This window comes from Tasmannia lanceolata, unplaced genomic scaffold, assembly GCF_043159265.1.
Source record: "Tasmannia lanceolata isolate RefF3 unplaced genomic scaffold, GAP_Taslan_0.1 ptg000037l, whole genome shotgun sequence".
NCBI classification, from domain to species: Eukaryota; Viridiplantae; Streptophyta; class Magnoliopsida; order Canellales; family Winteraceae; genus Tasmannia; species Tasmannia lanceolata.
Window position 1 is genome coordinate 19,365,710 of NW_027518714.1, and position 71,389 is coordinate 19,437,098.

Consider the following 71,389-nt stretch of genomic DNA (forward strand, 5'->3'; position numbering starts at 1 on the left):
GTTTAGTGTTCTTTTATCCACATATTTATTTGCTTTGTAATTTAAGTGGGTTTTCTTTGGCAAAAAACCCAACAAGTGGTATCAAAGCCGTGGTTGTTTGGAAGCATAGTTGTCTGTGTGGATTGAGATGGAGAGTTCTTCAGGAACTATGATAAAGTTGACTGGATCAAATTGGATGATTTGGAAACCAAAGATGGAGGATATTCTATTTTGTAAGGATTTGCATGAACCCATTGAAGGTGATAAGGCCAAGCCAACTGGCATGTCTGATAAGGATTGGCAAAAATTGAATAGAAAGGTTGTTGGACATATTAGGCAATGGTTAGTTGACAGTGTGTTCCATCATGTGTCTAATGAAACATCTGCACGTTCGCTTTGGACAAAGTTGGAGACAGTGTGTTCCATCATGGTTCCGACGTAGAAAATGTGGTTCGGTAATGGTTCCGACGTAGAAAATGTGGTTCCGTAGTGGTTTCGGGTTATAAAATGTGGTTCCTTACTGGTTCCGTTGTGAAAAATGTGGTTCCCTAATGGTTTCGGGGTGAAAAATGTGGTTCCGTAATGGTTCCGCCGTAGAAAATGTGGTTCCGTAGTGGTTTCGGGTTATAAAATGTGGTTCCCTAGTGGTTCCGTGTTGAAAAATGTGGTTCTCTAATGGTTTCGAGGTATAAAATGTGGTTCTGTAATGGTTCCGCCATAGAAAATGTAGTTCCGTAGTGGTTTCGGCTTATACAATGTGGTTCCCTAGTGGTTGCGGGGTGAAAAATGTGGTTCCCTCATGGTTTCGGGGTGAAAAATGTCTGTAATGGTTCCGACGTAGAAAATGTGGTTCCGTAGTGATTTCGGCTTATAAAATGGGCATCCTTCTGGGTTCCGAGGTGAAGAAGGTGGTTCAGTAATGGTTTCAGGGTGAAAAATGTGGTTCCGTAATGGTTCCGACGAAGAAAATGTTGTTCCGTACTGGTTTCGGCTTATAAAATGTGGTTCCCTAGTGGTTCCGGGGTGAAAACTGTGGTTCTCTAATGGTTTCGGGGTGAAAAATGTAGTTCTGTAATGGTTCCGACGTAGAAAATGTGATTTCGTATTGGTTTCGGCTTATAAAATGTGGTTCCCTACTGGTTCCGTTGTGAAAAATGTGGTTCCCTATTGGTTTCAGGGTGAAAAATGTGGTTCCGTAATGGTTCCGCCATAGAAAATGTGGTTCCGTAGTGGTTTCGGGTTATAAAATGTGGTTCCCTACTATTTCCGTTGTGAAAAATGTGGTTCCGTAATGATTTCGAGGTGAAAAATGTGGTTCCGTAATGGTTCCGCCTTAGAAAATGTGGTTCCGTAGTGGTTTCGGGTTATAAAATGTGGTTCCCTACTGGTTCCGTTGTGAAAAATGTGGTTCCGTAATGGTTCCGCCTTAGAAAATGTGGTTCCGTAGTGGTTTCGGCTTATACAATGTGGTTCCGTACTGGTTCCGGTTGAAAAATGTGGTTCCCTAATGGGTTCGAGGTATAAAATGTGGTTCCCTAATGGGGTGAAACTGTGGTTTCCTAATGGTTTCGGGGTGAAAAATGTAGTTCTGTAATGGTTCCGAAGTAGAAAATGTGGTTCCGTACTGGTTTCAACTTATAAAATGTAGTTCCCTAGTGAATCCGGGGTGAAAACTATGGTTCCCTAATGGTTTCGCGGTGAAAAATGTAGTTATGTAATGGTTCCGCCATAAAAAATGTGGTTCCGTAGTGGTTTCGGCTTATAAAATGTGGTTCCCTAGTGATTCCGGGGTGAAAACTGTGGTTCCCTAATGGTGAAAAATGTAGTAATGGTTCCGACATAGAAAAAGTGGTTCCGTATTGGTTTCAGCTTATTAAATGTGGTTCCCTACTGGTTCCATTCTAAAAAATGTGGTTCCCTAATGGTTTCGGGGTGAAAAATGTGGTTCCCTAGTGGTCTCGGGTTGAAAAATGTGGTTCCCTAATGTTTTCGAGGTATAAAATGTGGTTCCGTAATGGTTCCGCCATAGAAAATGTGGTTCCGTAGTGGTTTCGGCTTATAAAATGTGCTTCCCTAGTGGTTGCGGGGTGAAAAATGTGGTTCCCTAATGGTTTCGTTGTGAAAAATGTGTTTCCGTAATGTTTCCGACGTAGAAAATGTGGTTCCGTAGTGGTGTGGGCTTATAAAATGGGCATCCCACTGGTGTAGAGTTGAAAAAAAAATTTCCCTAATGGTTTCGAGGTCTAAAATGTGGTTCCGCCATAGAAAAGGTGGTTCCCTAGTGCTTTCGGCTTATAAAATTTGGTTACCTAGTGGTTCCGTTGTGAAAAATGTGGTTCCCATGGTTTCAGGGTGAAAAATGTGGTTCTGTAATGGTTCCGACGTATAAAAAGTGGTTTCGTAGTGGTTTCGGCTTAGAAAATGTGCTTACCTACTGGTTCCGTTGTGAAAAATGTGGTTCCCTAATGGTTTCGGGGTGTAAAATGTGGTTCCCTAATGGTTTCGTTGTGAAAAATGTGTTTCCGTAATGGTTCCGAAGTAGAAAATGTGTTTCCGTAGTGGTGTGGGCTTATAAAATGGGCATCCCACTGGTGTAGAGTTGAAAAATGTTTTTCCCTAATGGTTTCGAGGTCTAAAATGTGGTTCCGTAATGGTTCCGCCATAGAAAAGGTGGTTCCCTAGTGGTTTCGGCTTATAAAATTTGGTTACCTAGTGGTTCCATTGTGAAAAATGTGGTTCTCATGGTTTCAGGGTGAAAAATGTGGTCTTGTAATGGTTCCGACGTAGAAAAAGTGGTTTCGTAGTGGTTTCGGCTTAGAAAATGTGCTTACCTACTGGTTCCGTTGTGAAAAATGTGGTCCCCTAATGGTTTCGGGGTGTAAAATGTGGTTCCGTAATGGTTTCGGGTGTAAAATGTGGTTCCGTAATGGTTCCGCCTTAGAAAATGTGGTTCCGTAGTGGTTTCGCCTTATAAAATGTGCTTCCCTAGTGGTTGCGGGGTGAAAAATGTGGTTCCCTAATGGTTTCGGGGTGCAAAATGTGTTTCCGTAATAGTTCCGACGTAGAAAATGTGGTTCCCTACTGGTTTCGGCTTATAAAATGTGGTTACCTACTGGTCCCGTTGTGAAAAATGTGATTCCCTAATAGTTTCGGTGTGAAAAATGTGGTGTCGTAATGGTTCTGCCATAGAAAATGTGGTTCCGTAGTGGTTTCGGCTTATACAATGTGGTTCGAAAAGTGTAATAGTTATGTTTTGGTCCAATTAATATGATAAGTGTACTAATAATGGTTCTGATCGAAACAGGGTGTGCAAAAATGGTGGAAAACAGGGCTTCTTTTATGTTACACGTTGATGGGTACTTGAAGGATGAAGTATCATTCGAATATATTGGCGGGACGAAAATGTGTTTAACTGTGAATCGCCATATAAATTTTCTGGAATTTCAGTCTCTAATTCACCAAAGGATTGGGACCACTGGATGTCGCGTGTCATTATCTATAAAATGTCGATATGTCATGGATCCATATCAAATCGTGTTATGCGACATTCGAAATGATCATGACCTAGGTATGGTGATGATGGTTTTTGAGAATAGCCTCTTTAATTCTATCAGCCTGTACATACGTAAAGAGTACAGAGTTGGAGAAATTATATCTGCACCCATGAAGAGGTAAAATATTAAGTCAGCTGGACTTTGGCATTCTTTAAATTCTCATTCCATTAGAATATTATCTCATGTGGAAATTTTCATTGCTCAGAAATGTAGTTCAGATAAATGAACATTATGAAGCTTCTACTCCAATCGAACCTGCTTTGAGTCCCAAAAATAATTCCGTTCGTGCAGTGTCAGCAACACCTATTTCAGCTGAAGCTCCCAGCAAACGAAGACGACATGGCGAAGGACATACCAACAATAGGTACTATCCGTGTATTGAATTGTGATTCCATTGATGAATTTATGATTCCATTATTGTTACTCTAATTGTTGATCGGGTTGGCAGATATTCAGTAGACTTGGATGAAGATTATGAGGATCCAATTTTTAATGAGACAGAGGAAGATACAACTGAACATAAGAGCACTTCCATGTAATAAATTAAAGAAATTATATTTAGTTGGGAGGTTATATTTTTCTCTCATTGAATTTCATTCTAACCTAGTCCTTTCCTTACCATACAGGCACGATGCACGGTTCAGTAGGGATTTTCATAGTGATATGCATGTTAATGATGCCATTTGCGAGGATGGTAATGAGGACTTTGATGAGGACAATGACGACTTTGATGAGGACGATGACAGCCGATTCGGAGAAGAGCAGGATGGTGTAGATGATCAGGATAGTTTAGATAACATTATCGGGGACGAGGATGGTGTAGATAACATTATCAGAGACCAGGATGGTGTACATAACATTATCGGCGACCCGTTCGGTAATACGTATACAAGGGAGCCGATGGAAGTAGATGAAATGGTTGTGGATGAATTAAATGTGGGGAGAATAGGACTTGAGGAGTTCAAGGTGGGGGGAATCTTCCCGAATTTTAAAGTATTTAAGAACAAAGTTAGAGAGTATGCAATTGATAGGCGTTTTGTATTCGTCCCAGTAGACTCAAAACCTACAAAGTATGCTGTTAGATGCAAGAATGGAAGTTGTCCTTTCAGAATTACTGGGACAAATTACCTGGATTCTGTCAGGGTGAACAGGTTTGTGCCAGAGCATACATGCTCAAGTACGATGAGTGGTAATGATCATCCCCTTGCCACAGCATCTTGGGCAGCTGAAACCTGCCTAGGGTTATTTCCCCGTCCAGGAGACGTGACACCTAGTTTGATAAGAGCATACGTCAAGGATAAGTGGAGTATAACCTTAAGCTATACGAAGGCTTTCAATGTGAAGGTCATTATACACGAAATTATGTGTGGAAATGCGGAGGCTTCTTACCGCATCCTTCCTGCATATGCTCAGGAGATGGAGAGATGTAATCCCGGCACCATTATGCGTGTATACCGAACCCGGCAGCTATGGGCTAGTGGAGATAACACATTTGGTCGTTTATTTTGGTCATTCGGCCCCAGCATCCGTGCGTTCAGTCGCACAGTTAGACCCCTGATACTAATTGATGGGACACATTTGCGGGGGAAATATAAAGGAATCTTATTAGCTGCGACAACTGTAGATGGTGATGGTGGATTATTTCCGTTAGCTTTTGCTGTGGTTGAGAACGAGAACTTTGACAGTTGGCTATGGTTTCTTGTTTTACTCCGCCAGAGAGTGATGCCAATAGAAAAAAACAACAATGAATTTACGATTTCCTCCGATCGGATGAAGGGTCTGGTTAGAGCTGTTGCTGAAGCATTACCGGGATCATACCATAGCTACTGTATTCGTCACCTCAATGCCAATCTGTTGAAGACCTTTAAGAGTCAAAAACTTTGTAAACTATTTTCGAGAGCGGCATATGCCTTAAGGGAGAGTGATCATAAGGAGGCGATGGAACTCATAAAAGCAAAGAATGAAAAAGCAGAGAAATGGATATCTGATATTCCTAAAGAAAATTGGGCTAATGTACATTTTAAAGGGGCCAGGTGGAATGTGCTCACCACTAATGCAACAGAGTGCTTCAACAACGTATTGAAGGGCGCAAGGGAGTTGCCGATTGCTGCTCTAGTTGATCACACTAGATGGAAAGTACAAGACTTCTTCCAGTTTCGCCGGAAAGCTGCGGCTACATGGAAAACGCATTTAACTCATAGAGCAGAAAAGTGGTTGGACAGATCATGTTCGTTTGGCAGTAAGTTTCTACCCCGCGCGTGTAGTTGGAATGAATATGAAGTGCTCTCATCCACTCATACGGATAGTGTGGATTTAGAGAAGAAAACATGTACGTGTGGTCTTTTCCAAACGATGGGATTGCCGTGTGGGCATGCCATAGCAGCTATGGGATTAAATAAGCTTGACCGATATAAATACTGCCAGGATTGGTTTTTGGCTTCAACATATCGGAGTACGTATGAGGAGGTGATTCATCCAACTTTAGATCGAACACAATGGCCCGAGCCATCCAATGATTTAGTAGTACTATTGCCACCGCGAGTAAGACGACAGCCCGGACGACCGAAAAAAGTACGAATAGAGAGAGGGCTGCAATTTGGAAAACATCACAACTGCAAATCATGTGGGGAACCTGGACATAACAAAAGAACGTGTAAAAATCCTCCCCTCGTAAATCGTCAGTTAAATATGACTCCCATCGGTCCATCCGCACCTACACAGAACAGGTATGTTTCATTATTACGCACTCGATATGATTTTCATATTAAACCCATAATTGTTATTGATTGTACCAACTTTCTCTTGTAGGTCCGGAGTGTCCTTCGCACCTCCTTTCTTTACTTAGGGATGGAGTTGTTGGTTTTTCTGTACAAAGTGGCAATGATTTTGGGAACCTTGTTACTACACATGATACTTACTCACACGAAAATTGTAAAAAGTGGCAATGATTTTGGGAACCTTGTTACTACACATGATACTTACTCACACGAAAATTGTTCAATTTATACGTTGTTGTATCTACTACTTGCCCGGAACTGTACATTTTTTGGAACCACAATTTTGGAACACCTGGTTGAATAATTTTGTCTGGAACCACAATTTTAATTGCTATTGGATACACCCTGTTCATATTCGAACAACTGCTTCAACACTTTTGTTTCGTTATTGCCATGTTTATGTTGACCTCTCTCTATGTCTCTATCTCTCTATCCTCTCTCTCTTTCTCACTCTGTGTATAGAGTTGGTCTCCAATCTGGGTTTATTTGGGAGTCCGAAACAACCTTCGGAAGTCTTATCCGGAAGTCCGACAATTAATTCGGACTCCCGAATTCATGCAAGTAGAATTGCCATCCAATCTGGGCATCACCGGGGATGTCCAGTACTTTTTTGTTCCAACTGGGCATCATTCGGGAGTCCAAATGCGTCGTCGGAATTCGGAATCGGAAGTCCGATAGTTCCTTCGGACTCCTAAAGGATCTCCAGTAGTTTATGGTATCTACTGGACATAATTCGGGAGTCCGAATACATCGTCGGACTCCCGATTCGGGATTCCGAATGTCCAATCGGACTCCCGAAGGATGTCCAGTACTTTTTGGGTATCACTGGCCATCATTCGGGAGTCTGAATGCATCGTCGGACTTCCTCTTCGGAATTCTGAAGGTCCAATCGGACTCCCGAAGGATGTCCAGTACTTTTTGGGTATCACTGGCCATTATTCGGGAGTCCGAATGCATCGTCGGACATCCGAATCGGTATTCCGACGGTCCAATCGGACTCCCGAATGATCTCATGTTGCTTTTAATTATCAGTGGAGTTATAAATGTTAGTTCATCCTATCTTTAGAACAGTTATAAGATTAGGTCCCTTAGCTCTTAAGTGGTTTTATTTGATATAAATACCTTGTAATCTTCCATTTTTCAAATCGATGATGAAATTTACCCAAGAATTGTGTATTTCAGTAGAAAGGAGGGCTGACTCATCCCTCGACATGGGAGAAGAGGTTGATCTTCGTTCTAAGAAAACCAATCACATTGGGAATGGATTTGGGTTCGTACAACCAACTAGCTTATCACATCCCACATGTAACAGAATGGAGTGCAATAAAAAAAAATTTGTTTCCAGAGGCAATCCATACCTCACTGTCCCAAAATTACTTACACCTGAGTGCCTGCTATAAAGTTACAACATCAGTTCCTCCCAAAAGTTAAATGGATACTTTCCCATACACCCCATTTAACATTTCAGAAAATAGAGAAGTTCGCATAGCTGTAATATCTTTCTGCGTGAAATCCAAACTAGCGTCACGGCTGAGGTATTCCATCTCTTTCAAAACGAATAGCCCACAATCGTAGCTGCAAAACATGAAGAATATGCAACAATAAGAATTAGAATTAATCGTTTACGTAGATTTCCCTAACTCAAGTAATTGGAAGTTACATCACCCGTTATTTTGTATGGGCCGAACAACGACTTCATCAATGGGGAATGCACTGATATCAATGTCTTTCACCCTTTTGAACCATTCAACAAGGTAATCAACCTACAAATCAATAATTCAGTACGTTATGCAGGTAGTCAGCAGAAATTAATATTTGGCTTACGAAATTGGACTTAGGGTAGTACTCACAAGGGGTTGCACCCTTGTAGGATCCGTGCGAGCGACTAGCGAGTCGTAAAGAGCGAAGGTACAATGACCCATATCCAAGAGTAGAAGAACCCAATGAACCAAATCTATGTTGACTGGAATGAGTACTTTTCTTAGCTCTTTAACTGAGATATGCTCTAGACGCTGTACGAATCGGGAACATACTTCGGGATTTTCACATCTATCGGTTATTATAAGTTGCTGCAACCACGAAAAGAAATGTTATAATTGCCGGCAGCTTCAAATATAGAAATCATTACTTTCATGTAAGTCACTTGAATCTCACAGCTATATGGGTAGTCAGGGAAATGCATGCTCCCTTTGTTCTTTTCGCAAACATTCGTCCCACGAGTTCAAGTAGTCTGTATATACATTAACGATCTACAAAACAGACCATTGGTCAACGAGAAGGAACTTAATAAGAAATGTGCGCTCACTCTTTACGTTACTCAATGAACCATATCTAAGAAATAACATAAAATCTTACCGGAGATGACAACCACCCTCTACGATCGCTTAGTAGAAGCAAGTCTTCTTTACACATGTAGTACCCATCACTTTGAATGACTTTGTCACTGCAAATCCAGTAAAAAGTCATCTCCCTCTATGGACCTTAGCTCAGATCATTCTACTGAAACAACCTATCTATGAATTTGATCGGAGAAGATAGAGTTCCAAAAAATGAAACGGGCTTTCCAACACAATCTAAGTTATAAGGAATTTACCAAGGTTGTAGCGTTGCCAATGCATCCACCTTGGTCGCTGCAGGCCCGGTGACTTTGGCAAGAGCATCCTTGAATTTCCGCTGGCCTATGTAATATGGCGATCTCATTGCTCTACTAGGTCTTGTTCGCCTTCGACGTTGCTTTACATTATTTTCAATGCTCCATTATTTACTCTTCATTTCGGGAGTGTCAAGCAAGATAGCAACTATATTATCTGCAGCCTCTCGGTCATCCTCTGTAATTTGACTATTAATATAGATCTCGTCTTTTCGATCAACAACCACATCTTTCCCAACATCATACCCAAACTCTACAATATCCATCGTCTTCGGATCTTCTACTAATCCACCCTCCGAACGTCCCTTATCACTCCCTATCCCAACGTCCCCATCTTTCTTTTCAATATGTCCTGTTTTATCCATTTCTTCATCATCATTTGTTTGCTTCTTCTTTCTTCGACTATATTTCTTTTTATCCTTCACTACCTTCTCCTCCTCACCCGATAACTGTACATCTTTCTTCTTCAATGAATCTGTCCCTTTCAACTGACTGAACTCACTTTTTAGCTCCCCCACTTCACTTTTTAGCTCCCCCACTTCACTTTTTAGCTCCCTCACTTCACGTTCAAGTTTCTCTATCGTCTCCAACGAAGAACTATGAGATGCAGATTCCTCTACTTCTTTCATAAGTCCCTCTCTTACTTTCATCCCTCTCCTTCTTCGTTCTCTCCCCTTACATGCCACAATTGGCCCGATCGCATTCAGAAGTCCCTCTCTTACTTTCATCCGTCTCCTTCTTCGTTCTCTCCCCTTACATGACACAATTGGCCCGATCGCATCCAGAAGTCCCTCTCTTACTTTCATCCGTCTCCTTCTTCGTTCTCTCCCCTTACATGCCACAATTGGCCCGATCGCATTCAGAAGTCCCTCTCTTACTTTCATCCCTCTCCTTCTTCGTTCTCTCCCCTTACATGCCACAATTGGCCCGATCGCATCCCCCACTGTAGGCGCAATTGCCCCAATCGAATCCCCCACTGAAGCTTCTACAGCACTAACAACGTCGGCCTCAACCTGGCCGAGCAGTAGGGCTTCCTCTCTCGCCATAGTTTTAACCATCAGAACCACCTGAAATAAATGTCATATTTTTTTTATTACAAATACGAATGTAATAAAACAACACGCAAGACATACATACATACAACGACCAATTAACATTAATCTCTCACCTCAGTTGGTTTTACCATCCCATCACGAACACGGTCAATCAACTTTCTATGCTCCGTCTTCTTCGTATCCTCACCGATCCACTTAAATAGACGTGGATAAGCATCAGGGTAATCAGGTACCCAGAACGTGGTATGCTCAAATACCCATACCTGAAATGCGGCTACATTATTTACGCACTCCTAATAATTTAGAAACAAGTAACTATAAGGCATGAATGGAAAATTACCTGTAAAATGATAGAGCAACCCAATATATGCCCCTTCCCACCAAGTGCAGCATGTGAATTTAAGGACAGGACCAAGAATTCATGAACGAGATAAGCCCACGCAACATCTCCTATAGTCCCCATATCAATATAAGGGAATAGGCAAGAACATGCCTTGTGATCCCTCTGTGCGAACAACACAGTACTGCAAAATAACAATATCAAATGTTTCACTGTGGACTTTATCGACTCTTCTTCATTTGAATCCATTTCCGCATGAATAACATTTACGACCTCTTCGAAGGTGGCTGTTGGAAGCCGAAACCTCCAACCATCCACCGTTGTGATGCTATCCCAATCTAGTTGCACCCTCTTCCCTCTCATAGTTAAGCCTAATATTTTGGCTACATCACTAACTAGAAAAGGAACTACAATGCTCCCCAATCTAAATGCTTTCCGCTTCGGATCCCACTTTCTCACCAATGTCGACAAAATCCTCTTGCGCAACTCCACATCCTCGAGGTTCTTGTGTAGTACCAAATCTCTGAATGGGGTCTCATTTATCAAATTCTTATGCGCATCATGTAACCGGAACGTTTTGAAGGACTCCTGGAAGCGGGAAGGACAGCATCTAGAGAAGACATATTTGGCCTGCAAAAAAAGCTATTAGGAAACAGTTGAGGTAGAAAGTTAAGGAGATGCAAATGGAAATGGAGAAGTTAATCACCATGACGAACCCGCAACGAAAGAAATGGGAACCTTTGTATCCTTAAGTTAAACACAATCTGTACAAAGCAGCGACAACCACTTGAAACACAGTGTTAGTCCCATGCACAGGTAAACAGAATCAAAATTGTCCATAAAGGCCTCACAAATATCCCCAAGTCACTTTAGAGTTGTACCATTCATTGGATTAGTAGGACCATTGCTATTCATAACAACCATGAAAACATACCAGTCATCCAAGACAGAGAAATTGAACAACCATAATAACATATCATCCATTCATCCATCCATAATAACATATCAAACCCAAATATAACATACCTACCATCCATTAATCCATAATATCAACCATAATAACATACCATCCATATACATGCCAAAAAAAGTAAACCAAAAAGTAAATAACTGCATAGGGATCATGTACAGTTCTCATCGGCAGCAACAACCTAATGATCTGGGGGCAGAAGGCGGCGGACGAACTCGCTGAGTGAAGAAACCTGCTCAGTGAGGGAGCTGAATGACGTCCCATACTCCTGCCGGAGGGTGGAGACCTCGGTGCGTAGGGCGCTCACAGCCTGCTGTGTCGCGACATGGTCCTCACGATGAGATGCAAGGAGCTGAGAAAGCGCAGCAAACTTCTCGTCAAAGTACTGACGATGTGCAACGAGCTCCTCTGCCGATACACGCTGAGCCTGCGGACGAGGTGGTGGAGCGGGCCTCTGGTCATCAAGTCGCATTGCCTTTATAGTTGTACGATTCATTGGATTAGAAGGACGAACGCGTTCTTCGCTACCTTTGATCAGCTTCTCATGCTGGAAGATACGTGTCAGAAGCATCCCAAATGGTAGACTAGCCAAGGCCTTTGTCCTGGTGTCCTCCATGAAGCTAAGTATGATATAGCCAAGGTGAAGGGGCTGGCCCTTTAGAAGTCGATACATAATAAACGCCTCAAAAGGCCGGACCATGTCACTATTACCTCCGCGAGGCGTGATATTGCTGATCAGAATCTTGTGTAGGACTTTGCACCTACGGCTAAGGGAATTGTAGGACACGTTGGTTGACCCGTCATTAGGTGGGGGTCTGCAACCAAGCTCCCCATAAGCAGTGACAGGATCAACCATATAACGATCAAAGTCATCAATGGTACCGGGCCAAAAGAAACTCTCGTCGCCTGTGGTGGGAAGAGAGGCGACTTCACAAAACTTCTCTATGGTCATGCGAAAGGTTTTATTATTGACTGTGGACTGGAAGAACTTATAATCTTCGTCGACTCTATAATTGGCATAGAATTGTTTCACAAGAGTCGGGTATGAATCGCAATGTACTCCGAGAAAATTGACCCATCCAAAGGCCACAAAAAGGGATCGAACATCATATGCGGCAAGATCTTCAAAGACGATTTTCCTACCTCGCAATATGCCCTTCCTTTCTATACGACGGACGGAGGATGCCGCCTTTACGGAGCCGACCTCGACATCCTCCTCTCCTTCGCCCATATATTCGGCTTCCTCGGAGGAAGGTGAGGGAGGGGAGGGCTCACGGACAGCCTTCCCTTTCCGTTTGCGGCTGGAAGAGCGTTGGGGCACAGTGGCAGTCTTCTTCGCGTTCTTTGTGCGCGGCATGATCTCTATATTGGAGTTTTGGCTTACGCTTTTAGGGGGTTGCAAATACGAAAAAGGGAACCACTTCCACTTCTTCTCTGCAGAAACCAGGACAAGATACTTGAACGAAAACAAACTTCAAACACACTATTATTCCATTCACCAAAGTACGATGCAGTATAACACACTTCAAACCACATTTAATTATTATTACACACATGGAACACTATATAGATACTTGAATTTAAAAACATTTACAAACTTCAAACAAAACCACTCTTTACCGCAGAGAAGATCCATGCATACCATTGAAACCACTCAAAACCATTGAAACCCCAAGTGAATGAAACGCATTGAATGAAACCCTTTCACACCGAAAATCAAAAATGCTGAAATACCAAGTCAAATGAAACCCTTTCGAACAACAATTTCGACAGTTGGAACCACATATTAGACTGTTGGAACAGATTACTGATTAGCGCATCCAGGGAACCTTAAATTACACAGTTGGAACCAATATTACTAGATAGAGGATCCATCGAATACTGCTTCCAACTTTCTAATATTTGGTTCCATGGATCCAACTTCCATGGAATACTGGTTCCAATTTCATAAGCCCTAAATAAAACCCTTTCAAACCCCAATGCAACCATTGAAACCCTAATGCTCTGTTTGGTTGCCGGGTTTTTTTTGGCTCGTGGGAGTTATGTGGGAGAGTTAGTTAAATTTTGGTCCCATCCCATGTTTGGTTGCCTTTTACCACTAGGTTTATTTTAATCCCACTCTTGTAATGATTACTTGTGGGGTGAATTTTTTAATCCCACTTTTGTAATGATTGCCTTTTCATCCCATCCCAACATAACCCCAGGAACTAAAATAAACTCAGGAATCAATAATAAGCTTCAGAAGAATTTTTTTCTACCCAACAGTTCAACCAACCAAACAAAGGTTATTTTTTTCCCACCATATCTCCCATGCTATTTTTTTCTCCCACATAACCAAACATGGGATTTTTATTTTACCAGGATACTTCTACGACTTTTTTTTCCGACCTATCTCCCAGGGTATTTTTTTCTCCCACATAACTCCCAGGAACAAAAATAACCCGGCAACCATACAGAGCATAAATGAAACCATAAATACAACCATAAACCATTGAAACCTTTTCAAACCTTAAATGAAACCCTATGAACTAGAGTGAAATCCAACATGAAATATGCCGAAACCATTGAAAACCTAAATGAAACCTTTTCAAACCATTGAAACCCATTGAAATCCTAATTGAAACCCCTTAAACCATTGCAAGCATTGAAACCCTAAATGAAAGAATTCAAACCCCAACTAAAACCCTAACTCAAACCATTCACAACTATTGAAATCCTAAATCAACCCTAAATTTTACCCTAAACCATTGAAATACTTTGAAACCCAAAATGAAAATAATGAAACCCTACATGAAACCCTTTCAATCCCAAGATGCTGTTTCAAACCCTAAATGAAACCCTTTCAAACCATTGAAACCATTGAAACCAAACCCTAAATTAACCCATTCAAACCACTGAAACCATTGAAACCCTAAATTAAAGCATTGAAAAACCCTACAACAAACCCTAAACCGTTCAAACCCATTGAAACCCTAAATGAGATCATTGAAACCATTTAAAGCCCTAAATCAAACCCTTTCAAACCAAAAATCAATGCCCAACGTTTCAAAACCTACAAACCCTATATCAAGATATTTTCTTCCTAACAATTAATAGTTCCAGCCCATTGAAACCCTCAAAATTCCGAAACCCTCCAAATGAAACCCCTTCGAAACCATTTCAAAGCCTTAAAAATTACATACTAATGCATATCCGTTTCACACACTTGTCAAGAGGCACTTAAAAGAGCTTCAGAGAGCAATGTAGAGCAACATACATTGTTGAAAGTGTGTGAGATCCAACCCCTAAAAAAAAACCCAAAATAAACTAAACCCTAGAAGAAATATTTGAAAATTACCTTCGTGTAGGGGAGGAAACTGAATTCCGGCGAGAGGGGGTGGTTTCCGCCGACTATGTCGTGCTTCCGGCGAGTAGAACGGGCTTCGGGAGAGACGTACGAGGTCGACGGCGAGTTTCTCCGGCGAGATAAACCGTCCTTTCGGAAGAGAGAATGGGAAAAGTGAGAAACGGTGAAAGTTTATGGGACTCCTGCTTCCGGCGAGTACAACGGCCGTCGAGAGCGACGTCGGAGACGAGTTTCTCTGGCGAGTTTCTCCGGCGAGTCGTTTGGGAAGAGAGAAACAGAGAGAAGGTTAAAGGGTTAAAGTAAAAACTCATGGGTTAAAAGTAAAACTAAAGAGGGGTATTTTCGTCTTTTAAAAACCTGACAACCCCTCTTTTACAAATTCTGCAACTCTACCCTTACTTCACAATATCATGAAATCTTTGCATTTTCCTAACAAATTTTCCTAAAAACTAATTAGAAAGTCAACAATGATATGACTTCCTGTATAAAATAAGGTTTGAGTCCCATGGGAGATTTCTAATTAAACAATTAGGTCATTTGCACATGAGAGTGTGTATAGAGAAAATCTTGCAAAATTGGAGTTAGAATGTTCCGTTGAAATTTGGATTTTTTTTCTTCTTGGAAATGATATTTCCACGCCTTCTCTAGCATTTATACCTATAAACTGCAGTTATGAGAGAAACTCTAAGCCGGCAAATAGGGGTGTAAATACCATTTTCCAGAAAACCCCAAAAGTTGAAAGACAAAAGCCGCTCATATTTCCTAACATATTGGGTTTTTTCAATGCAAATTATATTTCCACCCATTCTATACCATTTATGATTCTTATTTGTAATTTTTTTCTACAATTAGTAGTATGTTGACATTGGTTTCTTTATCATTTGTAGAAATAAAAGGTGAAAATATTAACTCCCTTTTGATAAGGGAAGTGATATATCCGCCCCATTTGGATTACTTGGGACTAATTTTACATAGGTTTAAGTCCCACAATTTTAGTCGAGCATTTTTCCTGATTGATTCCTATTTTTAGTATTTTGTCATTCATCTCTCTAACTCCGAGTCATTCTCTCCTCTCCTCTAACCATTGACTCTATGTCCCAAACCCACTGGGCCACTGGGCCACTGGCACTTGCCCTTATCCTAGGACCTACTAGGACACTTATGGATGGTGAGAAAACAAATGGATCGTGACCAAGAAATTAGTATTAGGATCTGTTATGCCCAAAATCGGTTAACTGATATGGCAGTGACGTAAGAGCCGAGCTGGGGGGAAGTAGAGTCCGGACGAGCTGTGTGCTGCACAGGAGCAAACGAGGTCAGAATGACCGACCCGGAGTGTACTCCGGACAGGCCCTTCGACACTCAAGTCAGTATGAGCCGGAGTGAAGAGGGTGTTTGTAAGAGTGGTGGGTGAGAATTTCAATACCCTGATTTATGAGCTTTGAAGGCCCTTTTATAGGGAGAAATTGGGGTAGTTGGGGAGTTAATGCTCCCAGACAGGTGTCGACCAGCTATAGGTTCAAGCTCGCCTACTCTGTGTAATTACCAAACTACCCCTGCTGGCGAGGGTCCTGCGGTGGGCCCTCCTCTAACCACGTGTTGGAAGCTAACAGGCTGCTGCGCTGTCGCACCCCATCAGTTGCCCCCCAGTTCTCCAAGTTATTATGGTGACTTGGGGAAATATGGTGGGGTACGCTTCCGATCGAGAGTGGTCGAGGCTTGTCCTGTGGCAGTCCTGAATCTGGAGCAGTCCGGATTTTGGAGCAGTCCGGAAGTTGGGGCAGTCCGGGTTCCAGAGCAGTCCGGAAATTGGGGCAGTCCGGAAATCGGAGGCAGTCCGGAATCTGGGGCAGTCCGGAAATCGGAGGCAGTCAGGAATCTGGAGGCAGTCCGGAAATTGGGGCAGTCCGGGTTCCGGAGCAGTCCGGAAATCTGAGGCAGTCCGGATTTTGGAGGCAGTCCGGAAAATGGAGGCAGTCCGGAGTTTGGGGCAGTCCGGAAATCGAAGGCAGTCCGGAATCTGGAGGCAGTCCGGACTAATCTTTGTCGTTTAGCGACCCAGTCTGGCTTGGGCCGGACTGATTTTTGTCGTTTTGCGAAACGCGTCATATCCAGTCCGGCTTGGGCCGGACTGCCTTTTGTCGTTTAGCGACCCAGTCCGGCTTGGGCCGGACTGATTTTTGTCGTTTTGCGAAACGCGTCATATCCAGTCCGGCTTGGGCCGGACTGCCTTTTGTCGTTTAGCGAAACGCGTCATATCCAGTCCGGCTTGGGCCGGACTGCCTTTTGTCGTTTAGCGAAACGTGTCATATCCAGTCTGGCTTGGGCTGGACTGCCTTTTGTAGTTTAGCGACCCAGTCCGGCTTGGGCCGGACTGATTTTTGTCGTTTTGCGAAGCGCGTCATATCCAGTCCGGCTTGGACCGGACTGCCTTTTGTCGTTTAGCGAAACGCGTCATATCCAGTCCGGCTTGGGCCGGGCTGCTTTTGTCGTTTAGCGAAACGCGTCATATCCAGTCCGGCTTGGGCCGGGCTGCTTTTGTCGTTTAGCGAAACGCGTCATATCCAGTCCGGCTTGGGCCGGGCTGCTTTTGTCGTTTAGCGAAACGCGTCATATCCAGTCCGGCTTGGGCCGGACTGCTTGGAACTTATCTCGAAGTTTGTGCCCGCCGTTAATACGAGACACGTGGCACCCCTCGGGCGTCCTCGAGACGTGCGCCCTTCATTTAATGCATACCGCCTCAGAGAAATCTATATAAGAGTGGGTTTTGCCTTCTCACTTTCACTTTTTACTTTTCCTCCTTCTCCCTTCTTTTTCCTCTGTCAGTTCGGCGAAGTCCAGTTCGGCGAAGGTCAGTTCGGGCCGTGTAGTTTTTGTGAACGGCGGTGGATTCGGGAGCATTCAGTGTGATCCGGTAATTTTTCTTGAGCGCGTCTCATTCATTTCTTTTCCTGCTTTCATGTCTAGTAGCTCTAGTTCTGAGTCCGGTTCGGGGGAATCGTCTTCTAGTAGTTCAGGGTCTAGATCGTTGATTAGGATCGAGGATAGGCCTACTTGGTCACCGGCCCCGAAAATGGCGAGTGTGACTGTTATAGGTAGTGATGAGGAGGGGGAGGACGAGGCGATATTAGACCTGAACACCGCTCCGCTTCTAACGGATAGTTACGTCCCACAGGGGGAGTGTTGGTAGTGACGCCGGCGAGGCGTCCACAACGTTTCAACCAGGCCGGGCCGTTGAGGTCGTAGCACGGGCCCGTATGGATGCCAACCCTACCTACAACATACAGGCTCTCAATGAGGAGAACTACCTGGATGAGTCCGCCATGGCAGTGATTAGGGATAAGTACTGCATCCCATCCAGGTTTGGACTGAGGGAGGCGATGGAGGGAGATAGAGCCTGTAACGAGAGCTCCGACATTTGCATATATGACGAGTCACTGAGGGCCGGACTCCGATTTCCTCTACACCCCTTCTTCGCTTCGGTGCTTCAGCATTACGGGCTAGCTCCGGCCCAAGTGACGCCGAACTCATGGAGGCTGCTCACGGGGTTTGTATACCTCATTCGGGGCCGGCTTCGGAGGGACTTGTCAGTACCGTTGTTCCGCGCGTGTGCGCAATTGAAGAAGCACAAGGGTGGGGGTTGGATTTACATTAGCCAGCGTCCGGAGATAAAAATGATCACTGGCATTCCCACCTCCATACACCTGTGGAGGAACAGGTTCTTTTATGTCGAGGACACGGAGTCCAGCGAGCCTTGGCCGGTCCCTTTGAAATGGGGAACCCCGGATACAGTTGCGATGAGTCGCAAACCGTTTCTCGAGGGTGAAGATGCGAGAACCCTCGCTCTACTTCGGGGGGTGCTGGACCATGAGGGGCCTGTTGATTGTTCAGACTTCCAAGGGGAAGAGGTTTTGGTTGGGTTGGGCCTTAGTACTGCGACCCGGGCATGTACGTAGATAGCCTCCTTTAAAATTCGTCTCTCCACCCCTTTGTTTTTTTTTTGTTTTTTTTTTTGTCCCTGACTGGTTTCGTTTTTGCCTATCTTTCAGAGATGCAGCAGCAGTCGTTAGTGGATAAGATGAGGAAGGGGGCCTTCGGGACGGTCCGTCAGGGCCAGAAAAGGAAGGCCCCAGAGACGGCGAGTCCGGCTCCGACTCAGGACGCACCGCCCCAGCCCAAGCCCAAGAGTTCGGTGAAACTGGTGAGTTCATCCGGCCGGGGCGCAGGGTCCTCGAAGACCGTGGCGACGTCTGCTGGCACCCTTCCGCCCCCGTCGAGGCACGGCGATAACGTTTTTCGGCCGAACTGGGCCGTCTAAAAGACTGATTCCGGCCTTGGAGAGAGCCGGGTGGCTGTAGAGATTCAAACTAACTGTATTCTTGACAAAGACAAGCAACAGGTTCTCCACGAGCCGCCGGCTACGGCCGAAGAGGCCGTATTCTCTTCTCTTTATCAGGTAAGATGGCTGACGAGTACGCTTACTCTTTGCTCGCCTTCTGCTTTGTTTGCTTGTGTTAACACTTGCTCCTCTGTATTTTTGCAGATCGGAGTGTACTTCAATGATCTGCGAGGGAAGAGTAAGAAATTCTCTGATGCTATAACTAAGTCTGAGGAGGAGAATGGGAAGTTGAAGAAGGAGGCGAAGGAGCTGAAGAAGTCCGTAGAAAAATCTGCCGAAGAGATCAAGCAGTTGGGAGAAGAGTTTGCCGCTCAGCTGGCCGCGCAGAAGGAGGAGGCGACGGAAGCCCTCAACGCTCAGAGGGAGAGAGCCCTATCGAGGCAGGCGACTGCCGTTCAGGAGAAGGAGGACGAACTTCTTCTTCTATCTAGTGAGGCCTACAAGATAGGGTTCTTTGACTGCCTTGGGCAGGTCAAGGATTCCAATCCGGGCGTTGACCTGTCGAGGATGGTTATACCTGATCCGCCGACGCTCACTGGCGAGGAGCCGGCCGCAGCTGACGCACTCTTGCCCCCGGGGGCAGATCCAGCGCGGGATGGGGGCGATGAGGCGCCCTGAGTTCTTTTCCGCCCCTTTTTTGGCGATTACGTGATTCCTTTTTGTAATGGCCCCTTGGAGGCCCAACTCCTTTTTGTAATGGTCCTCTGAGGCCCCAACATATGAATGGAAAGAACTTTTGTTTGTCTAACTCTTCAATGCTTGTCCGTCTCTAGTTTATACTGCTTTTTTTGTATGATGCGTAACTATCGCTCCAGGTTGGAGTCATGGACTTAGGAGTGGACTCCCGATTCTTTGCGGAGACGAACCATGGCGAACCCAACGTCGAGTACCCTAGTTTTAGTGAACTGGGTTTCGAAGGAGCTTTGGTTTTTTTGTATCCGGGCTGGTTCCGGACCAGGAGTGGGCTCCCGGTCTTTGCGGAGACGAGCCGTGGCGAACCAAACGTTGAGTACCCTAGTTTTAGTGAACTGGGTTTCGAAGGAGCTTTGGTTTTTGCATCCGGGCTGGTTCCGGACCAGGAGTGGGCTCCCGGTCTTTGCGGAGACGAGCCGTGGCGAACCAAACGTTGAGTACCCTAGTTTTAGTGAACTGGGTTTCGAAGGAGCTTTGGTTTTTGCATCCGGGCTGGTTCCGGACCAGGAGTGGGCTCCCGGTCTTTGCGGAGACGAGCCGTGGCGAACCAAACGTTGAGTACCCTAGTTTTAGTGAACTGGGTTTCGAAGGAGCTTTGGTTTTTGCATCCGGGCTGGTTTCGGACCAGGAGTGGGCTCCCGGTCTTTGCGGAGACGAGCCGTGGCGAACCAAACGTTGAGTACCCTAGTTTTAGTGAACTGGGTTTCGAAATCTGACGGACACGAAGGCATTTGCAAAAAGAAAAGGTTCTTTCATTCACATTCAGGAGATATTTACAAAGTTTTTTTTTTGTGTGTGTCGGCTACTGTAGACACCCCATTTTGACAAGGCCCTAAACCCGCATATTCGAATAAAATCCCGAGGTCAGACGGAAAATGAATGAAATTAATCCGAGCAAAAGAGAATGTGGGGCCCGCTTGTGTGGGACCCGTTTGTGTGGGACCCGCCTGTGTGGGACCCGCTTTTGTGGGGCCCGCTTTTGTGGGGCCCGTTTGTGTGGGACCTGCTGATGTGGGGCCCGCTGATGTGGGACCCGCTTGCGTGGGGCCCGCTTGTGTGGGGCCCGCTGTGGTGGGACCCGCTTATGTGGTCAAAGAGAGAATAAGGACGGTCATCATTTTCTTCGTTTTTAAAGTGGGCGTAATGAGTAGTTTTGGTTTTCGTATGGCATCCGATGCCATTTGAAAATTGTTTTCTATTTTTTTATTTATTTTTTTGCAAAATTTAAGGGAATTAGGGGGGACAAGAGGGGGACAAAAGACTCTCATTTTCTCCCCTCATGATGACTCGTCATCATGGGTCTTCTGATCTCTCTCTCTCGCAGAGAAAGAAGGAAAACAAAAAAGAAAAAAAAACGACAGTAGAAAAAAAACCAGAGGGGAGAGAGAGAGAGAGATCTGCAGAGGGGAGGGGGAGAGAGAGAGAGATCACCAGAGGGGGAGAGAGAGAGAGATCACCAGAGGGGAGAGAGAGAGAGAGAGAGAGGAGAGATCTGTAGAGAGAGAGAGAGAGAGTCTTCTCCTCCGGCAACCCAGCCGGAATCCGGCGAGGCCAAACCCATTTCCGACCGACCATCCACCGATCACCACCACCATCATCCGACCCTCCATCCACCACAGACCACCACCTCTTCTCCTCCGGCAACCCAACCGGATTCCGGCCACCTTCTCCGGCATCCTCCCAACCAACCACCGGAGCTCCACCGGCATCCACATCTCCTCCACCCCACCTCCAGCGGGCCCCACCTCCAGCGGGTCCCACATCAGCGGGTCCTACATCAGCGGGTCCCACATCAGCGGGCCCCACACAAGCACGACTCTGTCAACACCTTCCTGGATCTCTTGTTCCTCCCATAGCTGGCGTAAGTTCATTTTTTTTATTTTATTTTATAATTATTCATTCTTCGCACTACACGGGTCCCACAGCGGGTCCCACATCAGTAGGTCCTACAGCGGGTCCCACAGCGGGTCCCACATTAGCGGGTCCCACAGCGGGTCCCACATCAGTGGGTCCCATAACGGGTCTCACAGCGGGTCCCACAACAGCGGGTCCCAGCGGGTCCCACAGTGGGTCCCACAGTGGGTCCCACAACAGCGGGTCCCAGTGGGTCCCACAGCGGGTCCCACATCAGTAGGTCCCTCAGCGGGTCCCACAGCGGGTCCCACATCAGTAGGTCCCATAACGGGTCCCACATCGGGTCCCACATCGGCGGGTCCCACAGCAGGTCCCACAGCGGGTCCCACAACAGCGGGTCCCAGCGGGTCCCACATCAGCGGGTCCCACAGCGGCGGGTCTCAGCGGGTCCCACAGCGGGTCCCACACAAGCATACCGACTCTGTATTGGCAGCCACCTCATTTTTCTGTTTATATATATATGTCAGCCCCCTCATCTTGATATTGTCAGCCCTCTTCACTTTAATAATGGCAACCCATTTCATTTTGGTTTGTACAGCCCTCTTCACTTTAATAATGGCAACCCATTTCATTTTGGTATGTGCAACCCTCTTGCAAATGGTGTTAACACCCTTATTTGTCCTCCATCTCTTTAAGAGACATGCCTTGTCTCATTAGCATATATTTTTTAGAATTTCCAGTTTGAGAGTCAGTCCTTCAGTCAGTCCAGGAATTTTTCCTATCATCATAGGGGTTAGGATTCTGTCCATCCTCTCATCAAGTCGTGATCTTTACCCGCTCCGGCAAGGTATAGGATGCTGTCCAACCCTTGCCGAGTTATTTTCCTGTTCGTTCCCCCGCAAAGTATAGGATGATGTCCAACCTTTGCGGGATTCCAGAAGTCTCCCTACCCTTATGATGATAGGATTTTATTCTCTGGTGTCAAAAAAAACAACAAAAACATTTCAAAAATACTTGAAAACAACAAAAACATTTCAAAAATACTTGAAAACAACAAAAACATTTCAAAAACACTTAAAAATTCAAAAACATCTGAAAAATCAAAAATCTCAAAAAATCTTGAGTCATGTGCAGAGTAGTTAGGAATTCTGTCCGAACTACGTTGGCTTGATCCCTTTCAACAGGGTACGTAGTGCAGCTTGGGGTCCACATCCCAAGTCCAGCCAAACCTTTAAAAATAAACATTTCAAATATTCCAAAAAAATACAAAAAAACTTCAAAACCTTTTCAAAAAAGATCTTCCCCTAGAGTTAGGAGTCTGTCCTAGATATTTAGGGTGTTTTAGAGTTAGGAGTCGGTCCTGATTTGTATTGATATGGTGTGTCCTGTCGTGTGAGTGTCCCTAGAGTTAGGAGGCCTCAAGTCGATCGGTTAGACATTTAGTCGAACCGATGGCTAGACTAGGAAGCATATAGTCAACCCATGGTTTTCCTTAGAATGCACAGCCTAGATACACATAGGATATAGGGCTCACCTGCATTAGCTTAAGGCTAATCAACTTGCATTAGTTAGGGCATATAGAGTCCTAAAAATTACAATCCACTTGAATTTAAGCAATCGCACAAAAAGCTTTAAACATCAGTCGAGTCTAGTGGATCGAGTCTAGGATAGCGGTCCTAGAGTTTTAGGCATCGTAGTTTAGAATAGGGCACCGAACTACGTTGGCTCTGATTCTTCCCGAGGCCGGGATACGTAGTGCAGCTAGGATGGATGGCCATTCTGGTCCGAGTCAAGTATTGCATTAGAGTCTAGGGTTTGTCGTGTCGGGTCGTGTGTCGAGTCGTGTTGTGTTGTGTGTTTTGCTGTGTTTTCTTATTTTTATGTACAGATCTTATACCTTTAGCTGTAACATGCATGTGCTTGTCCACCAGAACTTAGACACCAATTAGGCATGGCACTCATAACCTAGCTATTCTTAGGCGACATATCTTTCATTTCTTTTGTGTGTGCTTCTTATTCATCTCCGAGACATGCATGATTAGCTAGACGTTATCTCGGAGATATTCGTTCCCATTTCGCATGATTTTCGCCCAAAACTCTTCAAAATTAATAATAAATGGCATAAGAGACCAGGTGCTAGCACTTGGGCGAATTGGGGGCGCCTAATCCCTTCCCCATTCGTCATCAGGCACGAACCCTATTTTATATCTCTGGTTATCCGTTGCAACAGAGCACAGCATGGGATCCAGGGCCCACTTCCTTGGATGGCGACTCTTTCTTTGTTTAAGGTACGCCTCGAATCTGGGCTAGTCCCCGAATCGAGAGGTATCTCACTTTACATCGCCGCTCATGCTGTGAGGGGCACTCTTTCGAGAGTTCCTTGGTGGGGCTCTCCTTCACGTGGACGATCTAGAGAGACTCGTCGTGGGGGCACGTCCCCCGCGCCCCCGTCTCGGATCGGGGTCCACAGCTACTTTGCTACTGATGATATTTGCGAAGGTTCTTCGAGTTCCAGGCATGTGGTAATAGTTGTTCCTCGAGTGTTTCCAGTCTATAACTTCTCGGGCGAATCACCTCTTTTACTCGGTAAGGCCCTTCCCAGGTTGGGGAAAGCTTTCCGGCCTTCTTGGGTTGGGAGATAGCAGCTTTCCTTAAGACAAGATCTCTAACTCGAAACTCTCTAGGGCGTATCTTCGAGTCATGGTAGCGAGATACTTTCTGCTTGTAGGCGGCGACTCTTATTCGGGATTCTTCTCTGGCCTCCTCTAATAAGTCAAGATTCGCGCGGAGCCCGTCACCGTTGAGCTGTTCGTTGAAGTTGGAAATTCTGGCGGACGGGGTGCCTACATCGACAGGTATTACCGCCTCTGTTCCGAAGGACAGGTTGAATGGGGACTCACCCGTTGGTGTGCGCGGGGTGGTGCGATAGGCCCATAGGACGTGATACAGCTCATCTGCCCATCGACCAACTTTTTCGTCCAGTCTTTTCTCGATCCCTTGCAGCAGGATTCGGTTTGTGACTTCTGTCTGCCCGTTGGTCTGTGGGTGTGCTACGGAGGTGAACCGCTGCTCAATTTTCAGGTCGGAGCAAAACTTCCGAAAGTTTCGGCAGTCGAACTGTTTGCCGTTGTCTGTTATCAGGGCGCGAGGAATCCCGAATCTACAGACTACTGATTTCCAGAAGAAGTTCTGCACATTCTGTTCGGTGATCTGGGCTAGAGGTTCAGCCTCCACCCATTTGGTAAAGTAATCAATAGCCACTACTACGAAGGTGCGCCTTCCGGAGGCCGGTGGGAAGGGGCCCAAGATATCCATTCCCCAAATAGCGAAGGGTAGCGGGCTGACAATTGGGACCATAGACACGGCGGGCTGATGAATGGTGGGGGAGAACTTTTGGCATTTCTCGCATCTCTTTACCAGGGTCAGCGCGTCTTGTCTCAACGTTGGCCAGTACAGACCTCTAAGGAGGACTTTGATCGCCAGGGCTTTGCCCCCCAAGTGCTCCCCGCAAATACCTTCGTGTGTCTCCTGCAGGGCATACGTGGCGTCGCTGGGCCGGAGACACTTTAAGTATGGGAGAGTATAGGACCTTTTGAACAAGTTCTCGCCATCAAGTGAAAAACGGGCTGCTCTTTGGATCACCTTGCGCGCATCTCTCTTGGTCTCAGGCAGTTTCCCACTACGCAGGTAGTCGACGATCTCATCCATCCAGCAGGGCTCGTGTTCCACCTGCATTATCTCAGCAGCCTTTCTTTCGATACTGGAGGCCTGTAGGAACTCCATGCATATATTCCCGAGAGTCGTGTATCCGGATGCGGCCAGCTTGGACAGTACATCTGCCTTTGTGTTGTCCGTTCTGGGGATTCTGACAACCTCAAAACTTCTGAACTTGGAGGATAGTTGCCGGACCTGGGAGAGGTATTTAATCATTCGCTCGTCGCGGGCTTCGTATATACCTTGGATTTGGTTGGCGACCAACTGGGAGTCACAGTAAGCTTTCAATCTCTGGGCTCCGGTCTGGACTGCAAGATTCATTCCAGCGAGGAGTGCTTCATACTCAGCCTCATTGTTGGAAGCACGAAAGCCGAACCTCAAGGCGTAGTCTAGTGTGAAATCGTCCAGCCCGGTTAAAACCAGACCGGCTCCGCAACCAGCCTTGTTTGAGGATCCGTCCACGTGCACTTCCCAAAGTGCTTCGGCGATTGAAGGATCATACTCAACTGGTGGCATGGGGATGGTTCCTGCTCTGGCTTCATCTTCTGCTGGTTCTCCGGCTGTAGTAGTACCTTTCGCTGCTGGGGCTTGGGCGATTTCAGGTTCGGCGATCTGCTGGGGGATGGAGCACTCAGCTACGAAATCTGCCAATACTTGAGCCTTGAGCGCGGGCCTGGGCATGTACCGGATGTCAAATTCACTCAATTCCACGGCCCATTTAACCAATCGTCCTGAAGTATCTGGCTTGTGGAGGACTTGTCTAAGCGGCTGGTCAGTTAGGACCTTTATCGTGTGAGCTTGGAAATACGGTCTCAACTTCCTGGCCGCCATTACCAGCGCGTAAGCCAATTTCTCGACCCGCTGGTACCTTATTTCGGCGTCGTGCAAGGCTTTGCTAACGTAGTAGACCGGTTTCTGTTGGCTGCGCTCTTCACGAACTAGGACCGCAGCCAGAGCCAGGGGGCTTATAGATAGATATAAGATTAACTCCTCACCGGGCTCCGGTTTTGTCAATAGCGGTGGAGAGGACAAATACTGCTTCAGCTCCTCGAAGGAGGTTTGGCATTCCTCTGTCCAGGGCGAGGTTTTGAGGCCTTTGACTGCGTTGAAAAAAGGGAGACACCTCTCTGCAGATTTTGAGACGAAGCGCCCCAGCGCGGCTATCATCCCTGTCAGTCGCTGCACTTCTCTGATGGTTTTCGGCGGAGCGAGCTCTACCACGGCCTTGATTTTTTCTGGATTGGCCTCTATCCCTCTCTGGCTGACCATAAACCCCAGAAACTTCCCCGAGCTGACCCCAAAAGTGCACTTGGTGGGATTGAGTTTCATCTTATTGTCTCTCAGGACTTGAAACGTTTCTTCTAGATCGGAGACATGATCTTACGAGCTTAGGCTTTTCACCAGCATGTCGTCGACGTATACTTCCATGTTGCGGCCAATCTGATTCCGGAAGAGTTTGTTTACAAGCCTCTGATACGTGGCCCCAGCATTCTTCAGGCCAAAGGGCATGACACGGTAGCAGTAAGTCCCCTGATCCGTTACGAAGGAGGTCTTCGGGATATCTGACTCATACATTCTGATCTGGTTATATCCAGAGAAGGCGTCCATGAAACTGAGCACTTCGTGACCTGCGGTGGCATCGATGAGCTGATCGATTTTTGGGAGCGGGTAACTGTCCTTTGGACAGGCTTTATTCAAATCCGTGAAGTCGACGCAGGTTCTCCATTTCCCATTGGCCTTTTTCACCAGGACTACGTTTGCCAGCCAGTCCGGGTACTGGATTTCTCGGATGAAGTCAGCTCTTAGGAGTCTCTCCACCTCTTCTCTGATCGCCATCTGCCTTTCGAGAGCGAAGTTTCTCTTCTTCTGCTTCACCGGCCTGCAGGTCGGGTCGACACCTAGTCTGTGCGAACTGACCTCCGGGTTGATGCCGGGCATGTCCGTGGGGGCCCATGCGAAGACATCCGCATTGTCCTGGAGGAACTGGGTGAGGTTGTTCCGGACGCCTTCGTCAAGCGAGGAGCCGATCTGGACTACCTTTTCTTCATCTTTCTCGCACAGGGGGACGGGGACAAGGTCTTCGGCGGGCTGAGTTCCCTGAGCTTCGTCCCTCAAGTCCAGTAGCTCGATTGGCAACGACTCCGTCGCATTTCTGCCCTTTAGCGCCATTGCATAACATTCCCGAGATTGCGGCTGGTCTCCTCGAACTTCTCCCACGCCATTGGGCGTTATGAACTTCATCTTCTGGTGATAAGCGGACGCGACGGCGCGGATCAGGTTCTGGCCAGGCCGTCCTAAAATAGCGTTATAGACCGAGGTGGCCCTCACTACTAGGAAGTTGACCATGGCGAAGGCCTGGCAGGGCGGTTCTCCGACGAGGACAGGGAGCTTGATTTGTCCCTCAACCTTGACTACTTCTCCTGAAAAGCCGAAAAGATCTGAGTTTGCAGGCTTTAAGCGGTCGTCACCTATCATCATTCTTTCGAAGGCGTGATAGTACAGAATGTCGGCTGAGCTCCCGTTGTCTACCAGGATTTTCCTCAGCTCCCAGTTTGCGACGAGCATAGTCAGGACTAGTGCGTCGTCATGTGGTAATATCAGGCCGTCAAGGTCCGCGTCCGAGAAGGAGATCTCATTCTCCGTCTTCGCTTTCTTGCTGCATGTATGCACGGCATTGACCCGGCGCGCATATGCTTTCCGAGCAGCGGAGGAGGTGCCTCCAACCGCCGGGCCGCCCATGATTGTGCCAATGACTCCTCTTGGTTGGGAGCCGTGTGCTTCTGGCGGTGGACTGGCCGGCGATGGAGACTGTCTTCGGACTGGGGGCGGTTGAGACCGCCGAGGGCTTCGGCCCTGGGGACCCTTCTCCTTGGGGTCACTCCCGCGGGTGTCACTCCGGACATATTTTTTCAAGTAGCCTCTGCTGATTAACTGCTCGATCTCCTCCTTCAGCTGTCGGCAATCGTCTGTATCGTGTCCGTGGTCCCTGTGGAACCGGCAGTACTTCGATTTGTCTCTCCTGTTTCCCTTGGAGATCATTGGAGTTGGCCATTTTATGAACTCTTCTCCGCTGATGGCCGCCAGTATATGCCTCCGGGAGGTGTTGAGAGGGGTGAAGTTTTCTTCCCTCCTGTGCGGGGATTTGTCCCTTCTGACGACCTTGTCGTCCCTGCGCTGCTTAGCATGGGGCTTGTCTTGGTTCCTGTCATCAGAGGTTCTCCTCCGACTCGAATCCAGAGCTGCCAGTGTCTCTTCTACAGATATGTACTCCTCTGCCCCGGACATTAGGTCTGCCAGGGAGTGAGGATTCCGGCGGGCCACTGCTCGGCGGAAATCATTCGATCTAGCACCCGCGAGAAGCGCGTTCGTAGCGGCCGAGGGGTCCAAATCTGGCACTTGGAGTGCCTCCCTGTTGAAGTGGCTGACGAAGGCTTTGAGAGGTTCATTATCCTCCTGCCGCAAGGTCATCAGGGATGCTGCTGTTTTCCTTGGCCTGCGGCTGCTCATGAAGTGACGAACTAGGTCTTCTCCGAAGTCCTCGAAGTTATTGATGGAGTTCGGTCGGATCCTTGAGTACCAATCCCTAGCTGCGCCTGTGAGGGTTGTCGGGAATGCTCTACAGAGGAAACCGTCTGACGCACCGTGGAGGAGCATCAATGTCCGGAACATCTCCAAATGGTCGACGGGGTCAGTGGTCCCATCATACTGCGGGATAGCTGGCATTTTAAACCCCATTGGTGCTGGGGCACTCATCACATCGTCGGTGAACGGCGTTCTGCTCGAGAACGCCCTAGACACAGGCCGGCCTTGATCCTTAGCCAGCTCTTTGATTCTGTGGCCCATCTCCTCTATCCTTCGCATCACCGGGTCGTCTTTATGTTCTGGTGACCTGTTTCTCCCCACGGATTGGCCTGCGGCAGAGCCGGAGGGCTCTCCGGGCTCCGACGACGGGACCCTGATTTCGCCTGTGGCGCGCGCTCCTCATGAGCCCGGCGCCTTTGCGCAGAGCGAGACCTAGACCTCCTACGGCGGTGCGGCTCTGTCTGCGCATGCCTGGCTATGGGGTGACGGACTTGTCCGGGGGAATGGTGAGTCCGGTCTTCACTACGACGCGACGACCCTCCCCTGTGGATTTCTGGCCTTTCGAGGACAGGTTGTGGAGCTTCCGGAGGAGGTCGGGGAGGCGCCTGGAGCAGCTGTTGATACTGACCAACGAGAGCGGTCATCTGTTGGAAGAGAGCTTGGACTTGCTCTGGAGTCGGCATGGAGTTAAGATTTACGGAGCGAGGCTGGTTTTGTTCAGCCGTGGCGGAGGCTGCCACTACCAGCGAGGCGAGTCGCTCACTCCGAGTCCTGCCGGGTAGCACGGCTCGGGTGGTCCGTGCGGTTGGCACCCGCGCACTCTTGCGTCCTGCCATTTTTGTGAAGTGGTTGGAACAACCTTTAGTTCAGGGGTCCCACGGATGGCGCCAATCTGTTATGCCCAAAATCGGTTAACTGATATGGCAGTGACGTAAGAGCCGAGCTGGGGGGAAGTAGAGTCCGGACGAGCTGTGTGCTGCACAGGAGCAAACGAGGTCAGAATGACCGACCCGGAGTGTACTCCGGACAGGCCCTTCGACACTCAAGTCAGTATGAGCCGGAGTGAAGAGGGTGTTTGTAAGAGTGGTGGGTGAGAATTTCAATACCCTGATTTATGAGCTTTGAAGGCCCTTTTATAGGGAGAAATTGGGGTAGTTGGGGAGTTAATGCTCCCAGACAGGTGTCGACCAGCTATAGGTTCAAGCTCGCCTACTCTGTGTAATTACCAAACTACCCCTGCTGGCGAGGGTCCTGCGGTGGGCCCTCCTCTAACCACGTGTTGGAAGCTAACAGGCTGCTGCGCTGTCGCACCCCATCAGGATCCAAAGAACACTTTGAATCGAATCATGCCAACAAGGGATTTGAATGCGTGAGGACGAAGACATAGGTGGTATCCCTCCTAATGAGAAATTATATGGTGGCCGACCATCAAGTCCCTTGTAGGTGGTACGGTGGAAGTGGTATCCCTCCTAATGAGAAATTATATGGTGGCCGACCTTCAAGTCCCTTGTAGGTGGTACGGTGGAAGTGTCATCCTTGATATCTGATCCAACAGCAGCCTCTTAAAAAGTGGTCTGCTATAGGGCAGTACCACTAGCACGATATATGACGGTCGGGCACCATATAAAAACTCCCCTCCTAATAAGTCATAACCATATCATATCTGGAGATTTTATACGGCATAAGCCGTTGTAGTCCCTTATTTTCCAAAAAGTTCTGTACGGACACACTATAGGATGATCCCAACCGTCCATGTGATGGGCCACAATGTAAATAGGTTTTTCCCAAAAAATCATTTCTATAGGATGATCCCAGCCCTCTATAAAGGACCTGCATATTATTGAAACCTCTATAGATCGGAGGGTTCGGATCATCCTATAGAAATGATATTTTAGGCAAAACCTATTTACGTTATGGCCCATCACATGGACGGTTTGGATCATCCTATAGTGTGGTCCGTACAATACTTTTTGAAACATAAGGGACTAAAAGGGCTTACTCCCTATAAAAAGTCATCATATATGTGTAAATTGTGGAAAGTGCAAAAAAAAAATCCAGTTTAACAAATGATAGCGAGAATTACTTCCAAAGAATCAATAGACAAAAGCAAGAGAAGTGGGAAGTTGAAAGAAATTTCCCACAGAAGGAGAAAAAAAAAGGGAGAAGTACTAGAAACCTCTAGATAAAAAATATATCTACAGGGATCCCCTGAAAATTTCATAATTACCAATGATACCCTTTTGTGCCTTAAATTACTTTTATTTTTTTTTCCTTTTCCTATTCCACCCTTCATTTAATTACCCTTAGAAATCCCTAAAATCTCTCCATCACTAAAGACCACATTAAATCTTTGGTAATCTTTCACTCTCTCAAATAAAGGCAACATCTCTGTCTAAGAAGATATTATATGGTAGTTGACAAAGATTATCAAGCTGTATCTTTCTCCTCTTATTCATATATCTAGTAGGGGTCTCCCTGACCCCATGTTACCCATCAAAAAAAAAGATTTTATATGGTAAATTCGTATAGTCCATTAATTTTCAAACAGTAAATGTACAGGCCACACCTTAGGATGATCCAAACCGTCCATTTGATGGGCTACAGCGTAAAAGTACTTTACAGGCCACACCATATGATGATCCAAACCGTCCATTTGATGGGCCACGACGTAAATATATTGTGCCCCAAAAACCATTTCCATAGGACAATCCCCACAACTTTGATCTATAGAAGTTTCCATAATATGCAGTTCCTCTATAGATCAGACGGTTCGGATTATCCTATGGAAATAAATTTTGGAGTATAACCTATTTAAGTTGTAGCCCATCAAACGGGCCAGTTTGGATCATCCTACTATATGCATATCGAACGGATGGTTTGGATCATCCTACTGGGTGCCCATCAAATTGACGGGTTGGATCAGATATTTTTAGACGATTCAGTGATGAAATGAGGAATTTTAGGAATTTCCATGTTATCTACAACTAAGGGTAAAATGGAAAAAAGAATAAAAATAAAGCTATAGTATACTATTGGTGATTAAGAAAATTTTGGGGGGATTATGAAAGATATGTTTTTGTAGTTTTCCCCCACAAAAAACAACCAGAATAAGACGCAATGGCAATCAATGTAAGGGAAGAAGAGCTTTCAAAGATGGACGGAAAATACTTTGAAAACGGGATTCCGTGTGGAAAATAAAAACGGTAGTGACATCGTTATTGACCCTCTTAAAGGTGTATTTATTGCTTTTTGTGGGGATTTCAGCTCCCTTACTTTGTCTTTTAGTGGGCGTGGCTCGAAACTCTTTTTTTCTCACAAAATGGGATCCGGTTTTCCCAGCAGCGCTCAAGAAAGATATAGAAAGATTGTATCGAAAACAGCTTGTTTTGAGAAAGAAATCAAGGAGAGACGGCTTTCAATATGGGTCAAGATCATGTTCCTCGCCATTATGCAAGATCAACGGGTCTTGATTTTACGTCTAAAAATTGTCTTTTATCATTGACTATAAAAGTGACATTCTTTATAGTAGACCTGGAAAATGGGACCCGTACCCGCGGGTACAACCGGCCCATAGGGGTACGGGTACCAATTTCATTACCTGCAAAAAAAAAAATACCCGTACCAGCAAATCACAGGTGGGTCTGGGTCGAGCGTTGGTGCCCGCGGGTTTCCCGCCATTCGGTTTTCAACTTTTTATTCTTAAGGCCTAAACACTAAACAGTAAAAAATAGACTATGTTGGTGAGCCAACAAAACAAGTCAAAGCAATCAAACTATGTGACTGGTATCTTTGGTTGTACCAAAACAAACACTTGTTAAAGCAAATGAAAAATTGTATGATGAATGGGCGTATAAACATGTACTCATCATCTCATCCTTGATATTTGATCCAACAGCAGCTGACTTGTTAAGAAACTGCTGTTGGATTAAATATCAAGGCTTGTACATCCATCGTACCACCTTTATGTGTTCATACAACCATTCATCATATAATTTCTTTTGGTAAAAATATATATAATTTCTTCTTTAAATTTGCCGGGTTACCCGCGGGTATACTCGTATCTGCCTGGGTGGGTTCCGGGTTCATGAAAGTCTACCCTTACCCGCGCCGGTATTTCAATACCTGTACCCGCACGGGTTGTACCCGTACCCGCGTAGGTTACCCGTTTGCCGGGTCTACTTTATGGCTAGACCCTTCTTGTAAAATGTCAAGATCATGTTAGTCTTGATTTCACCTACTCCCCATCCTACCGTAAAAGAAAATGGACTTTTATCATTATTATAAAAGTGACTTTCTTTACAAAAAACAAGATGCTACCTAATACATCCTCTATGTAATCATAGCCGTTGGTTATTAAATGCTAATGAGAACACCCTAATCAATGGTCTTTGACATGAAATAATGAAGGGTCTAAAATTGTCTTTTATAGTTGCTCGTAAAAGCGACTTTCTATTTGATCTAAAAAGAAGAAACTTTTCTGATGGCACAATTGTAATTCTGACATCTAGAATTAGGGTTTTAACGCCTCTAGCAAGTTTGGGTTTCTCTATAAATACCTCCTACGCACAGCGCTAAGTAAAGAAGAAGCGAGAGCGATCTAGGGTCAGGGTTTGGTCACTGTTTTCTTTTTTCAATGTTAGGGTTTGTTTTTCGTTTCCTAGCTTCAATTCTAGGGTTAGGTTTTCGTTTTATTGATTCAATCCTTTTGTTTTGTTTTCGTTTTCTTATTTCATTACTAGGGTTTGGTTTTCGTTTTAGTTTTCGTTTTCTTTTTTCAATCTTATCGTTAGTTTTTCGTTTTATTATTTCAATATTAGGGTTAGTTTTCTATCCAATTTGTAGGTTTTTTAGCTGATTTAGCTTGAGATTAAATGAATGGAAGCCAATTAGCAGAGCAAAGGCGTTGATTAAAATGGCGTGAATTTTTGCATTGAAGGTTGGCAAAATCATAGTCAGAGCAATTCTCCGTGCCTCTCAAAAATCCCTCTTTTGAAGATGGCCTCGAACAAATTGCCACATTTTTTTTTCATTATAAAGTTTGTTATTATTCTTCATTGATTTGTAATTTCTGTTTATAGGTGAAAATTAGGAAGATTAAACCTTCTTTGATTATTATATCTTAGTAAAAGTTAGACGGTTTTTTGTTTGTTGGTTTTTTTTAATTTGCATGGTGGAAGAACACAGAGGTGGTGCTGTTGAAGTGTGGGGAGATAAAGGGGTATATGAATTCCTCTATGCAAATCCTCTTACAGAATGAGGATTTGTATGGTGGAGATCATTTATTCACTTTCTCAAATTCCCATGTTTACAGAGATGATTTCCAGTTTATCTTTGATGGTTTTGTCATTTGTGAGATTTCTTCTTAGAAAACCCACGGTGGAAATGTCTTGTTTTACAGAGAAATTATATGGTGGCCGCCCTTTGCATATAAAGGGCGGAGAGAGAAAATATCAACCCCCGTGATTTTTTGGAGAAATTATATGATGCCCGACCGTCAAGCGGCCTTCAAGTACCGTGAAGGTGGTACTTCAAAAGTAAAGTACCACCCTTGATATGTTGGATCAAATATCATGGGGATATCATTGAGGGTACTTGACGGTCGGGCACTATATAAAAACTTTGATATTTTTATTAAGGTGTAGAATTTTGACACTCTGCCCTTGTTGTAGGAGTCGGATCGATATATCATTCCCCTTTTGAAAACCTGTGTTTTTTATTTTGAAAACCTATGTTAAGAGGACTCTACTTGAAGAAAAATGAAGGAGTTTTGTCCCCTCATGGAAAAGGGAAAGAGGAGAAGAACAATGAACAAAACTTGCTACATACCAGGTTAGAGGAACTTCCTCCAACCCCACAATTGATTTTTCCACACTCCTCCAACTTGGTCTGGAGCCAAGTTTTGTTGAAGAGCTGCCAAGGCTTTGGCCCTCTTTAGGAAAGAGAGATGAAGGAAGGTCAATATAAGAGAAGAGGTTAAGTGTTAGATCATCTTTTTGTGTTGCCATTGTGTAATTGTCTTGTCTTGCTTTTGGTTGAGGGTTAATTGGACCTTCATCCTTTCATCCCTCTCTTCAGTTTTCTTTTGAGGACAATGAAAATATTGTTTTCCACATGAGGATTTTCAACACAAAAGCAAGACAATAATCACACAATAATTGATGGTGCTTGTTCCACATGAGGATTTTCAACACAAAAAAGCAAGACAACAATCACACAATAATTGATTGTGCTTGTTTTTTCTCATAATGTTGACTAATTAATTTTCGTGCCAATCAAACTTTCTTACGTGCCAAACAGGAGAAAAAAAATGAATGACATAAGGTCTCTTTGGATTGCAAGAAAAATATTTAATTAGAGGGATATCTTCTTAAACTGAAGCAAAAACAGAGTACGATTTGTTCAGCAAATATGCACCTGAATAATGCCAATACTTTTGAAGGCCTTAGGATGACTTCTATATTCATTCCTCCCAAATGTTTGAATTTTTTTAATATGATATGATAGAGATTAATTGGGAGAGTGGAAATCCAAAGTTTATTAGGGTTTTAACAGAGATTAGTAGAGAAAGTTAGGGATATGGGGAATGAAATTTTACATTATGATACTTCAGAAGGTAAATTTGTTCAAACAGGGTCCCAGATCCGGTGAAGGGCTAACCCAGAGAGTTATTCAGAGAGTTATTGAGGGTTACACTTGCTATTTGAGGGACCACAGGGTGAAGATGAAAATTTTCAAAAGCAATATAAATCCTAAGTTCAAGTAAGGGGTTTTCTAGGACATAGGATGACCCAAGTTGTCCTTAGGTTGTGCCCCCAAAATCATTTCCATAGGATGATCGCAACCCACCGATCACAACCTATTTATGATGGGGCCCATCAAACGGACGGCTTGGATCTTCCTATGGTGAGGGAGTCCATTTTGTAAAATACTTTTGATGGCCGAATAAAAAAGGCCTTTCCTTGAAAATCATCGTCGCTATGTTGGAATATATACGGAAGTGCATGTATTCTTTTAAAAATAAAGTGGGGCCCACCTTATTCAAATATATAAACCATTCAATTGGTAGGTCTCAACTTAAATACGTTCAGTGATCCTGACTCTTCAATCTATAGAGATTTCTATATAGTGTAGATTATAGGGGTTTGAATCATCTGATGGAGCGGACTTTTGAGACCTAGTAACATTAAGGCCCAATTGTGCCCAACCCATATTTTTCAAAATGAAGTATACGGTCCACACCATAGGATGATCCAAGCCATCCATTTGATGGCCCCCATCCCGGGATTGTAGTTCAATCGGTCAGAGCACCACCCTGTTAAGGCGGAAGCCGCAGGTTCGAGCCTCGTCAATCGCGAACTAGGAGCCGATAAATCCATCATTTTACATGGCTTTCCCTATGTATACATCTAAAATTGTAATAAACTTGAATACTCAACTGGGTAAACCACTACTGCATAAGCATTTCAGTATTTAAATCACATGGGTGTGGAAGGCCCACGGCTCGTGAACTTTTCCCGAAGAAGAAGCAATGTCGGTAATAAGCATAGGTTAAGCCTAAGATTACATCCTGTCGAAAAATAGCTTTCAAATTAAGTTTTGAATTAGTGGATGCTGTCAAGAGGTCATCGATCGATTGATTACGTATTAATCAATATTTGATTGATTTGATTGATTGGACGGAGGTTATCAACAAACGAGATTTTTCTAAGTCACAGTTCTTCCCAAATATGATTGTGTGCCGTACAGTTCATTTTGAAAGACATGGATGAGGCTGGGGCCTAACTTGCTCAAGCATTTAAATAAATTAATTGTTGGGCCCACCATCCATTCATGAGAGACAGACCGATCTGTGGCTTCACAATTGGTAGGGGTATTCTATCACCGCCCTACAGCAAAGTAAAACAAGAAAATTCATCTACTAAAATTAAATAAAAACGATGACAACGTTAGAAATGATCCGCTGAGACTTGTAAATTACATTCTTCAGACAGAGTAAATGAAAGTCTAAACATATTACCAACCAAATACTGGGGACAAACATTCTTTATTTATAGAAAATTTGAATGGTAAAATCCTTTTATATTCTTGGCTAAGCTACGAAGAAAATAGTTAAGTAGAAGACCAAGATGCCAGACTCAAGCGGTGACTGAGAAGAGCTTCAGAAGCATGAACATAGGAAGGTCAAACAATGGTGATGGAATAACGGCCTCCTTGTGGAGGGTTTTTACCTACAATCTATCCTTGAAAATAAAACAAAGAGAAGTAAAGATAAATTCAGTCGAGATCTTTGGTTCATTGCCATTCCAAATAATAAAAAAAGATATTTGGTTAATTGTACAAGAGAAATGAGATTCTTGTTAATATCTGCAAAATTTAAGACATTAGAAAGAGGGATAAATGAGTGTATGAAGAGTGATAGTATCAGTGTAAGTGATTGGTAATTGAGAACCATTACCAGCCTAGATGTGATTTGATGCCTAGAAAGTAGGCTACAAATAAAATGACGAAAATATAAAGTAAATAATAAAAAAAATGAGGCAATGTTCGTGGCCATGCTAGAGTCTACGCCATCATTCTCGTCCACGTCTGCGCTTGTAAAACTTGAATCCACGCCCGTTTTTTATGTCCCCATCAATTTAGCTTTTGAAGCTAATAAGAAATAGAAAGAGTCCTGATGATGATTCTTAAGTTAAGACTGAATTTGGAGAGTTTTAACCACAAAGTGAGCAGAGAACGCCTGATCAAGAGTTGACCAAACCTTTCGAGAAGTGTTAAGGTTGACGACATGAGCAAGAACTGACACAGTGAGAGTGACATTTATCCAACTAATAAAGAGATGATCATAATGCGACCAAAGGTAACATAATTACAACAATTGAGAAGTAGGAAAGTTAACAGAATTACAAAGATTTAGGCCCTGTTTGTTTAAGATTATGACAACCGATTGAAAGTGCCAAACCAATTGTTGGACTCAAAATTAGGCCTAAATTTGAGTCCAATAATTGGTTTGGCACTCACAATCCATTGTCATAATTTTAAACGAACAGGACCTTAGCAAGAGAAAGGATTATTGCTAATGATTTACAGAGATTGTGCAAGAGAATAATTCTCGGTAATTTGGGGAACTTATTTTTTTTGAAATGGTGAAAAATATCATTAATAAAGGAATGAGCCGAGATGGACCAACTGAATTACAAAAGAAAATAAAAAAATAAAAAGCAAAAACAGATACATCAAGGAGGGAAGTAATCAAACCACTCAAGACCTGCCCGATGAACCCCAGACCTGGCTAAGGAGTCTGCATCACTATTAGCAGATTTGGGAAACTTATTACAATCAATTTATGGTCCTTTCTATTTTTATGGATGGGCAATAACAGATGCAACAGCCTTTTTCGTCAAGAACAAAGGCATTCATGGTTTTAGAGGAGAATCATTTATCATCACCCAAGTCTATATAAATCTTAGCAAAGTTACTGTTTTTTTGGGAACAAAAAGTATATAAAAGCTTAATCTCAGAGGAGTCCTCTTAGCAAAAACAACCTCGTTAGGGCATGATATAACGTTCCAATCTAGCATGAGATAATTAGACCATTCAACATAACATCAATATGATCTGAACCATTCATCCGATGGGCCCCACAATAGATGCCATGGCCAAAGATCACTTTGATCAAACAAACCAAAGAATTTAATGGGTAAAACGACAAATTCAATGGAAAAAAGACCTCATACCAAAAGTTAAAACTGTTCAATGAAAAGGATATTGAGGTATGGCATCTCTATGGTGGGGCCTATCAGATGTAAGGTGCAGTTCATGCTGCATCTCATGGGAATTCTCATATAACTGCATCACACTGCACACACATAAAAACACCAAAATAACCCACTTAATATCAACAAAAAATAAACGGAATATATTGATTTTTTTTTTAATCTTGTTTTAATTAAATATTAACACAAACATATCAACAAAATACCTGAGATTAGGAGTGCAACTCGGGTTGGTTCTTCAGCATTAAGTTTGAGCTTTACCTTGCAAATGGGTCAGGCTTGGATTGAATCAAATTCATTTTCAGCAAAATTTAAACCCTTCACAGCAGCGCAGCCAGCCAGAATAACCTCTGAAACATTATGTCGCTCTTCTCATAAACCCAAAGCATAAAAATACTCCGTAGCAAGGAAGCTAAAGCCTGAACATTTTCTTACGATGGAAATCCTGCTCCCAACTTCCTCCCATACAGATTCAACTAGTACAGCCGGCAAACATCCAATATGTCAGAGAAGCTATAGAATCTACTCAACTATTTTTTCTTCCTTGTCTCTCTCGAAGTACCTCCATGGCTGGGTATTGCAACAGATCAGAAGTTTTACAACTGACAAATGCAAACATTGAACAAACTGAGCCCTTCATATCTTAGAAACTGTCTGCTTGCATCTCTGACCTTTTGGACCATAATATCTATAAATGTCAAAACCATTAAGCAAATCAACATAGAGTTAGAGAAGTCTAATTCCAATATATAATAAATAAACATGCAAGGAATACATCCACCAAGACACATTGCAACTAATACTTCTTGTGCCAAAACCATTAAGTAAATCAACATAGAGTTAGAGAAGTCTAATTCCAATATGTAATAAAGAAAAATTCAAGGAAGACATCCACAAAGACACATTGCAACTAGTATTTCTTAAGGAAAATATTTTTTAAGAAGAATTTGGAGTTGTTGTTTTGACATGATATGGTCAACTTTTATCACAGACACTGATTATAAAAGGCTACAGAGTCACTAAAGTCAGTTTCTGAAGCATTAGTTTTCAAGTTAGATGGAGATACGAAAGCCAGAATAAGGAAATAATGACATTCTAAGAATAGAAATTAAGAAAAAGGAAACATTAATGCACTAGATCTAGTCCTATTCAAGCATGTGACAGCAAAACCACAGATCGAAGTCATAATCAAAAGGTATGCATCGATGTCTAAAACAAACATAATGATCTGGTTAATTCCACAACAGTCTGGTTGGATGAAAACTCAAATTAAAATTCAGGTGCAATTTGGGACTTTTTAGATTGCAATTTGTGTAATTTGGGTGTACATTCAAACTCACGCTAAATCAATATCATTCAGCTCAAAGAAACAAATAAAGATATCATAGGCATCTTGGATTCAAATAACTAAGGAAAGAGCTACTTCAAAAACAGAAGCACTACTGGTCAGAATTTCACCTATTAGACATGAAATGGAGCTAAAATAGAAATTAGCGAAGTTCAAATTCACACAAGATCCATAACTAGTCTCTATATGCCACCTAGGAAATGATTCTAAAGAGGATAAAACCGCCTTAAGAAGCACCCAAATAAGCAGTGACAAAACTCCGAAAGTGCAGTACTGATGAAAGAATCAATATATTTCTTGGGACATGCACTCAGATACATGTCCAGTGAAATTCAAAAGCACCTTCATACCCAAGACTTGTGCTTTCAGTTTCAAATTGAAATATAGTATCTGAACCATTAGTATATTATTAACCCAAGAATATATTAATTCAGTGACGTACTTGGGCCATTAAGTTCTTGACAAATTTAAATTATATTCCTGCATTTGAGCTTGGGCAATAGAACATATCTATATTTTTTTTGTATGCATAACCGAAAAATTAAATATCCAAACGGTAATTCCACCTGCCCATCCTGTTACTCCAAGCTGGGATGCACCCAATGACCCATTTGATTTTCACATCCAATTCATGTAAGACAAGTGCTTCAGCATTAATGACATAAATCACATACTAAAAAGTAACAACAAGGGTAAAACATCCACTGCATTACAGATAATAATGTTTTAAGGACGCAAATTCTAACATCCATAGTTAACAAGTCATGACTTTGAACTGTAGCTCAATTGTATGCATTCACAAGTGTTAGTCATTTCAATGTATTTACCTTCAAATACTGGTAAAGTTTCCTTGCATGCTACACTGATTGGTGGGAACTGATGTGTCCCAATCAAAATTAGCCTGAAAGAATGTAAAAAGGAATCATTGCTTAATAAATGCAACTCATGTTTAAGTGAATATTAAGCAGTTTGAATGATGTTCTAACCATTTGAATGTCTCCAATAATGTCAAAGCCCATATTTGTTAACGTTGGGCAGGTACGGCTGTTGTGGCCAGGCTTCATACACGTATTGCATGTATTCATTCTCCGTGTTTCCTTCTCTGGTCCGGGTTTTAATCTAGAAGATGACAAACGCCCTTTTGCCTTTGAATGATGAGAATTGTGCCACATTGATGCATTCATCTGGTTATCTGCTTGACCCCCTCTGTTGATTCTCTCTTGATGATTACTTTCACAAACTGGAGTGCCAAGCTGTGGGGGTCCCACAACACTTTCATTGATGCTAACAACCTCTTCCAATACCACTTGTAGAGCATGCAATGCCAGATTGTAACTCTCTATAGATCTTGCCCCTTCTACTGCAACTTTGATGGACCGGTGACATATATTGTTGTATCGCAACATCATAGATTGTCGAGAATTACCTTGTACTTCAACATTGGATTCATTCAACATAACCGTACTCTTAGCGTTTCTTGTCCATCGCTTCAATATGTAATAAGGTGGGAGCATAGAAACATTCGTTATGTTAAAGACACTCAATATATGTCTACAAAGAATACCTGAAAACTCAAACATCTGGCAACTACAAGTTCCGGTCATTTCAGAGACATTGAGTGTGACAGTATAAGCTTTCTTCTCTTCGCCAAATTTTGCCACTATATATATGTTGATTGCCCCATCTTCTGCAATTTTATTTGCAATATAACCAAAGCATTCAAATAATTCAATTTGAAAATTTGAGAATATTTCTACAGTGTAGAGGGTCGCCACTTGTTTTTCCATAGGTGACGATGTCTTAAAATTTGATTTGTTGTAAATTGTGTCGAAATCTGCCTGGACTTCCTTATTGTACTGGCTGTCTAAAGTGTCACTATATTCCCTAAAAAATTCTTCCAAACTGGTGTCTACATTCACGCACTCATCAAAAATGGAGTTTATGTCATTAGTTCCTTGGCTTGTAAACATTTCAGCAGAAAAAATTCCCTTCAAGTACGCCGGGACCCAATAGTGACGATCTTCATACAATAATTGAAGCCAATTGTTCTCCCTCAGATCAAATGTATCAAGAAGTGACCCCCAACATGATTCAAACTCGTCAATTGTCTCAGTTTGGTTGATGCAATTTCGAAATTCATGTTCGAGATTCTTATGTGTTTTACATATATCACCCAATTTGTTTGAAAAATCTCTTAGGATACACCAAATCCCAAAACGATGGCAAGTTTCTGGGAATACCTCTGCAACTGCAGTTTGAATAACCCTATCTTGGTCGGTAATTATAGATGTTGGAAGGCGCCCGGACATTGCCGTAAGCCATGTCTTAAATAACCAAACAAATGATGACTCAGTCTCATCTGCAAGTAAAGCACAGCCAAACAACACAGACCGGCCATGGTGATTTACTCCTAGAAATGAAGCCAATGGCATGCAATATTTGTTCACTATGTATGTTGTGTCAAAGATTACTACATCGCCAAAGTACTCATAAGCCATCCTTGACCTACCATCAATCCAGAATGCATTTATCATACGATCATCCTTGTCAACTTGAATTGCATAAAAGAAGGAAGGATCCTCATTTTGCATATGGTTGAAGAAATCAAGGGCGGCCTGAGCATCTCCAACTGCGAGCTTCTTGTGATGAGAACCAGCGACAAAATTTGTGCACTCTTCTTTAGAGCCAATATTGTTAGTTCCGCCAGACTGCATATCTGCAGTCGAATTTCCTACAACCTCACACATATCCCTGTGCGATCGAAGGAATTGCACTTCAGTTGGACTCGCTAGTTCATGGTTGTGATCTTTTTCAAAAGACTTAACAACCCATTTCCCAGGGTTTATCTTCTTCACAGTCATTGATGCTTTGCAACCAATCCTTGTACTGGAACGAGGTTGCTTAGTTGCACCTTCCTTACTCACACAGAATCCCTCCTTAACGCATACATATTGCTGAGCAATTAATTTCCTGTCACGCCTCGAACGATGGGAGTAGCTTATACGGGTACCAAACCCCACACGCCTAGCGTATGCATTATAGAATAACCTTGCATCATTTTGAGATTCAAACTCCATGCCTATAAGAGGCTCCTCTCCTTCAGATGTAGTTAAGTCCATCTTAACGGAATGTTCTTCCATCTTGTTCTCCTCGGCCACATCATGTTCGATATCCACTACCATTTCACATTCAGTGAGATCAACTTTGTCACCTATGTGAGAGTCAATTGACTCGTTGCCTTCATTAGCGCCACTTTCCATATCCCTATAGTTCTCACCAAAACCTGCAAACATTTCACCCTTGTATTAAATTTACTGTAGGAATTTGAAGAAACTGAACAAATATAATGTCATGCCAACCAGTGGAAACAAGTAAAAATTCAGTGTCAGGAAATGTGTTCGGATTCAGTATAAGTACAATAGATTCCCAAGGAAATTAGTGGAGCAAAAGCAGGAAAGCAATACCAAACCACTTTCAGAGCATGAAACAGTCAGACAATTCTACTTCTAATGCAAAGAAGTTCCCTTCAACAGAAATACTTATTATTGGAGAACTAACCAATGAGGAGACTTAGAAATTTAAAATTTCGTGATCTCTTTTAGTTAATAAAGGTGTCTAACTCTAATGTTTCCTTTTTGGTGACAGCTTCAGTATTAATTCCAAGGTTGTTTTGATCTGATATCTCCATAAGATCGCAAAATTCAAATTTCAAGTTATCGCTTTGTTGAAGCATTCAAGTACAGGACGTGAAATTAACTGCCCCGTAATCCTTCTGCTCTATAACTCCGCTTGGATGGCAATTGATGATATGGGTGAGAGAAAAAATGGAGCTTATCACCTATTAACTAGCAGATGAGCATAGGGAACATGAATTTTACAAGCTTTTCAAAAACTCATACCAGAAAAAATGGGCATCAACTGGCTAAGAACAATCCTAACTCTCGTGAAGAGCTGATCTAATTGCATTAGTATCTATAATTGCTTTCTTCTGTGTAATACTAATTGACAGGGCCTTATTGGTAAGTGCTACAAGATCTCGTGCATTGGAACCCATGGTATATCAGTGATTAGACAATCAATCCTAACTGCGAAATTTGTGCTTGTAGTCTTGGATGAGATATAGAAAAAATTCGCATCAATCAGATGATTCTAATTTCTAACAGTCCAAATATATGTGAAAATTGAGTACAGTTCCTTTCCATATTCCCCCCAAAGACCATGTTTGGATTGCAAGAAAAACATTTCTCACGGAAATTTTTTTCTTGGGAAATTTTTTTTCCTCAGTTTCAATGGAAATGATATGATTATGAAGGTCCTTCTAAATAAAAATTGAATAGGGGTGGTTGAAGTTATGTTTTTTCATGTGTAAAAATGTAAGAAATTTTAGAAATATTTTCCCTTCTCAAACTTTTCCCAAAAATTCTTCCAATCTAAACAGAGCCTAAATTCTCCAATCTTTTCACCAGAGCCAAAAGAGAAACGAAGCAGGCGAAAAGTAAATTAAAAAAACCCTAGAAATCTACCAGAGAAAAGAGACAATGGGGATTTGAGAAGAAAATACCTTTAGTCAGATTCTGGCAAAAATGGGAGGGGTTTCACATCAAGCAAAATCGAGCTCTTTACTAGAAATCTTACGGGAATAGGTCGGAATCCGGCGTTAATTGGAGGGTTTTTGCACCGGATTCTGACAGTACGGTGAGAGGCGTTTTAGGGGAAAAGGGTTTTGGAGAGAGAGTGTGTGGAAGTAAATCATACGGAGTCTTTTCTATTGTGCGGTGAGAGGGGTCTTGTTGTATCTTTACCTCTCGTTAAGAACAAAACCCAAATCGTTTGTTCTATGGGTGCAACTTGGGTTGGACCCCAAAAAAGGGTCGGGTCGGTGTGAGTTTTCCCAACCCGGGTTGAGTTCGGGTTTTGCAATCCGACCCAAGTGAAACCGGACATTTTTTTGTGATTTTTTATATTTTTAAGCTTAAAAATTCGGGTCGGGTTCGGGTTGGAAAAAAAAAGGTTCCTTAGGTTGGGTCGGGTTGAACCTCGTCGGGTTGGAAATCAGGTCGGGTCGGGTCGGGTCGGGTTGGCCTCAACCCGACCCGAGTTGCACCCCTAGTTTGTTCTAGGAAAATGACCAAATTACCCCTATGATTTATGAAATTTTAATCTGGTTTAGGAGGGAAATCCATGAGAATTAGGGTCCATCTGACCATAAAACTCAATTCCCTGTTAGAATATGTGAGATCCAACGGTTTGATTTCAGCCCAAGCCGACGGTGAGATCTCACATATTCTAACATGCCACCTCAAACGTATGTGGATTGAAAAATAGACATACGTTTGATTACAATAAAAATTCTCAAATATGAAAATAAAATTTTCACTAGAATTCCCTATAAGAAAATAGAATCCTTTGATTTGAAGCATTTGCCGAAGTTTGATGATGAATATCCCATAATATTGTTTCCAAATGTCTTATGATAATGACTGATACTGATTGGCGAAGAAAACGCCGCTTGGTGATGTGTCACGAAGAGGGCTTAAAAGCCAACGAATCATAGATCATAGCATCAATGAGCTAGAAGAGCAGTTGATCATTTTGACCTGACCACAACACTACCTGCACCGATCTCCGACGAACGGCCGATCTAGCTGTCCACCCAGCTTTACATCTACTATTTTTTTCCCATACTATACCTTCCTTGATTACTCACTAGTCTCTTTCAACGTTCGTCAGGCCACTGTCCATCTCCCCGCTGCAAACCCAAAACCCCTTACTATTTTCAGTGCCAGGCTAGATTCCCATTTTCTCAAGCCGCCCTACATGATTGTCTTGGCGCTTGCCTCCCTTTCGATCACCTTCTCGCTATCATCGGCAGTTATCGTCATCCGCCAACCCTCACACAGGCTTGCCATAACCATCCAGATCAGACCCAAAACAGTTCAATAACATGGGAGTATCTGGAGCTATGCCATAATCATTGCTAGTTCTACAGAAGGCCTTGGAATTGGAAAGTAGTGCAAACCTATCTAAATACAAACACACACTTGTTGGCTGGTTAAAGAGATGTTCCTTTCACACTTCAGAAGGTGTTGGCAAGTGGGGAAACAAAATTGTGGGGACTGTGGATATTGGGAATATTCTTTTTTTTTTTTTTTTTTTTTTGATGGGTAAGCTGGGGTTAGGCAAGACCCCCACCGGATTTATTAATAAAAAAGAAGGTTACATCCTTACATAGGGGACTCCCGAAGAATCAGAAGCCACAATACGAAGCAGCTCCCGAGGGAGATCCAAAACAGAGATACATTCTCCCTTAATTGGGCAAGATGCCTTAGAGAGGAAATCCGCAGCGCCATTGGCTTCCCTCCAGATATGAGAGATATGCCAGTAGTTCAGGGAGTTGAGGTCTCGGAGGGTCTGGTGAACTTTTGCAATTTGCCGCCATGGGCATTTAAGCACCCCTTTGATGATGCTCACTGCCTGCAAAGAATCCGATTCGATCCATAGCCGATCCGTTCCTTTGCTGATTGCCAACTGGATTCCTTTCGATATGGATTCAATCTCCAATTCGTTTATGGAATGACGGGGAGAATCCAAGGAGAAAGCTCCCTTGATGATATGATCCTTGTCGCGAATGATGCCTCCGATGGAGGCTTTATCTTCAGCTAAGGAAGCGTCCGTATTCAGTTTGAGAATGTCTCCATCAGGAGGTTTCCAGGAACATGTGCGGACAGGAGGAGATCTAGTAAATATTGGAAATCCAAATAGCTCTGCAAATTTAATCGATCTTGCATTAGGGGGGTCTTCAAGGCGCAGATAAAGGATTTTCAGTTTTATAGAGGAAAGGATTTCCGAGAGGATATTTTGCTTGTGGATGCTCTGGTTTTCAAAGATTCTTCTGTTCCTCTCTTTCCATATGTGATAAATGGTGGCCCCAAACGCAATTCTGATGGCAATTGACATTCGAGATTTCCCTTTAAAGGTTTCTCGAATCCACAATTCTTCATTTTTAAGCTGACTATGAGGAGCACGACGGTAGGAGAAACGCCGTAGGATAGTTCTCCACACCCAGGATGAGAAAGAACAGTTGAAGAAGAGGTGATCAGTAGTTTCCCTTTCAGAGTGACAGAGGGGGCACCGAGAATATTGGGAATATTCTCCCTATGCTGTTTGATCCTTGTGAAAGGAGTGGTAATGGCACTCCATTACACTGCATCTATCTGATTCTCTCTTGCCTTTTGTGAAATCCCTATTTTTAACAATTAAAAAAAAAGAAAGGAACTCATCCATTCTAATTTCGCTTACTTTTTCAAATGGATTAAATTTTGCACACCCTTTTTTGATGGAATGCCCCTCCTTTCGATCTGTAACAAGGGGTGGCATCTCACGTAATGCTCATATTTGCCACCACAATCCTCTTATGTAGTTATTTGTCTATCATATCCTTACTTTTCTTTTTTCTCCCCATTTCTTTCAATCTTTAATTTCCTCTTAGATCAATTTCAATTGAGGTACCCCACTTAAGATGAATGCCTGAAATATTGTTTCCTTTCAATTGAGGCGCTTCATTCCTTTAGAAGTGCGTGCCTGAAAGAGAATTTTCAACTGTCACTACCCGAACCAGGGTCTCTATAACAGTGTCATGCACCCATGTCTCACCCACACGAGTACAAAAGGCCAAGTAGTTCCACACCATCACCTGTATTACAAACAAGATGCAGAAGAACAAAAAGTACCATGTTAAATTAAATATCATAAAGCTTAACAGCCATCCACCTTGATTAATTCCATCTAACAGGTTCAAACTAATAAATAAAAAAAACTAATAAATTGTCCGTGCCAATCTATCTATAAATGAATATGAAATAGCCAACTAACTACGCCACACTCGACCAATTCCCGCATTACACGCCACATTTATTCCTTATGATCTGAAAAACATATATATCGGATTGAGCGAACACCCAATAAGTAACCAAATTGGTATAACAGGTGGATCAAGCATGCAAGTAAAACATGATCATCAACATGATATAAAACAAGATATTTTCATTATAAACATATCCCAAAACACATATCATGAAAAGAGAAACAAAACAACTTTTCCAAACAGCAAGTAAACCACGATGCAACATGCACCAAAACATACGTCGACCAATTATATTGCTTAGGCTTTACTACGGATGGTGCCACATCATGAATAACAAATGGTTGATCGATCTAATTGGAAGGTAACGACCAATACCACAACTCTAATTGGCGGGTAACGATGCTCAAGGAACCACAGGAAACCCTTGGTTCTTTAAGTTCATTCGCTTTAGGTTCTCTAACTTGGTCTAGTGGCTAGCAAAGGTTGACGGGATTTGACCGATTCTACATGACCACGTACCATTGCCACAGCCCCTCTAGCAAGGAACGATACCAAAGGTACCATGGGAACTTTCCTAAGCACATGGCTAGCCTAATTTCGCATGGTAAACTACGACCCAATGGCTGAAAATCAATTCCATGGAAACAACGATGTTATCAAATATAACCAAAGCAACAACTTTTCAACATGGAAACATGCACATAGGCTTGATTGAAAATTTCATAAAACAATATGCCAAGAAACATGATTTCTTCTAAAACATGTTTTCATGATTGCATATCAAATATAACATTGAACTTGATCATGAAAACACAGTAACATGTAATGTAGTACAATATGGTTTCGAAAACCCTGGTATAGAGATAAGGTACTTACAATTAAAGTTTCAGTTAATATTTCCGACAAATGCGAGATCCACAAAACCGTGTCGACTCGACAACTACCAATAGTATGAATCTTAAATCAATATTTAACATAACTTATAGGGTCAATTAGAACTCAAAACAACCCTCAAAATAAGCCCAAAATCAAGTTCCCAAAAAGGTGGTCAGAAGCTCTCATGGTCGACCGTGTGTGCAATCTAGAAATTTTCCAGATCTGCAGGTTTTCCAAATTTTGATGGTTTCTCTCCCCAAAACCCTTAGTTTTCTTCATGATAAATCATCTTACAGTCCTTACATCTAATACTAGCCATATTTTAAATTGGGATGACCCTTAGACAACCGTTCATGGCGATCTCTGTGATCAAAGATTCTCACGAATCAAGAATATCGCTGAAAATCCCTCTGAATCGAATCCAACGATGGATGAAAAGTCAAACATCTAAGATCTCATCTTGATGTCACTGATTTTTATAGATCTTTAGTAAATCTACCAACAATAATTGTTATTAATGAGCAAAAGTGATTATGTTACCTTAAACTCGTACTTTCTTCACTAAAAATCTCCTTCCGCAGCCTTCTCTCCTCCTTTTAGGGTTTCGTCTTCAAATCTCTCTTTCGCTAGGGTTTTCTCTAGAGAAAAAAGTGTTGATTTATGTGTCTTAGTGAGTATTTTACTAATTTAACCCTAAATCTTTTAAATTTTCCAATTTTGCCCAATTAGGGCTAGCGGACGAAAACACCATTAGGTTGGGCATTTCAAATTCCATGAGGATCGACCCATGATATCTTGCCCATCTAGGCTTCCGTTTGCCCATTGAGGCCTTGGTCCATATTGACCCACTCTTATGAGGATCAATATTCCAAAACCAGCACATGACGACTCATCCATCAAGGCTTAAGTTCTATTTTGCTCATTGAGGCAATCATTCGTTTATGTTCGTCAGCCCACTTAGTGGCGCATCTTCTAAGTGACATATTACTCAGTGACATGCAGGAATCATAATCTTATTCGAAGATCAACATCAGTCACCTTCATCATGGGATCTTCATCAGCATGCAGAAAATTTGGCGGTGCATCAAATGTTTAATTTTGTTGTATTGAGGAATTTCATTATAATGAAACGTATGTTGATTTTCAATCTACATATGTTTGAAGGGGCATGTTAGAATATTGTGGACCCCGATCCGAGAGGACGAGTGCCGAGGGACGCGAGATCCCTCCTGCAATCCTCTAAGATCTCCACAATGGAAGAGAGCTCTGCCAAGGAACTCTCGAAACGGATGCCACCCTCACAGCATAGCATGAGTGGCGACATAAAAAGAAAGATACATCCTGATCCGGAGCCAGAGCTCGAAACCAAGATATATCTGAAAATATAACTCAGAGTCGCCATCCATGGACACGCCATGGAACCAAAACAAATGCTCTGTTTGCAATGGATAACCAGAGATATAGAAGGTTCGTGCCTGATGACGAATGGAGAAGGTCCGAAGAGCGCCCCCAATTCGCCCGAGTGCGAACACTTGGTCTCTTATGCCATTTATTATTAACCTCGAAGAGTTTTGGGCGAAAATCATATGAAATGGGAACACACATCTCCGAGAAAACGTCTATCTAATCATGCATGTCTCGGAGATGAAAATAAGCACACACAAAAGAACCGAAATAAATGTCACCTAATGACAACTAGGTTATGAGTGACAGGCCTAACAGGTGTCTAAGTTCTGGTGGACGAACGCATGCATGCTACAGCTAAAGGTATAGGGTCTGCACAAGAAAGTAAGAAAACACAACAAAATACACAATATAACAACACAACAAATCCTAAGACTCTAAATGATTAAGCCCGAGTCCTCGGATGGTCTGGTATTCATCCAAAGAAGCCTACGTATCCCCGCCTCCACGAGAATCAAGGCAACGTAGTTCTTCGCGTCTATTCTAAGCTAGGATGCCTAAGACACCTAGACATCTATCTTAGACTCGATCTAAAAGACCGGACTAATTATTAAAGCTTCTTGAACGATTATTTAAATTCCAGTGAATTGTAGATTTTAGGACACCCTATATGCCCTAACTAAATGCAGGTTAGCCCTAAGCTAATGCAGGCGGTTCCTACAACCTATGTGTAACTAGGCTGTGCGTCATAAGGAAAACAATGGGATCACTAACGCATCTTAGACCTAGTCATCAGTCGGCGATGTGAATCGCCAACTGACCGGACGGAGGCGCTCCTAGCTAGGACAAACTCCTAACTCTAACACAGACACACAACAAGCACACAACAAAAGACAAACTCCTAACTCTAAAACAACACAAACAAGCACACAACAAATAAAAGACAAACTCCTAACTCTAAAACTCTCTATCTAGGACAAACTCCTAACTCTAGAGGAAGATCTTGTTGAAAACAAGGTTTTGAAGAAAAAGGGTTAAAGCATTTTTTATTTACAAAGTTTGGCTGGACTTGGGATGAAGATCCCAAGCTGCACTACGTACCTCGTGGAAGAGGATCAAGCCAACATAGTTCGAAACGAACTCTCAAACTACGCTTCTAAAAGAAACACTCAACACTTTAGATTTTTTTAAAGGTTTTTTATGTTTTTCAAATATTTTTGATATTTTTAAAGTTTTCAAATGTTTTTTTTAGTTTCGAATTTCTGATTTTTTTTGGATTTTAAAGCTTTTCCAATGCTCTAAACCTTTAAATGTTTTCAATCTTAAAGGGAACACGCAAGAACAACCACAAACTAGGGCAAAGCCCTAAATCCAAAAGGGGAAACCCCGAACAAGCAACTAACGCCTCAAAGAGACGAACCACAACAAGAAAGATAGCGTCCCAAGAAGAGAGAAAACGATCCAAGATCTCAAACAAGCAAAGCTCTAATAAGACTGAGTTAGTCTCTAATTAAAATGGAATAACGACAACTCTAAAGGAGAAACTCCTAACTAAAAAAAACACTAAAGACGGGAGAACAAATGAGTCAGAGACTCTCTAATAACACTACCGAGTCAAAGATTCACTCTAAAAGAGGAGGCCACTCTAACATGAGGCTAGGTAAGCCTCCTAAAGGGGAAACTATCTACATGAGACAAGGCTTGTCTCCGAGACACAAATGACGTAAAAAGGAATAAGAGACCCTGTGCATATTTGGCAAAGGTAAAACACCCAGCCGGGCCGGAGAGCTGCCTAGCCCTAGGGTGCAGCAAATGTGCAACCCAATACCCATAAGGGTAGGGGTATGCTGCCAAGCCGAGTAGGGTGTTCGCCCAAAACCAAACGACGCACAAATAGGAGGTTTAGCAAGAGAATGAGACTGGGCAAGTCTCCTATATACAAAGGAGGGGTATGCTACTCGGACTGAGCAAGTCCCCTAAGGATGGGCTTGGGCTAGCGCCTTCATCGCCCTCGCAATGAGAGGGGATTCTAGTATCTAAAGAAAATTAACAGAAATCTATAAGACTGTGTTAGTCTATCAAAGAGAGAAGAAAAGGCTACCAGATAATCTCAAATTTTCAATCAATTATTATAAAAACAAAACAAATAACCGCAAAGTATGATTTACAACTAAAGAGTGCACAATCTGTAAGAATATCAACCATAAAATGGTAAACAACATTAATTAGTCCAGACCAGCCGCTGGATAGCCTAATAAAGCAAGAAACAACATTAAACACTTCTATGCCCCCTACCACAAGTACCACTGCCCCAATATGGGGGTGAAATCAGATGATGCTAAAGTAATCATCTGATATCACAAATACACAGGATAATATTTCTAAGCCCGCCTTGAGATCAGACAGTACTCATGTCGATAATATCGAATAGAGTAGTCATCTGATCTCCTTCTTTCCTAAAATAATTTATTTAAATAAAAGACAAGTTTATGAACCTCAAGAGAGTCTCACCTGAGCAGTTCATTTATTATCATCTTCAAAACCTAACTCAAAGATTAGTACAAGAGAAGAATATATAAAAAAAAATATCAAAAGATTATGATAATTCCGATTTATTAAAAATTTTAGTGCATACATGGGACATCAACTTGTGCAGATCCAAGTGTGAAGCGGTGAGCCATAAAACATAAAGACGGGCTCCAAGTAACCTTATCATTGCCCAGAGAAGGTTTCCTAAAAAAAAAAAAATGGTTAAAAGAAATCCAAAAGGTTGGGTAGGCCTACTAAACAAAAGAGGGGAGCGCTACTTGGATTGAGCGAGTCCCCTAAAGATGGGCTTCGGCTATCGCCTTCATCGCCCAACTGACTTGGGATAAACAACCGGGTAACCAATTCTATCCAACAAGACAGCACTATGTAATTAAGGGTATTAGATGGGGCATGGCTATTGACCATGTTGCTGCTTGTAGACACCCCATTTTGCTCTACCTTAATCGATAAAGAAATTAGGGTTTGTTTTCCGTCGGTTTTCCAATGTCTTTCTTTCCCGCATCCGTTTGTTACATTTCTAAATATTTTTGGTCATTTCCGTCGTGTTTCGCATTTTCCCGCTAAATGTTGAGAAGGATTATTCAGAAAAATCTAAACTAGGGAGAATTTGTACCCGTTTGTGTGGGACCCGCTGGTGTGGGACCTGCTAGTGTGGGACCTGCTAGTGTGGGACCCGTTTGTGTGGGACCCGCTGATGTGGGACCCGTTTCTGTGGGACCCGCTGATGTGGGGCCCGCTTGTGTAGGGCCCGCTGATGTGGGACCCGCTTGTGCGGAACCCCCAAAGTGGGACTCACCATTAGCATGACTTAACTTTCTCTACCATTTCCACTAACTTTATTTTTCCCTTTTAAAATAACACCATTATCTCCATTACCATTATATATTCCATGATTCCCACCACCATTCCCACCATTCCATTATATATTCCATTATTCCCACCACCATTCCCACCATCCCATTATATATTCCATTATTTCCATCACCATTCCCACCATTCTCATTATCTATTCCATTATTCCCACCACCATTCCCACTATTCCATTATCTATTCCATTATTCCCACCACCATTCCCACTATTCCATTATATATTCCATTATTCCCACCACCATTCCCACCATTACCATTATATATTCTCCACCATACCCACCATTCTCATTTTTTATTTCCACCTCTCCATCTTCTCCCACTAAGTTTTTCACTATATAAAGAGAGGAGAGGAAGAGGGGATGAGAGAGAAAAAAAAGAGGACCAAGGTGGCTCATCTCATAAAAATCCTTCTTCCAATCACTTCCTCTATCAACAGTGAGGGAAACAAAAAAATAAAAAAAATAAAAAAGAAGAAAGAGAAAGCGAAAGACGGCGGAGCGGATCGGCGGTGGCGATTGTTCTTAACTCTTGGATTGGGCGGAGATCTTCACCACAGGTAGGTACATTGTTTTTCGAATTTTTCCGAATTTTTCCGCAAATCGTGTTTTAAAAATAGAAAACTCTTCAAAAAAAACATCTTTTGACAAAGAAACATAAATTATATACTAAACAGACTCCAAAATTAATGCAATTTCGTGGAAAAATACTATGATACTGACACATTCTACCATGAATTTGTAACGATTTTTGGACTTTATTTGGTATATTATTTAATACTTTCTTTGAAAATTATCAGATTTTGTGAGAATTGTTACTGACATCAGATCACAACTAAAATTCTTAAAATTTTTACAGTAGTCTTCAATCTCACATTTCTAGTTACTGTAAAAGTTTCAAGTGATTTGGATCTGTTTTCATATGGGATGTAGGGTTAATTCATAATCTGGTCTGAAAATTAAAAAATCTGAAACTGATAGTAAATGGTTTCCAAAATTCATGAAAATTTCTCAGTATGTTATTTTTACTTATATCTTATTACTGTAGAAATTTCATTGAATTTAGATTCATATTTCTAGTGGTTTCTGTGTTATTTGTGCAATCTGGTCAATCAATTGTTAAATCGAAATTAAATATGACCTTAATGTAAAAATCTGTAAAACTCTTCCCGTAAGCTACATTTCATCATATCTTGCTGCTGTAGAAATTTCAACTCATTTCGAATTTGTTTGCAATAATTTCACTTGTAAAATCACTCATATGCTTAAAATTGATAAAATCCATTGAAAATTCGAAATTAATTAAAAATCATTGTGAAAATTTCCAAAGAACCTTAAATTTTGTCACATGTTCACTCCTTAATCCATTGAAACAGAAATTTTAGGATCTTTAGATTTTCCTGGAAAAATGGCCAGTGCATCCATAATCGTATCCCAATTGCAACCGATCTTTGACAATTTGAATACTTAAGCTATAGCATGTTGTTGGCTCCGAGGTTACTGTCCACGGAAATCCTGAGATATGCCAGGCAATAAGATGTTATAACCTAAGTATTAAATTGCGCAAGGAAAGAACGCACGATTCCCTTCCTTGGATGCTATTCTGGGCCGAAATTGGTGAACCCTAGAACCATTGGTAATCCTCAAGTGTCCATAAATCGAAAATCCATGAAATCTGAAATTAATTAACTTCAAGAATTTGAATTGATTTGTCTCGAGTCTTTCGGAACCATTGGATTATGGTTTCCAATCTAAGAACCATTAGAGCCCAATTTAGGAACACTAGTGTTGTGTCGTGTCCTAAATTTTAGGGAGTCCTAGAGTTAGGAGTCCAGTCTCATCACGGACGCTTGCTATGTATAGCAACCGTACCATAGGTCTAGTTACACTAGTCACCCAATCTTTCCTTAAGACAAGCCTAGTAAACTAGGATGTAGGCAAACCTGCATTAGTCTAAGGGACAACTTGCATTCAGATAAGAATCATATAGCATCTTAGATGAAATCCTAAGATAATAAAATCCTCAACTTGAATTAAATAATTCCTCTTAAAACTGTTGAAACAGTCAAATCCGTCTAAGTCGGTGTCCTAGTTGAGTTAGGCATATGTAGCTTAGCTTAGGTGCACCGAACTACGTCGACTCTGATCCCAGTAAGGCTTGGGTACGTAGGCAGCTTGGATGTCTGATGGCATACCACCCGCGAGTCGGCACCACAAACAAATTGTGGTGTTTTGTATATTAATTTTCTTGTAAATACTTAATCAAATCAGTTAGGGTTTTCCATGAAATTAGAATTCTAGGAGAACTTTCACTTAGAATGAATCCAGACAAATTAATAAATCAAGATACACATCTAGGATTCACATTGAAATTAGATTCTAGGATGCATGTCACTTAGTTCGCACATTAACATAGAGTTGAATGAGCCATTTAAAATAAATTTAAAAGAGTTAGCTTTTGGAATCGAAGACCGATTATCGGACAAGAATGGTGCATGTGGTGGATAACTCCCCATACCTTCCATTCTCGTAACCAGGTAGCGAGTCTAGATTTCTGGTTAATTATGGGTCCTAGATCCCACATCTAGGTGGCGACTCTGTCAGTCTCTTTCGTGTGGAATTCGGATTGCCTTAGTGATCCCAAGTTCACAGGAAAGACGAATCAATAATAAAATGCACACGCCAATCGCGTGGGTACGAGAGACCAAGAGAGAGTGCATGGCGGCTCGCGCCCCACCCCTCTCGCGGGATCATGTCCCACAGTCTGGCGACTCTGCTGGGGATCACCTAACTTCATTAAAATTTCAAAAGATAATTCATTTGAATTTAATTTAACTGGCTCATAAAAACTCTATACTTGTTAGATTAGTTTGTCTCGTTTTATTTTCTCATCATATTTTACTCGAACTTAATTTAACAAAACCTGAAGGCATCATAGATTGCGCGAACTTATTGCACACACTTACATCACTTGCATCTAAACCCTTGCATTTCACATGCACACACGTCCTATTTTAGGAACCCGGAGTGTTATCTAGCATGGTTGACTGGGATTTCATCACCTGGTGCCTCTGTGCTAGAGAAGCATTCCACCCTTAGCCTAGTACCTTTATGGTGCGTAAACGGATCTCTTGTTCACGTACTGATACGCCGGACACTGGTACAGTATATCGAACATGGATTCGCGCTAAGGGGACTCTTGGCCTTACCCCTAGATTAACCCACACATGCATACAGTATACGAACACATGTGCACCACATGTGTGAGCCTAGTTTAGGATATCTTACCCATTTGTGTCTAGATTAGGCCGTAGTCCATCTTCCAATGGCTACGATCGGTCCTAGGTACACAAACAAAGTCATGAGTCGAGATCCTCTCTCCACTCCGCTAGATTAGGATTAGGGTTGATGCCTTCAGGTAACACTGTTAAAATGTGCGAAGACTAAAAACTTTTCCTTTGGGGTTAGGATATAAATCCCATCATTTCCAAAGATCTCATAGGATTAGTTATTCTTGATCTACCCGTTGAAAGTAATCCTATGCAATCTCACATTTTGATCATGTGTCTATCATTCGTCTCTTGTGGGATTCGATTGTGTCTTCATTGGCGGAAATTGTGTCTCAATCATTTGATCGTGCAATCTTGATGATCCAATCTTGCCTGTACCCTTGATCTCTTCCTCCTCTAGGGGCTACCTTTTTCAAGAATATTTCTGCTAAATCCTTCAGAGTTTACTCTCATAATCCTTGAACTAAGGGCATTCCCCTCATCATTTGGATTCATTCTATTGTCCCAATTACTTGCTTAAATGTGTAATATTTTTCAGTCATTGAGAAGAAACACTCCATGAATGTCAAGCTCATATACCTCGTGTTCATTATTTCCATGACAGGGCACTAAACACCATAGCTAACCCTACTATTCCTTGGGTTCGGATCTCTTCTCGATTGCAGAGGAAATCTGTCTCCCCGCCACCTTCTCTGAGGACCCCAGCATCTCCTTCTTTCCCATCCTCATCCTCCCCAATGGCAGAAAACCAGAACAGTAGTCTTCCACCCGCTGCTATTACCGATACTCTCACCTTGATTCTCCGGCAGCTTCAAGAACTCAAAGAAGAGAACCAAGTTATCAAGGCCCAGCTTTCTGAAAAGTTGGGGCCATCGTTGTCCAAAGATAAAGGGTCCATGCACCATACAGTTACTTCAGCCGCACCTGCCCAGCCAGTGTTCATTCCTATCCCTGACAAAACTGAAGAAGATTTTGAAAAAGAGCAGTACAGCGAAGATCGCAGCAGGCCTTCTCAGTCCATGGTTGATAAAGTAGTTATGGAGAAATTAGAAAGTCTTACCAGGAAGGTTCAGGACATTCAGTTTCAGGACCAGGGTGGTTTCAATCCAAGTGACCTCACACTGTTCCCAGAAATCCGTCTCCCAGCCAATTTTCAAATGCCGGACTTTGATAAATATGATGGTGTGGGTTGTCCAATCACACATTTGCAAATGTTCACCATCATGTGTCAGCCTCAAGGCTTATCTTCTGAGCAAATGGCTCAATTGTTCCCGGTTTCACTAACCAAGGTTGCCAGGAGGTGGTTCATGGTCTTGGACAAGACTCGTTACAGGACATGGAAGGATATCGGCGAGCAGTTCATCAGGCAATTCAAATATGATGACGGGACAGAAATCACCAGAAAGGATTTGGAAAGGACAAAGCAAGACTTGAGGGAATCCTTTCTGACCTTTGTGAAAAGATGGAGGAGAATAGCAGCTCAGATGATGGAGCGCCCTTCTGAGGAAGAGCAGGTCCAAATAATCATGAAAAATATTTCCCCCCAGCTCCAGTATCACATGTCGTTGCAGTATTATCCGGACTTCAAACACTTTATCGTGGCAGGCACCCAAATAGAGGAGGCTATGGCTCAAGGTGTGTTCAACCGAAGTAACCCGAATACCAAAGAATTCAGGAAGCCTCCATCAGCTGAAATTAATAACCTTTCCCGCTCCAAGCCTCAGCCTTCAAAACCTCAGAACCCCATGGTGATGGATTATACCCAACCTGCTGTCGCACCTCGGTCACAGGCCCAGACAGAATTTACCCCTCTCCCTCTTCCACCATCTGTGATACTCAAGGAGTGTCTAGCCTCAGGTCGCATAATCCTGCCCGACATTAGGGCTCTTCCTAATCCTTTACCAGCAAATTGGCGAACAGATCAACACTGCGAATACCATAGAAATTCTGGCCATCTCACTGATAATTGCATTGCCCTAAAATTCAGAATCCAGAGGTTGCTCGACAATAAAAGCCTTGTGTTTGAGCCAAGTCCCGTTGCTACCAATAACCCATTATCAAATCATGCAGTACTGCCACCAGCCGTTCGCAATGCTTAAATAACTGAAGGTTCAAAGGGGCACAGGTCCGGTTGCAATGAAAAGAATCAGAAGTTGAAAGTACCATTTATGAGCCAGCTTTCGCCGAGCCTCCGAAGCTAGACAGTTGCGGCAGTTAGAGTTTTAGTCGTTTATTATTTTATTTTGAGTCAGCCATCATGGTCAGTACAATTGTTGAGTCCGGTTCTACAGTTCAAGGTTAATGCCTAGTCCAGGCAAGTTATCTTTTGCTTTTCTTTTAGAATTGTGAATCCTGAACATGTTCAGGATAGGTTGTGAGATGTAGTATCTTTTTCTTTAAATAAAATTTCAGTTCCAATAGTTCACTTGTGTCTATTTCTTAAGTGTGCTTCTGATCTTAAAATAAGACTCCCTCCTCAAATGAGGACAAAATTGACGAAACTCCACTTGAGTCACAACGATTACTTGAACAAGAGGAGGAGCGCCAATCTCAGCCTTTCAAAGATGAAATTAAAGTGGTAAACACTGGCACTGAAACCTTGATCCAGTAAATGCCGATTGAAAATACATTACCCTCTGAAGAGTGTGAAGAATTGGTAAACCCATTTTGAGGATAAAAAGATGGTCCGGTAAGCGTTACCATTAATGCCAAGAGAAAGACCCAGATAGAAGGTTCAAGAAAGAATGAAGTGAATATCATATGCTATGCAAGGGGCATGGAGTGGAAACAACTTTCATATTTCCAATCAATGACCTTGGTTCTCAAATTCATAACATGAAGCCATCAAATTCAAGATAAGAAGTTCAAGAGCAAGCATTGAAAAGTGATCATCAGATATCAAGAGTTACAAATCCATAGATGGAGGATGTCGAAGAACAAGTTTCGCTCTATGAAAGTCGAAGGCACGTATTAGAATCTTGAAAGAAGAAGATTTATTATCTCTTACCTGGAAATGCCGTCAAACTCCGTAAAAAAAAAGAAAAAGAAAATAAAAAAATAAATAATCAGTACCAGAGGGACTCTAGTAAACTAGATCGACTCCCAATCTGAACATCGGAAGGCCTCCTTTGGCCGAATAAATCCCAAAATCAGAACCCAACGTCAAAAGAATACTGGTTTGCAAACCCTTCGAGCCTAAATGAAATTTTCTTGAAAACCCATCAAACTAGGGGCATTCGCCCCGAACTACGCGAGACCTGATCCCTACACTGGGGTACGTAGGCAGCTCGGTTAAACTGAGTTCGGTCGATTCAAAAAAAAAAGAAAAAAGGAAAAGAAATGTAATCGTTCCAAAAAAAAAAAAAAAAAAAGAGGGACCAGTTCCAAAAGAAGAGAGGTCAATCATTCCAGAAAGAAAGAAAAAAAGGAAAAAATCAATTAACCTTCAAACAATTTATCTTCAAACTAGGGGCATTCGCCCTGAACTACACACGACCTGATTCCTATCTTGGGATATGTATGCAACCTATTCATAGGTTCGGTCGAAATCTTTGTCGAGCCTTAAGCCATTCTTTGAAAAACCCTATCCTACCTATAAAGTCCTTCCAGTGTTCAGAATTATTGATCTAGGTACCGAAAACACAAAAAGTGAAAAAAAAAAAAGGAACGGAGTTTGAAGATCTGCTAGACTGAAAACCTGAAAGGGCGGTCTAGGCAAAATTTAAGATCGTTCCCCTGCTAAGTTGAAAACCCGAAAGGGCGGCTTAGGCAAAAGCTAAGGGGATAGCCTGCTGAATCGAAAACCTAGAAGGGCGGTTCAGGCAAAAGTTAAGGCCACCACGGTCCGCCAAGTTAAAAACCCTGAAGAGGTGACTTGGTCATGGTAAGAGAATCATTGTAAGAAGGCTACAGCCGGTATCAGGACTGAAGATCAACTGAAGTTCAAGCAAATTCAAGTGACATCCTCAAAACTGGGGGCATTGGAGCTAAGCAATCCTAGGAGTTTTAATTAAATCATTGAGGCATTACTATTTTAAGGAAAAAGTCCAGTGTTTACCAATTAAAAAAAAAAAAAAAATTCCTTGAAAGGATAGACTTACCAAATAAAACGTTAACTAAGTCAGAAGCATTACTGTGTCTGTCAGTGTAGTTAATCAATCGTTGTTATTCTATGTTCATTCCTTCAGAGCTCCTCAATCCTTTGAGTAGTGTCTTTTATCTAAGTTTTCTCTTTAGAAAGAGTCAATCGTCGTTCCTATGTCCAAATGATGTAACTGTCTTGGTGAAGGAGGCCCGGCCTAGGCAGCTCCCTTCAATTGTACCTGAAAGAGCTCGAGAATTTAGTCAAACAACTTCATTTCAAAAAAGATCAGCTCAGAAAAATTCAGAAGTGGAAACATCAGAAAGCCCAGCTTCCGTAAAAAGATCATACCTCAAAAAGGCATCTTAAACTTGGAAGAGCCTCAGATGCAATGATGGTCGAGCCAATTTCTCAGAAAGATGAACCGTTAAAATTCAGAATTTCCTTCCAGTTAGTTAAATACTTTCCTGGTCAAGAAATGTTTATCTAAACACCTATCAAGAGGCAAGTCCCACTTTTCCATGATTATATCCAAGAGAGCCGCTGTTCTAGATTACCAATTTCAAGTGTCTTGTTCAAGGTTTCAGTCATCCAAATCCCAAAAGACAAGACCAGCAGTCTCTTTGAGAAAAATCTTGTTGAAGTTTCATAAAAGTGTTTCTAATCCATTCTTGTTAGTAATGGTTCTTCGGTTTGCCGTTTCATCATTCGTTAAAGTCCTAGTTTCCGATATCTTTGTCAGGCACGATCTATAACATCCTCGATTTCATTAAGTTCAAAAAAATCAAAAATTCATCAAATCCAATCCTATGTCAAATTCAAGTTCATGAAAAATCTCTAAATTCTTCGTTGTTGAATTCATCAATCAAAGCTATCTTGTTTCTTTGAGCCTGTTTGTGAACGGTGCCTCTTTTCTCGAGTCCATTTCTAAATGGTCTCATCTTCTCCTTGAACCCGTTTGTGAACGGTGTCTCATTTTTCTGAGTCCATTTATGGTCTCATGTCCTCCTTGAGCCCGTTTGTGGACGGTGCCTTATTTCTGAAAAATCAAAAATTCATCAAATCCAATCCTATGTCAAATTCAAGTTCATGAAAAAACTCTAAATTCTTCATTGTTGAATTCATCAATCAAAGCTATCTTGTTTCTTTGAGCCCGTTTGTGAACGGTGCCTCGTTTCTCGAGTCCATTTGTGAATGGTCTCGTCTTCTCCTTAAACCCGTTTGTGAACGGTGCCTCGTTTCTCGAGTCCATTTGTGAATGGTCTCGTCTTCTCTTTGAGCCCGTTTGTGAACGGTACCTCATTTTCTGAGTCTATTTGTGAATGGTCTCATGTTCTCCTTGAGCACGTTTGTGAACAGTGCCTCGTTTCTCGAGTCCATTTGTGAATGGTCTCGTCCTCTCCTTAAGCCCGTTTGTGAACGGTACCTCATTTTCTGAGTCCATTTGTGAATGGTCTCATGTTCTCCTTGAGCCCGTTTGTGAACGGTGCCTCGTTTCTCGAGTCCATTTGTGAATGGTCCCGTGTTCTCTTTGAGCCCGTTTGTAAACGGTACCTCATTTTCTGAGTCCATTTGTGAATGGTCTCTTATCCTCCTTGAGCCCGCTTGTGAAAGATGTCTCATTTTCTTTAAAAAACCGCTTGAGAACGATCTTTGTTCTTTCTCTTCGGAATCCATTCGAAACTGGTATCTCATTCTCTCGTTGCCCGTTTGTGAACGGCACCGCATCAGGATTTCTTATTATGTTCTAATTCTAGGATTTCATTTAGGGTCTTGCATTAGGTAGTAAATGTTTGCGTCTAGGCTCCGTTTTGTGTAGAGTCTTTTGTCGATTAAAGCTACGCAAAATGGCTCTGTCATTTTGACTTTGGTATTCGATGACTACGTCATCTCTACCAAAGAGGGGCATCTGTAGACACCCCATTTTGCTCTACCTTAATCGATAAAGAAATTAGGGTTTGTTTTCCGTCGGTTTTCCAATGTCTTTCTTTCCCGCATCCGTTTGTTACATTTCTAAATATTTTTGGTCATTTCCGTCGTGTTTCGCATTTTCCCGCTAAATGTTGAGAAGGATTATTCAGAAAAATCTAAACTAGGGAGAATTTGTACCCGTTTGTGTGGGACCCGCTGGTGTGGGACCTGCTAGTGTGGGACCTGCTAGTGTGGGACCCGTTTGTGTGGGACCCGCTGATGTGGGACCCGTTTCTGTGGGACCCGCTGATGTGGGGCCCGCTTGTGTAGGGCCCGCTGATGTGGGACCCGCTTGTGCGGAACCCCCAAAGTGGGACTCACCATTAGCATGACTTAACTTTCTCTACCATTTCCACTAACTTTATTTTTCCCTTTTAAAATAACACCATTATCTCCATTACCATTATATATTCCATGATTCCCACCACCATTCCCACCATTCCATTATATATTCCATTATTCCCACCACCATTCCCACCATCCCATTATATATTCCATTATTTCCATCACCATTCCCACCATTCTCATTATCTATTCCATTATTCCCACCACCATTCCCACTATTCCATTATCTATTCCATTATTCCCACCACCATTCCCACTATTCCATTATATATTCCATTATTCCCACCACCATTCCCACCATTACCATTATATATTCTCCACCATACCCACCATTCTCATTTTTTATTTCCACCTCTCCATCTTCTCCCACTAAGTTTTTCACTATATAAAGAGAGGAGAGGAAGAGGGGATGAGAGAGAAAAAAAAGAGGACCAAGGTGGCTCATCTCATAAAAATCCTTCTTCCAATCACTTCCTCTATCAACAGTGAGGGAAACAAAAAAATAAAAAAAATAAAAAAGAAGAAAGAGAAAGCGAAAGACGGCGGAGCGGATCGGCGGTGGCGATTGTTCTTAACTCTTGGATTGGGCGGAGATCTTCACCACAGGTAGGTACATTGTTTTTCGAATTTTTCCGAATTTTTCCGCAAATCGTGTTTTAAAAATAGAAAACTCTTCAAAAAAAACATCTTTTGACAAAGAAACATAAATTATATACTAAACAGACTCCAAAATTAATGCAATTTCGTGGAAAAATACTATGATACTGACACATTCTACCATGAATTTGTAACGATTTTTGGACTTTATTTGGTATATTATTTAATACTTTCTTTGAAAATTATCAGATTTTGTGAGAATTGTTACTGACATCAGATCACAACTAAAATTCTTAAAATTTTTACAGTAGTCTTCAATCTCACATTTCTAGTTACTGTAAAAGTTTCAAGTGATTTGGATCTGTTTTCATATGGGATGTAGGGTTAATTCATAATCTGGTCTGAAAATTAAAAAATCTGAAACTGATAGTAAATGGTTTCCAAAATTCATGAAAATTTCTCAGTATGTTATTTTTACTTATATCTTATTACTGTAGAAATTTCATTGAATTTAGATTCATATTTCTAGTGGTTTCTGTGTTATTTGTGCAATCTGGTCAATCAATTGTTAAATCGAAATTAAATATGACCTTAATGTAAAAATCTGTAAAACTCTTCCCGTAAGCTACATTTCATCATATCTTGCTGCTGTAGAAATTTCAACTCATTTCGAATTTGTTTGCAATAATTTCACTTGTAAAATCACTCATATGCTTAAAATTGATAAAATCCATTGAAAATTCGAAATTAATTAAAAATCATTGTGAAAATTTCCAAAGAACCTTAAATTTTGTCACATGTTCACTCCTTAATCCATTGAAACAGAAATTTTAGGATCTTTAGATTTTCCTGGAAAAATGGCCAGTGCATCCATAATCGTATCCCAATTGCAACCGATCTTTGACAATTTGAATACTTAAGCTATAGCATGTTGTTGGCTCCGAGGTTACTGTCCACGGAAATCCTGAGATATGCCAGGCAATAAGATGTTATAACCTAAGTATTAAATTGCGCAAGGAAAGAACGCACGATTCCCTTCCTTGGATGCTATTCTGGGCCGAAATTGGTGAACCCTAGAACCATTGGTAATCCTCAAGTGTCCATAAATCGAAAATCCATGAAATCTGAAATTAATTAACTTCAAGAATTTGAATTGATTTGTCTCGAGTCTTTCGGAACCATTGGATTATGGTTTCCAATCTAAGAACCATTAGAGCCCAATTTAGGAACACTAGTGTTGTGTCGTGTCCTAAATTTTAGGGAGTCCTAGAGTTAGGAGTCCAGTCTCATCACGGACGCTTGCTATGTATAGCAACCGTACCATAGGTCTAGTTACACTAGTCACCCAATCTTTCCTTAAGACAAGCCTAGTAAACTAGGATGTAGGCAAACCTGCATTAGTCTAAGGGACAACTTGCATTCAGATAAGAATCATATAGCATCTTAGATGAAATCCTAAGATAATAAAATCCTCAACTTGAATTAAATAATTCCTCTTAAAACTGTTGAAACAGTCAAATCCGTCTAAGTCGGTGTCCTAGTTGAGTTAGGCATATGTAGCTTAGCTTAGGTGCACCGAACTACGTCGACTCTGATCCCAGTAAGGCTTGGGTACGTAGGCAGCTTGGATGTCTGATGGCATACCACCCGCGAGTCGGCACCACAAACAAATTGTGGTGTTTTGTATATTAATTTTCTTGTAAATACTTAATCAAATCAGTTAGGGTTTTCCATGAAATTAGAATTCTAGGAGAACTTTCACTTAGAATGAATCCAGACAAATTAATAAATCAAGATACACATCTAGGATTCACATTGAAATTAGATTCTAGGATGCATGTCACTTAGTTCGCACATTAACATAGAGTTGAATGAGCCATTTAAAATAAATTTAAAAGAGTTAGCTTTTGGAATCGAAGACCGATTATCGGACAAGAATGGTGCATGTGGTGGATAACTCCCCATACCTTCCATTCTCGTAACCAGGTAGCGAGTCTAGATTTCTGGTTAATTATGGGTCCTAGATCCCACATCTAGGTGGCGACTCTGTCAGTCTCTTTCGTGTGGAATTCGGATTGCCTTAGTGATCCCAAGTTCACAGGAAAGACGAATCAATAATAAAATGCACACGCCAATCGCGTGGGTACGAGAGACCAAGAGAGAGTGCATGGCGGCTCGCGCCCCACCCCTCTCGCGGGATCATGTCCCACACTGCTGAATACCCAAGGTCTACATGGGACTTTGTATTCTCAAGAACAAACAAATTAGAAATTACCAAGCCACTGTACTAAAACAAATTGCAGTTGCTCATGGAACAGAAGAAAGAGAAGGTACTCAATACACTTCAATGGACAAGAAAAATGGTGTCTAAAATTTCCATGGAAGAAGCATCGCAATTTTCGACACATGGCAGCTCGGATATCATGAGCAAATATGATTTCAAGCATGCACAAGAAGCACAGCCACCTGATATTTGCAGGGATGAATTGTAGTGCAAGTACACACGGCATCAAATTGTACATAACTCCAAAATGGGGACTCTATATGCATCAACTATAATTAAGTCTTGTCTACATCAAATAAGATTTTTGAGAACTTAAACAGGTGTTCCATGGACAATTAGATATGAGCACTAGAGAATATGGGAACTTATGATGATAGCAACAGTAGAGCATTCGAACCCAAATCCCCCAACAATCAAGACTGTAAAAGAACATATCTATTCAAAGTGTATGACAATCCCAAGATTTTCACGAGCCAAACAACTGAACCCTACCACAACAATGACTACCGAATATTGCTTACTCGAGGAAATACATGTAGCTCATAACAAATTCCTGACATGGGAACCCTAATGGACCAAATGAAGACAAGGTTAAAATACCTAGACTTAGCCATGCAATCTTACCAGTTCACAAACAAAGACCCAAAGAAACAAGGTATTACACTGAGTTGCATCCTTTCGATCTACACCCTAAGAAGCCATAGGATCAGAATCAATTTTGTGGAGAGGTTTTGCAGAATATACCCTATTTGATTCAGGGGTCAACAAATGAATTACCTGGTCATTCCAATAATACAAACCCTACTGTATTTTGGGCCACACTTGTACAGTGCTACTCTGCTAGATTCAAATAGTGGACTTTTTCTACCACCATCAAACAGGCTACCAATGATCAAAACATCACCCAATTTCATAAACCATGAAAATAAAATGATGGAAATTGTAAGAAGATTATTACCTAAGATTGAAGATGGCTGGCACGGATCGAGGGTTCGGCCCTTCAAAAATCCTCTTAGCTTCTTCTTCTCTTTTGCAAGCAATTTATGGCCACAGCAATGAGCGGAACGTGATAACTAGCCGGACCCCCACCTGAGATCAACCGAAGAAAACAAACTTGCCGGAGAATGGAGGAAAGGGGTAAAGGGTCGGATCTCCGGCGAGACCGACGGAGAAGAAAGAGTGGTCGAAGGAAAAGGGGTTTGGGCAGTGGAGGTGGCTGATGGAGGAGATGGGTACGGCCAGTAGCTTGGGAGGTTGGATTTCCGGCGAGACACCGGAGAAGGTGGGGATGGTGGTTGGAGGAGAGAGGATGGGTTTGGGTAAAAAAATGAGGTGGGTTTGGTGGTGGTTAATGATGAAGATGGAGGAGGTGAGCGTTTTGGGTTTGAAATGGGGACGATGGGTTTTGTTCTTGAAACACAGAAAATGGGAAGGTTTAGTAGGTGAAGGAAATTAGGGGAAAACGATTGTGGTGGAGAAAGTGGTCGATGGTGGTGGTGGAAGGTGAAGAACAGAGAACGGTGATGGGTGGCGGTGGCTGCAAAAAGAAATGGGTTGAGATGGTGTCTGTGGAAGAAAATGGAAGAGGGTTTGTGATTTGGATTTAAGGAGAAAATGGGAATAGGTTTGAGGGAAATGAAATGGGTTTTGTGGTAGGGGATGGTGGTGGCTGTGATGACCTTGCCGGATTCCGGCAAACCCACCGGAGAAGATGGGGTGGCTGTTGGAAGAAAAGAAGAAGAAGAAGAAGAAGAAGAAGAAGAAGAGAATGGTGGTGGTGCTGACCGGTGGTGGTGGCTGACGGTGGCGATTCCGGTGGGTTCGTCGGAGCTCGGTGGACGAGGGTTTTGATGGAAAATGGGTTTTGGTGGTGGATTTGGGGGTTGCAAATGGTGATAAGGATGGTGGCTGTGAGGAGAGGAGATGAAGATGGGGTGGGGAAGACAAGCCGAGGCCGAACCTCCCTCTCTGCTTTCGCGGCTGCAGAAACCAGCTCCCCTCTCTTCTTCTTTATTTTGTTTAGAAAATGAGATCCCCCTCTCTAACCCTAATTCGTTTGAGGCTTTATAAAGTGAAAACAAAAATGTAAATTCGACCCCCCCCCCCCAATTGCTTACTGGACCACCCCACGCAGTGCATTTGCGGCTAATCCTTTGCTCCATGGAGGGGCTTCGGGTAAGATGAATCTAAACAAAACTAAAAATGCATTTGACCCCTCCTTTTCCAGGACAGCCCCCCATTGCATGGTGACTACTCTCTTGCCGGATAGGTGATTAGATGGTAATGGCACCCTTCTTTTCCGTAATATGAAGCTAAACTAATGGCACAACCTTGGCTTGTCCCTTTTGATTACCATGCTTCGCTCGATCCACTTGAAACCTTGCTGAGGCCTACATAGGATCTGGAACTAACCTATTTGGGGTTCGGTCAAAATGGGGTGTCTACAGATGCCCCTCTTTGGCAGAGCGTGTACAACACGCGAATGGCAAAGCTGAACAGACAACGCATTTTGATCGACCCGAAAAATAAAGCAAAACAAATTTTTGGGTTTTCTGGTTTTAAAACGGTGCTTTCAAGGGTAAAATGGATTTTGGTTTTGAAATTTCAACATTCAACATGACTTATGAGTAATTTGGTAAAACGCGGGACACATAACTCGGCAATCAAAATATATTGGTGAGAGAAACTCTCACCAAACATAACATAGTAACATACCAAAGAAACAAACGCAGGCATACCTAAATCCACACGTGGGCGACGGTTACCTAAATCCACACGCGGGCAGCGGTATACTGCAGAACAACGAATCATGTAAAACATGACTCAGGCTTTCATTACGAACAACAAAAATAACCAGATAGAGTTGCGGTCCAACTCTTTACCAAACTAGACAAGAAAGAACAACAGTTGAATGAAAATTTTGATTAAGGGTCCATGGCGATAAGCCACGAAGAGCCTTGAAAGCGGGAATCAAGGGTCCACGGTGATAAACCGTGAAGAGCCATGCAAAGAACGAGGGTCCACGGTGATAAACCGTGAAGAGCCAAGAAAGTAAGAATCAAGGGTTCATGGTAATAAGCCATGAAGAGCCAAGCATTGAATCAGAGGTCCGTAACAATAAGCCACGAAGCGCTCAACAGAAAGGAATCAAGGGTCCACGGCAATACTCCGTGAAGAGCCAAGAAAGCAGGAATCAAGGGTCCATGGTAATAAGCCATGAAGAGCCAAGCATTGAATCAGAGGTCCGTAACAATAAGCCACGAAGCGCTCAGCAGAAAGGAATCAAGGGTCCACGGCAATACTCCGTGAAGAGCCAAGAAAGTAAGAAACAATGACATGTAAAAGATATGAATGGAATGACTATGAATAGTGGGTCCATGATATATCTGAGAGGGTACATCACGAAGAGCCACTCAGGGAGCAAGGGTTCATGGTGTACCTAAATGGTAAACCATGAATAGCCAAGAACGAATAAGGATAGTGGGTCCGTGATGTAACTTGAAAGGCAAATCACGAAGAGCCACTCGGGAAGCAAGGGTCCATGGTATACCTGAATGGTAAACCACACGGAGCCAAGAATGAATAAAGATAGTGGGTCCGTGATATAACTCGAAAGGCAGATCACGAAGAACCACTCAAGAAGCAAGGGTCCATGGTATACTTGAATGGTAAACCACGAAGAGCCTTGAATGAATATAGACGACTAATTTATTGAATGGAGAATTGATTTTTTGGATTTTTAGATTTTTCTGAAATTAGCTTTCTCTTGCCAAAAAATGGGAGTATGAGTTCCTTGCTGAGGATCAGACTTAAGTACTTGACGGGGCTTTCAGGTGTTTACCCTTCTTTAACAAGTGAAAAGCATTCTGCTGAGGTTTGACGGTTGCGGGAGCAAATTCTAGATTCCGCTGGGGAAATTGATTTTCTTTGGAAATTGACTCTTTTTTAGAAAGAGGGCTCATTTGAGGAGTTTATAGATTTGGCTTTAGACGTGCTCGTATCTCTCTTATCTCAACTTGTTATAAACATTGGCACTGATTGCCTTTGTATGCTTGATATCTTTTATGACGCAAGTCATAAAAGATGCCCCTAGTGTATTGTATTTCCATGATAAGAGTCTCAAGAAAAGTAGAACAAGGATAGATAAGGAAATTTTTGGATTTGCATAGGTTCTTTCTTGGGAATAAAGATGGGAAAATGGCTAAGCTCAAAGACTTCTCCTTTCATTGACCACTATTTGAGGTTTGCTCTTTCCGACACCAACTGCTTGAAACTTGACATATTCAGCCTGTCCGAACAGGATACCTAAACCAGGGTCTTTCATTTTGAAAGGTATACATCCCTTCCTTTCAGTGCCGGACAACTTAGACCTTGAAAGAAAACAAATATAAATGAAGGACAGACTCCCAAGGACTCTATCAAAGAAGATGTACATTATTCAAAGAACTCAACTCACTTTTGATTCACCTTTAGATAAAATGGGTTATTTTTTAAATGGTAAGGTCAGCCACCCTCCGAGTAATCTCGAAAACCAAGTCAAAAGGCTCTAATTTCCTCCATCGGGATTTCCGTCATGGTTATTAACCCCTTCGGATTGTTCCATCTTAATGCCCCTAGTTTAGAAAAGTATCAAAGCAAGTCTTGCCGACAGTGCTCGGATTCTGGGATTCTGCCCTGTTTGAGAATGCTTCTCCGTCTCCTTGATTTCTCTCTTCATGGGAATTCTTTGCCTCTGACTAGATTGCCTCTTTAAATTTTCAATCCAGCAGACCGCTGCCCTTACTTTGCATAAGCCAATCCCTTTGGTTATTGACTTAGCAAGAAAACAATTTTCACCTTTCTCTAGGCCGCCCTTTCGGGTTTTCAACCTAGTGGGCCTTTAGACTCTCGTTCTTTTTTCTGTTTTTGCTTTCATTTGCCTTGAACCTTTGCTTGTTTTACCAGAAGGACTTTCTAGGAAGGCTTAGGTTCAAAAAGGGGGGATAGTTAAAGTTCAAACGATTTGGACTGAATCTGGTCTAGCCAGACTACCTACGTACCCCAAAAATGGAGGATCAGATCCGCGTAGTTCGCTTTGGGATTTTTCAAAGAATGGTTTAGCATTTAGCTTCAAAATTTTGAAAGGGATTTTATCCCAAGGTTTGACCGAACTTGAATTAATCAAGTTGCCTACGTACCCCTGAAGAGATGGGGATCAGGTCCGACGTAGTTCGGGTGCATAAATGCC

General features: G+C 42.5%; 4 protein-coding genes and 1 non-coding gene across 15 annotated transcripts; 1 reads left to right on the top strand and 4 right to left on the bottom strand.

Moving 5' to 3' along the window:
- Window positions 1-24,095: 24,095 nt before the first annotated feature.
- On the bottom strand, window positions 24,096-26,162 carry LOC143861296 (uncharacterized). Its single transcript, XM_077372233.1, has 2 exons — window positions 25,035-26,162; window positions 24,096-24,683 (listed from the first exon to the last, which is right to left on the bottom strand). The coding sequence occupies exons 1-2, from the start codon at window positions 26,160-26,162 to the stop codon at window positions 24,096-24,098; spliced, it is 1,716 nt and encodes a 571-aa protein (XP_077228348.1).
- A 1,580-nt stretch (window positions 26,163-27,742) lies between these two features.
- LOC143861297 (uncharacterized) lies at window positions 27,743-29,192 on the bottom strand. The gene is made up of 4 exons (XM_077372234.1): window positions 28,909-29,192; window positions 28,423-28,740; window positions 27,861-28,317; window positions 27,743-27,751 (listed from the first exon to the last, which is right to left on the bottom strand). Exons 1-4 carry the CDS (start codon window positions 29,190-29,192, stop codon window positions 27,743-27,745), a joined length of 1,068 nt encoding a protein of 355 aa, XP_077228349.1.
- A 4,613-nt stretch (window positions 29,193-33,805) lies between these two features.
- Window positions 33,806-33,933, top strand: LOC143862780 (small nucleolar RNA snoR86). Its single transcript, XR_013240489.1, has one exon. It is a non-coding gene; the product is annotated as a small nucleolar RNA snoR86 (small nucleolar RNA).
- A 2,633-nt stretch (window positions 33,934-36,566) lies between these two features.
- On the bottom strand, window positions 36,567-44,819 carry LOC143860093 (protein FAR1-RELATED SEQUENCE 5-like). Of its 11 annotated transcripts, none has more exons than XM_077370614.1 (6): window positions 44,596-44,819; window positions 41,021-43,317; window positions 40,862-40,910; window positions 39,122-39,374; window positions 38,948-39,036; window positions 38,413-38,769 (listed from the first exon to the last, which is right to left on the bottom strand). In XM_077370614.1, exons 2-4 carry the CDS (start codon window positions 43,292-43,294, stop codon window positions 39,283-39,285), a joined length of 2,415 nt encoding a protein of 804 aa, XP_077226729.1. In that variant the 5' UTR covers window positions 43,295-43,317; window positions 44,596-44,819; the 3' UTR covers window positions 38,413-38,769; window positions 38,948-39,036; window positions 39,122-39,282. The 11 variants fall into 11 exon arrangements, with proteins under 11 accessions (XP_077226727.1, XP_077226723.1, XP_077226728.1 ...); XM_077370609.1 differs by having other exon boundaries at window positions 38,893-39,036; XM_077370612.1 differs by lacking the exon at window positions 38,413-38,769 and adding an exon at window positions 36,567-36,799 and having other exon boundaries at window positions 38,948-39,374.
- A 1,431-nt stretch (window positions 44,820-46,250) lies between these two features.
- On the bottom strand, window positions 46,251-46,991 carry LOC143861298 (uncharacterized). Its single transcript, XM_077372235.1, has one exon. The coding sequence runs from the start codon at window positions 46,989-46,991 to the stop codon at window positions 46,251-46,253; it is 741 nt and encodes a 246-aa protein (XP_077228350.1).
- Window positions 46,992-71,389: the final 24,398 nt, after the last annotated feature.

What these genes read in the sequence shown, in the direction of transcription:
- LOC143861296 (XM_077372233.1), bottom strand. Translation starts at nt 26,162, where the DNA reads ATGGCGGCCAGGAAGTTGAGACCGTATTTCCAAGCTCACACGATAAAG. An exon ending in GACAAGACGCGCTGACCCTG is followed by an intron (nt 24,684 to 25,034) that starts GTAAAGAGATGC and finishes AAAATTGAGCAG; the next exon opens with CGGTTCACCTCCGTAGCACA.
- LOC143861297 (XM_077372234.1), bottom strand. Translation starts at nt 29,192, where the DNA reads ATGCGAAGGATAGAGGAGATGGGCCACAGAATCAAAGAGCTGGCTAAG. An exon ending in ACAGGCGCAGCTAGGGATTG is followed by an intron (nt 28,741 to 28,908) that starts GTACTCAAGGAT and finishes CCACTTCAACAG; the next exon opens with GGAGGCACTCCAAGTGCCAG. An exon ending in CCTCTCAACACCTCCCGGAG is followed by an intron (nt 28,318 to 28,422) that starts GCATATACTGGC and finishes CCGGTTCCACAG; the next exon opens with GGACCACGGACACGATACAG.
- LOC143860093 (XM_077370612.1), bottom strand. Translation starts at nt 43,294, where the DNA reads ATGGAAAGTGGCGCTAATGAAGGCAACGAGTCAATTGACTCTCACATA. An exon ending in TTATTGGAGACATTCAAATG is followed by an intron (nt 40,911 to 41,020) that starts GTTAGAACATCA and finishes GGGACACATCAG; the next exon opens with TTCCCACCAATCAGTGTAGC. An exon ending in AACTTTACCAGTATTTGAAG is followed by an intron (nt 39,375 to 40,861) that starts GTAAATACATTG and finishes TGACATTTATAG; the next exon opens with ATATTATGGTCCAAAAGGTC.
- LOC143861298 (XM_077372235.1), bottom strand. Translation starts at nt 46,991, where the DNA reads ATGTCAATTGCCATCAGAATTGCGTTTGGGGCCACCATTTATCACATA.